At 41.6% G+C, this 71,265-nt stretch overlaps 4 protein-coding genes across 6 annotated transcripts; 2 read left to right on the forward strand and 2 right to left on the reverse strand.

Annotated features, from left to right (window-relative positions):
* The first annotated feature begins 8,988 nt into the window (after positions 1 to 8,988).
* On the forward strand, positions 8,989 to 11,335 carry LOC311049365 (adenosine receptor A1-like). Its single transcript, XM_084062921.1, has 2 exons — positions 8,989 to 9,344; positions 9,691 to 11,335. Exons 1-2 carry the CDS (start codon positions 9,031 to 9,033, stop codon positions 10,334 to 10,336), a joined length of 960 nt encoding a protein of 319 aa, XP_083919047.1. The 5' UTR covers positions 8,989 to 9,030; the 3' UTR covers positions 10,337 to 11,335.
* A 906-nt stretch (positions 11,336 to 12,241) lies between these two features.
* Positions 12,242 to 19,467, reverse strand: cUnh6orf89 (chromosome Un C6orf89 homolog). Of its 2 annotated transcripts, none has more exons than XM_084062919.1 (8): positions 19,139 to 19,467; positions 18,066 to 18,332; positions 16,583 to 16,748; positions 15,454 to 15,602; positions 13,980 to 14,131; positions 13,564 to 13,699; positions 12,793 to 12,916; positions 12,242 to 12,628 (listed from the first exon to the last, which is right to left on the reverse strand). In XM_084062919.1, the coding sequence occupies exons 2-8, from the start codon at positions 18,252 to 18,254 to the stop codon at positions 12,546 to 12,548; spliced, it is 999 nt and encodes a 332-aa protein (XP_083919045.1). In that variant the 5' UTR covers positions 18,255 to 18,332; positions 19,139 to 19,467; the 3' UTR covers positions 12,242 to 12,545. The 2 variants fall into 2 exon arrangements, with proteins under 2 accessions (XP_083919045.1, XP_083919044.1); XM_084062918.1 differs by having other exon boundaries at positions 18,066 to 18,326; positions 19,141 to 19,466.
* A 769-nt stretch (positions 19,468 to 20,236) lies between these two features.
* Positions 20,237 to 34,894, forward strand: arl8a (ADP-ribosylation factor-like 8A; the record flags this gene model as incomplete). 2 transcript variants are annotated; one of them, XM_084062397.1, is made up of 7 exons in its annotated part: positions 20,252 to 20,846; positions 24,605 to 24,685; positions 25,570 to 25,643; positions 26,429 to 26,522; positions 31,215 to 31,282; positions 31,549 to 31,619; positions 31,886 to 34,894. In XM_084062397.1, the coding sequence occupies exons 1-7, from the start codon at positions 20,724 to 20,726 to the stop codon at positions 31,933 to 31,935; spliced, it is 561 nt and encodes a 186-aa protein (XP_083918523.1). In that variant the 5' UTR covers positions 20,252 to 20,723. The 2 variants fall into 2 exon arrangements, with proteins under 2 accessions (XP_083918524.1, XP_083918523.1); XM_084062398.1 differs by lacking the exons at positions 31,215 to 31,282; positions 31,886 to 34,894 and having other exon boundaries at positions 20,237 to 20,846; positions 31,549 to 31,602.
* A 7,171-nt stretch (positions 34,895 to 42,065) lies between these two features.
* Positions 42,066 to 48,712, reverse strand: gpr37l1a (G protein-coupled receptor 37 like 1a; the record flags this gene model as incomplete). The annotated part of the gene is made up of 3 exons (XM_084062411.1): positions 42,066 to 44,844; positions 46,196 to 46,536; positions 48,337 to 48,712. The coding sequence occupies 3 exons, from the start codon at positions 48,710 to 48,712 to the stop codon at positions 43,759 to 43,761; spliced, it is 1,803 nt and encodes a 600-aa protein (XP_083918537.1). The 3' UTR covers positions 42,066 to 43,758.
* Between the last annotated feature and the right edge of the window lie 22,553 nt (positions 48,713 to 71,265).

Consider the following 71,265-nt stretch of genomic DNA (forward strand, 5'->3'; position numbering starts at 1 on the left):
TGTGTGTGTGTGTGTGTGTGTGTGTGTGCTTTCTTATTAGTCTTGCAGACTCTGGTAATAAACACAGAATAAGTAGTATTGCAGGATTTGTAATTAAAAAAAAGCATTGCATTGGGAATGTGATACACTTCTATAGAATTCAGCTAATAAGCTGTCAATTGAAAATGGGAATGCACAAGTGTGTGTGAAGGTTTATTGGCCAGCAAGTCACTTAAGACTTATTGCATTTGGAAACCGACCCAAGAAGACTACAAAGAAACCAAATCAGCATTTGGCCTCCTGCAGCTTTGCATTAGCTAAAAGTGGTGCTTTCACAAGATATAACTGTCCATTACACTCTACAAATCAAGGGTTGGCGCATGCACGTACAGTAGGGATTATGAAAAGTACCTGAGCACAATCTCAGGATATTCAAGAGTTAGGGGTTCAATGCATTATCTGTGGAGAGGAGCGACCAACGCTTTCCCCACCGTGGCAGGTTCAATTTAGCTGCTGCCGAGGTGTGGTGAGACAGAGCGTCAGCCAACCAGAAGTTCACTACGGTCTGAAGTAGGTGTGGACTAGGCGTACACACTCCACACCACTTGCGATGGACAGAAACAGACTACTGTATGGAAGTACCGAACATTGATAACAAGGTTTTAAACTAGCAGTTGTAGATATGAAATTAATAGAGAGTCCATTTCCTGCCTAAATTATATATGTAATTTACAAAAAAGCTGCCAGAGATGAGCATTGAGTGGCTGCACTTTTCCTGCCTGCCTGTGCCTGGGAGCTCTCCTGACAGGCACAGCCGTTGGCTTCGAGCCACCCAGAGCAGCAGAGCCATGCTGGCCCACAACTCACTTATTTACGGGAGTGTATGTCACTCATACCTTAGACACGCCCATTTAGCGGAATTAATCCTACAATGCAGATATTCGGTGTGAATTCAGTGTCAAGGCTCATCTACACTGTCCTTATTGATTTATCTTCTAATTATGCAGCATCAATATAAAGTAGGAAACATGGCACCTAATTTTGTTTGTTCAATTTTGTGGGAGATTTATATTGTCCCATGTCAATATGGCGTCCATCTTGGACTTTTGCAAATTGCACCTCAAAATGAGGATTTCCTATTATCTCAGCTTCTATATAACTTACACAGTAAACAACATTTTACTTTGAGAGTGTACAAATGGAACCAAATGTTCAATTTGTACACACTCTTCTGAGTTAAATTATCACTGTGTAGAGCAGAGGTGGTAGTACAGGACAGGCCTCGAAATAGATCAAGGGACAATTTGAACAATTCAAACATCCATTCATTTCTTGATGTGCAAAACACTTCTCTCCACAGATAGTCAGAATATTGTTACTTTATTAACAACAACTCTAATAAGTTACTCTCAAAGCCCTATTGTACTTTGTTGTATGATGGTGTTGCACAGCGACACAGCTATAAGAACAAGCTACAGAAACAGAAGATAGGCTCCTGCCCTATGGGCCACATGGCCGTACCTAAGGTTATTTATTGTTTACTTACTTTGCTGTTGATTTGAAGTAGATCACAAGAGATAATGAAGACAGTGTGGCGAAACGTTGGTTTTAAGATAAGCTAAATATAGCTACATTATTCTTTATCTGAAAGTAGAACACAAGCACAAAGAGGTAGTTTTTTGTTGAACATGTCTGGAAAATCTTTAAATGTTGGGGGGAACTGTCCCAGCATAAATGTGTGCGTTCATGTGTGTGTGTGCTTGTGCGTGTACTTGTTGTATTTGTCATGTTTTTATGTCAGGACCACAATGGAAATACGTCCTGGACGTGTGTGTGTGTGTGTGTGTGTGTGTGTGTGTGTGTGTGTGTGTGTGTGTGTGTGTGTGTGTGTGTGTGTGTGTGTGTGTGTGTGTGTGTGTGTGTGTGTGTGTGTGTGTGTGTGTGTGTATTGGTACGTCCCTCGTTTCGTTCGGGTCAGTGCGATGCGATTCAAATTGTTAATAACAACCAAATATATAGATACGATTTGATGCTTCCAATTTGGACAAGTGGCCTATCTTTCAGTGTAGTTTATTATGCCACGTATTACAGCAAATTTATTTTATCATTATTTCTCTGCATCTCCCACCAATGTAGGCCTATGTCTTATAAGGTGGTCTGTTGCGGAGTTCCATAAAATATATTTTACTATCAATTTAATAAATTAGCCTTATATGTGTTCTGGCCTGCCATCTAATACTAAATTGGCCAAAGGCCAAGCTTAGTTGCTGACGCCTGGTTTAAGGGTTCCTTCCTCCTGCCCCGGGAGCTGGCGTACTCAGGGATATTCAGTACCAGGCAGTACATATTTGGCATAGTCGGCAGGATTCTCAACGAGGCCTACATTTTTTGTAAATATTTTGGGTTTACTTTATTTTGTTGAAATAGAAACCGTAGCTGGAGCTGGAGTTCCTTTTGTTTTCTATTGTATTCTACTTTTTTTGTCTCACTGTAGCAAAGTCATAAATCGTGCCGCTGAGCTGACTGTGTGGATCAGGAAATGGAGGAACTTTTGGCTCTGAACAAGGAGGTACTGCAGCTATGAATGGCTAATGAGCAACTCGTTCAAGGAAGAGGCGCCAGTTTAAATACAGGTACTAATACTCCTGCTACCACTACTAATGCTGGGGTTACCTAGCCTGGTTCCAGACCATAGACCCCGCCCCCTCTCTGAGTGGACTGCCCCTCTTGGGCTGGTGTTGAAATGTGAACCTAGGATTTATTCGGCACAAAAAGTACCGTCCAATGAGAGTCGGAGGTGGGGGTGAGTCTAACGACAAGCCAATCAGCGAATATCTGCTAAAGCAAGCTGTGCGATGACGTCAGATGTAGGCGGATCCTTGGATCTCTTGTGATTCGTTTAAGGAAATTTCATATCTTCAACACTGGAGCCAATTTCAGACTGAAGCTCCATGCAGCTTCAGGCTGATAATAAGGCTAGGGGTTACCCCAGTAGCAATTTGGCTTCACCAAACTTGCTTGCGCCACAAGCTGAATGTTTTGTCTACATTCAAAGGGAGAGGAAGTGCCCCCACTTCTAGGTTCTTGAGCTATTAGTCTCGCGTAGCCAGACAACTATTATACAATCTCTGAATGCTATATAGAGTCTGGAACTACACCTCCCGAAATCCGAGAGAGGATGCTGGCACTTCCGTTCACGCAAAATTCTGCTTAGCATCAAGCTATATATGCTTAGATGATTTTGATTTATATTAGGATAAATTTGCGCGACTGTAAAGACGAAACGGAAGTGTGGAGGAGGCTTCACATCCGCTTTATATTTTAATCATGAGCAGTCATGAGCAATCAGAGCTTCCGAGTCCCAGACTGTATGACCGGAAACATTTGAAAATTGTGGGAGGCATCAGTCTGGCCATGCGAGACTATTGAGCTATCAATTCATGATTGGATAGAGAATGTAGAGTCATGTCTGAGAGATAACAATATGACTGCCAAAGAGAAGGCCCTCTTACTTTATGACCATTTGGAGGGGGAAGCAAAAACAGAGATTAGATTTCATTCAATGGCAGAGCAGGAGCAGTCAGATACCATCTTAACCATCTTGAAAGAGCTGCATGGTTCCTCCTCTTCCTATGTTAGCCTGCAATAACATCATTGCAGGAGGAGTGGAAGATTATTGACAGGCAACATCCCTCAATTTCTTTCTTGCCACTGCCACAGGAAGCCGGATGAGGGTGAGACACCTTCGGCGCAAACTCAGGCTGAGCTTCAACACTGTGGGGCTGATGTTGATGTAGGTGGCCTCTCACACAATGGGGGTTAGGAAGGGATAAGAGCTCTCATAACCATAATCCATAAACTTTGATCATGTGGGTGGTTGGCTTTGAAGGCAGCTAATAAACATTCCCTGAGTAACATAAATGTAAATGATTTCAAGGTTTGAGTTGATGACACAGTAATCTCTAGCAAAGAAGAGATCCTATTTGGGCTGTATTCTTGACAAAAACAAAAGCAACAAAAGTGATCAAAGAAGTTAATCAAAGAACAAGATTTTTGGGCAGAATTTCCTCTTTTGTCAACAAAAGTGCTCTCAGGACTCTTGCCAGAGCCCTCATTCAATGGCACTTTGACTATGTTTGCACCTCCTGGTACTCCAACATCTCAATGTCACCAAGCTTCAAACCTCCCAAAACAAACTGATTTGACTACTTCTCGGCCTGGGGCCCACGACCCACTTTTTTCCCACCCATTTTGCTAGCCTAGGATGGCTCAGGGTAGAGGGTAGGGTTAAACAATGAAAAATGGGATTGGCTTTCAAAATAGTCAATGCGACTTTGCCCTCCAAACGATTAGCGACAGCCACAATACTAGAGGGAGCATAAACAACGATCTGGTAACACCCACCTATAGAACAAACACAGGTACATTTTCTCCATCAAACATGGCTATTATTACCATCTCTTTGTAAAGGGTTTTGCACAGTTACTGTAGCTGCACCCTTGCAGCAAATGTAAAATCGCCAAAGAAAGCAGAACAAGGTGAGCTGCAGTACTGCCCAATATGCGAACTGAGGAGTGCGAGCAAAGCTTCAATGACTTGAAAAGGATGTCCACAAGTGCACTTTAGCTTTCACTGACTTCACCAAGCCCTTTGTCTTAGCGGTCGATGCTAAGCGTTAGGGCCTATCCTTTCATAAGAACAACAGGGCAAGTTAAAGTCAGTGGCCTATGCCAGTTGTTCAATACGTAGTTCTGAGACCAACATGGAGAATTACAGCTCTATGAAATTCCTTGAGAGATTCCGAGAATTTGTTGAAGACTGTAAGTGCATTTATATCGACAATAATACTTACTTTCAAACCCTCAAGTTAGATGCCACTGAACAACTGTGGGTAGCCCAAATGGCAGCCTTCGATTTCACTTACCGGCATTACCGACCAGAAAGGAATACTGGTAATGTTGACTCTCCCACCAGTACAGTGATCATCTAGTACAACAGGAAGAGTGTCCAGCGGTCCAGAAGTACTACGGACAGTCAGCATGACCTTGGTGTCACAGAAGCAAACTGGAGTCTCTCCGAGTCACACAAAAGCTAAACTAGTGGTAACCTAGAGATCTGACCCGATTCTAATAGTTGTTCTTTCTTTCTGGAGGATGAGAAGGCCACCAGAAAAAGAACAGCGGCTACAACTCCCATAGGAGGTTCTGTCTTCTCCAGCAGTGAGATTGCATTATGGTCTGGAAAGTGCCTGCTTTCTAGGCGGATCGCCGTACCACAAAGGTGTTTTCCAGAGAAGATCCAATTCCAAAGAAAATTGTCAATTCCCACACGTGTAAGCAATTTCTTAAGACGAAAAAGATCTTCTGATCGAAACGAGTGTGATAAGTGTAAGCGGGAATTGCCTTTTTTCTTTTGAATTTATGAAAGGAAGAAATGAATCAATATAGATAGTTTCTAATTATTGACTTATATTTTAATCAGTTTGGAAATTGCACCATGGTGGTCCACCGGAAGGGGAGAGATTTAGGCTGTATTGGAATCAGAATCTAATGTCATAGAATATGAGAGATTTTAAAATACACATTTCCATAGATATTTTCACACTTGACAACATAAACATTCTAAATGGGTCCAAGTTAATTTTCCTATTGCAGTGATTTGGAATTTCAGTAGCTGACAGATAATACACTTGGACACAAGCTGTACCCAAACAATGCAATTCCACTGTCAAGGTCTAGTCTCTGCCTTTCAAAATTAAAGATGGCTGTCATAAACCATGACTTTAATAATCTATGCATCTTCTAATAAATGCTGTAGGATTTTTTGGCTTTGGAAGTGTAGCTTTAGCTCCAGAATCACGGCTCTAGGGCAGGCAGCAGGCTACAGAAGCGGAGATTAAATCCAACGTGCATTAGTGGGTCCGTGACAAGGCACTAACTCACTTTTATTGTACCTTGTGTCGTAAAGCATGGTGTCCATGCCTTTACCATCATAATATGGTGCTCCACATACACAGTCTATTGTGGGAAAACTAGTCAGTGTTATATAGCTGTTATAGCAAAAAAAAATAACTTCAAAACTGCCACATGTGGTATGACATGGTGCAAGGCAAACTTGTGCAGACAAGACAGAACACACAATTAAAAAGAAATACAGTAGCTACAATAAAGTAGCTACAATTCAATGTTTCACATCTCTAGACACAATTCTTTCCATTTTAATTTTCTCATTATCTTTGCATTCATATAATAATGCATAATAGAGCTAATTACTTTTTTTAATGAATTAATAAAACATATTTATATAGTGCTAATATATATATATATACAATATAACTATTGATTATATGAGTCATAAGTTAACAAAAATGGCATCAAGGAATTTTGAGGTGTCAGCTTGAAGTTTTGTGACAAAATCAACATTTGTGAGTGTGGTTGAGGTTTATGCTTCAGTAAATTGTTATTCTTTAAGGTATGTGTGACTGGTGGATCCTCATTAATCCTCATTAAGATGCCCCGTGACAGCCACATTCAACCACTTATGCCCTATTTTGTAGGAACAATTTGTATTCATAATTCAACTGCATTCAACTTAATGGGGGAAATGAAGAGGGGTGCTCTGCTCACAAAGTGTATAGCAAACATATGCACATAAACCCCAATAAACACTACACATAAAGGCATAATAAAATAATTAAAACGGAAAGCCATGCAATACCAAGTTCATATTTGTTAAATACATTTAACGAAAGAAATTTGAAGTAGGCTACAATTACTTCCATATATTTCTGCACCCATCATCATATCTTGCTACTCTGCCATGCTGTTGCTGCTTGTGCTTAGTGTAAGTGCATGTGCTTCTAAATAAATACTTGAAAAACACCAACCGACTACACCTGTTTCGTGCAAGGAAAGGTCTTCAGATACTAAAACCACAGGTTTGTTTAACCACAGGAAGAGCAACATTAAATAAATTGTGCATTTATAAATGGTAATGGTACATTTATGTAGCAGCTGTATCCAAAGTGCATTACATTCACCCATTCACACACAGAAGGAGGAGGAAACCATGCAAGGCACCAACCCGCTCATCAGGGAAAGTTTGGGGTTCAGTGTCTTGCTCAAGACACTGAACCAGGGGGAGTCAGGGATCGAACCGGGAACATTCCGTTTCCTAAGGGACCGCTCTACCTCCTGAGCCTGGAACTGGAAATGGAAAGGTTAAATAAACCCCTTGTACAGTGGAGATCTAAAACCAAAATGCCACAACAGTAAAATAAAACACCATAAGCAGGCACCCAACTAAAACTATAATACTAAAAGCAACAATAGAATAAAATATATGGCAGGGGCCAGCTAGTCCAGGCATCGGTCTGGGGAAGTCATCACACCAACATCCACGAGTCCCTGCGGAACACAAAGAGCGAGCCAGATCTCCCATACCCATACACACGACCACCAATGCCCATTTGCACGACACTCCAAACTGAGTGCTACGGTGTCCGGCTACTCACCAGCCAGGCAAAGCGTTACTGCTCTACTGCTACAGTTGGTTCATGTGTAGCACTTGGTCAGCATCTCCTTCTCGGGTGGTCCTCCATGCCCGCTTCTGGTGTCGCGTTCCCCCACTCCTTGGCGTCTCTCTTACCTTGGCGTCTTTCTGTTGGCATCTCTGTCTCTTGTATGACATTGCCGTCTCTCTCCTTTGCAGCCTCCCATAGACTGGGCCCCCAACAGGCGAACAAAGCACTCCCCGCCTATTACCATGCAACATTCTCAAGCCAGTGTCACACGGAATGTCCTTCACGCAGCATGGCCTTTTTCCCCGGCTGTGGTGTCCCCATCCCCATCCCCGTCCCCATCCCCGTCCTCGTCCCCGTCCACCCAGCCTCTGAACTATTTTAGCTGTTCTCTCTCTTGCCAGACCTCGGTCCTCACTCTCCTTGTCTCTGCGCCTCCTTCCCTCTGTTGCTGCCTGCTTCACTCTCCTTTTAACTTTGCCTTATCACGTCGTCTCTCCCACACCCTGGTGCACACCATTTTTCCAGGTGAAGGTCTTTACTAATTAGAGCTAGAGTTTGGCACCAAATCAGCGGATATGGGGTTAAACAAAACATGCAACACAAATCACTCAAAATAACAAACTAAACCAAAACAATAATTATATGCAAATGAAAGTAATAATCAAAACCACACATACACAATAAATAACTTAATCTCAGCAAAGGGAAATACATACTGAATAACCCATTTCCCATTAACCCAAGAAATGCAAGCTCAGAGATGATGAGTGTGATATAATGAGAGTGAATAAAATCCCTACTTGCTGTTTATCGTGCAGACTTTTGGCCGTCTGTGGTTCATAACTTTGCCTGTCAATATTCTACCAGTTTAATCACAAGATACCTTTTCATTTGCTGGAATCGCTACTTATGGTTTATTTTTGGAAAAGGAAATGCTATTATGTGAGTTTCCTTATAAACAGATTTTGTCATTGCCATTTGGGAAAGTATTCAGAAAGAGATCGGTATCTAGCACTCAGGAAAGAGTTGTTAATAAAATAAAATATAAATAAAACAAAGCAATAAATAAAAATGCTTAACTCGAATAGCACAAATAAGAAATATAAAAATAATATTTAAATATTCTAGCTTATTGGATTTCCTAAATGTGCATCTTTTTCATAAAGCGTTAAAGCAACATTTGTTCAGCTTCTCATTCACAGCTTGAAAAAAACAAATGTTTTATGATTATTATAACAAATGCAAATACTTATCTGTGATAAACAAAACAAAATTCATGTGCAGTCCAACACATCTCAAAATAATACACATTTCCATATCAACGCCTGCACACAAATGAGCAATGTGAGCTCAGAATGAACGAAAAGGCAAAGCAGTGAGACTGAAACTTCCTCATAAGTTGCACAAGACGATAAGAGGCACTGCACTACTCTGCTTAGTCACTTCTCAGGATGCCCATCATGCCAGTGATCAACAACACTGTTGTTGGTCCTAACAGTGTGATAGGTGACACAGTGGATCTGGGAATAATGCTCTACACAGCACTGGAAGTGTTGATAGCCATTGGCTGCTGTTTGGGTAACATGTTGGTGATCTGGGCAGTGGGTTCCAGTAAACACCTATGGCAGCCCACCTTCTTTTTTATAGCCTCTCTGGCTATGGCTGACTTCATGGTGGGCTGTGTGACCATACCGATCGCTGTGGTGGTGAATGGGCGGCCAAAGACCTCGTTCCTCTCGTGTCTTTTCCTCAACTGTGTGGTGATCCTGCTGACAGTGGCATCAGTTTTGTCTCTACTGGCAATCGCTGTGGATCGCTACCTCCGTGTTTTCATGCCTCTCAGGTGAGCAGTCTCTGATCTGCAGCATAACCAGTTTCACCCATGAAAACAGTAGATGTGCAGGACCCTGTTGTACACTTATAGCACTGCAAGTTTATTTAGTTTACTCACACACACACACACACACACACACACACACACACACACACACTTAAATGTTTTATTTGAATCCACAAATGAATATTCATTTACAGGGAAACAAATGTAACAGGGTTAGACAGTTCATGGCCACCTAAGGGTACATATAGCATCTTCTCCTCCACACAGACAAACTGCCTAACAGCTGCTTAATTGTTTTCATGACCGTGTGGACAGCATATTATCATACCAACAATTCTCTTCTGTACAGGTACAAAAGTGCTGTAACACAAAGACGGTCTTGGCTGGTGGTGGCTGTGTGCTGGCTTGTGGCCATACTGCTGAGTTTCACCCCGATGTTTGGATGGTACAATCATGAAACTCTCTCCAAGCCTCTATCAGCAAACTCATCTACTATTGTCTGCGAGTTCGTAGCCGTTATTCCATACTCATATCTGGTTTACTTCAACTTCTTCCTCTGCACGCTGACACCCTTACTGGTTATGACCATACTGTACTGCTACATCTTCTGTACCATCCGGAGGCATCTCCGAGAAGGACCAGGAAGCGGTTCCCAGTCTCATGCCTACCTACAGAAAGAGAGACGCCTAGCAGGATCTCTGTCTCTAGTCTTGGCCATTTTCGCCCTTGGTTGGCTCCCTCTACACATCATGAACTGTATGACCTACTTTTCTAAGACAACAAACATACCCAACGCAGCATTCTACATTGGCATCCTGCTGTCCCATGCTAACTCAGCTGTCAACCCAGTGGTGTATCCATTAAAAATCAAAAAGATCAAGTTGGCCTACCAGAAGATATGGAAACTATATTTTGTATGTGGAGAAGACCAGCAAGGAAGTCAGAGCAGTCAGACTACAGACAACAATTTAAGCAGCCCGGTCAACAAGGACTGAAGCCAACAACATTCTTGACAAACCTACATGCAATATAAGCTTAATGGTCTCCTTTGTTCTGAAGGGCCAATTGGATTGAAGATTTTCACAATGAAATTCATTCTCTGTGCTTTACAAACACTTGTACAGTACAAGACAGTATATATTTATAGAGCAACCTTGTCAAAATGTTAAAGAAGGTAATATTAGACGGTGAAATTAATGGAAGATTTGGCATTATGTGTAATGATTTCATATTACAAAATCACCACAATGTCAATTTTAAGAAAAGCTGGACTCATGAACAGTATTCATTCAGGAAATGGTTTTGCTGACAGGAAAAGGAGCTTCCACTTTGCTTTTAAATTAGACGGTAAACAAGTTTCATTTCCATTTCATGTATCTGTGACCTAGTTCCAGCTCTGCAAGTTTTATGACCCGACTATCTTGGCAATTATTTTGATTTGAGTCGGAATAAACCACAAATATTATCAAATAAAGCATTATAATAGTGGTATAACTGCATTATGAATTATAATTTCAGAATTCATCCATCTGTTAAGTGGCTGTTAAAATCTTTAAAGGATTATTTTGTATTGTTTGACCATTTCAACAAAATATTCTTTATTTCTTGTCATTTAGCATCTTTTGTCATTCCATAAGACATTAATATACTGTACATCTGAGAAGTGGGTTAGTAATGTTTCACATTTAATACAGCATCTCCCTCAAACTATTTTATGGGTAGTTCACTTACAAATTACCTGCACTCCTACTGACTAGTTCAGTTGTAAGCCAACGTCTGTGACTGTGTCACAGCTATAGTTTAAAATATGCTTAGGTTTTTTGGCAATCCAGTATAGCTACCACAATTCGTTTTGTGGGTGGTTTACTCTACCTGAACTCCAGTAATTTATTTTTAATAGAATAAAACGATTTTATCAAAACATACATTTTAATCTGCTTGTTTTGTGTCTTTAATACAACACCTTAGGATTTTATGACTTGTAAATATTGTTGCTCAGCTTAAACAACAAATGCAGTTCGTTGATCACAATAAGTTACAAAATCAACTTCAAAGTCATTAAAAATGCAGATAAATTAAGAGTGATTGGCAAAATTCTATTAAAGAACCAAATAACTGAATGTGACAATTAAATACTGGCTCAATAAAGTGCTTTTACAGGCAAAAGGATGACAGACAGAAAAGCAATGACAATTAGCAAATAAATTTGACAAAATGTATAGGCTGAGAGGCACCCAACTTTGAAATAACAGAGATCCCCTTAAAAGCCATGGCACTAGCACAGCCAATCATAGCTGAAAGGAACATGAATTCAACTGCTGACAAACCACACCATTAACACACACAAAAAAAACATATTCATCTCTATAACTTTAAACCTGACATATTGTGAAACAGGTATTTGCATGAGCAGTGCCACAATGTCATATGAGCCATTTTCCAATGTAGAATTTATTTTGTGCACTTCCAGACCACAGATGACTTATCTTCCCACTCTTCTCAATGGGACACAAAGGCCACCTGTTCCACGATACAAATGCATCATAAATCATCCCAGCCATCTCCAAAAGAAAGTACAATATACCCAAATGTGAGACAAGGCATTCCATTACCTAGATCAGGAATGCTCAACTGGTTTCAAAATGGGATCTCAGTTTTGCACAGCCCATGAAGGCAGAATCAAATACAGTCTATTAAATAATAAAATATAATCCTCTATTAAAGTCATTTGTCCGTGGCCCTGTGAGAACAGCTCAAGACCGACTTTTGGGTCCTGATCCAACTTTCTGAGAAAGAGTGAACTATATCCTGTCAGACTTGAAATAGTTAAGGAAATATTCAACCAGAAGTGTTTAGTATTACAGAATTGATTTTGGTAATAGGAATTAAGTCACCAGAAATTTCTTAAGAACAGATTTTAATATTTTTAAGACATGGGCTTTTAAGACTTGGGCTTTTAGAGACGCAAGTGGGGAAACCTTTCGTTTTTAAGCTTTCACATTTTGTGTCCATTCCCATAACGGTCAAACTACTCTAATTAGTCACAATACACCTGAACAAGAAATTACACATCTCTTAGCCAACTGGCAGCAGTGTGGATAAGAGAGAGCGGTCTTCCATCCAAGTAAAGAATGTCCAAGTCCTTGCTCTCTCCCCCCCTTTTCCCTTTTAACTTTACTGTCCACATTGTAAGAGGACTCCTCTTCAAATGGCTGAACCGTCACAGATTATGTTTTGGCCCCTCCCAGGGAAGAGCTCCATCTGCCAGTAGCGGGAATCAGCATACACTAGTCAGGTTAAAGTAGAAAAGGTCAAAACGGTTAGATTGCAATAGTGTGGTTAAGTGAGGTTAAGTCCACTTACCTAACTGCCATTGTATATACAGTATGTTACTTCTATTGCACAAGGTGCAGTGACAACGTGTATGTGTATACAGTATGTGAAGTATTACCCATGTCTCCAGGTCCTAGCCAGAGATTGAAGGAGCTGCAGTGTTTCTGACACCGGTGGACAGGGAGCACACGGACTGTGGGCAGCCCCTCTCCAACCACCAACCAGCCCAGCACGCCAACCCCCTGGAACACACACAACATGAAGCCTACTTCAGACCAAAGATTCACCATGAGACAAAACAGGTTTAGAATGTTGCACAGAAAAATTGTGGCAGTCTGATTCTGAATCACCCCATCGCAGGTCGGCTGGTGCCGGCTGGCTTATTGAGTCTCATGAGATTCGATGTGCCAAATACCAAGCAACACGTTTCAGAATGTATAATAGGTCATGGCCAGTATTATGATTTCTGTGTTTATCTTGCTCTTGCAACTGTTACATTCCCATATCCCGCAGAGATGCCAAATCAGAGCAAAGAGGTCTCACATTGGCAACACATTTATACAAAACCCTTGGCTGTGGAAATTCTATAGCCTGGAGTTGCTAGTAGTATTGGTAGTTGGTTGTCTACAATATAATATGGAAATTGTGCTGTCAGGTACTGGAGTCTGTGCATCAAGGAAGAAGCCTGGATGTGGACTGTCCAGTTTTAGAATGTTGCAAACCACCGTTGCAAGTGGTCAGAAGTTCCACTTTTAACACTGCAGCAGACACAGACACATAAGCTTACTTTGTACTTTCGCATCACACATATAAATCTTAAACCGCTCTCAGACACAAAAACATGCATGCAGAGTGAACCCCAAAGTAAGCAAACACATACTAAACTCACCGTGCTCTGTGTGTTTGTGCTGTGAGTGACCAAGCAGCGCTGTAGTGTAGTACCAGCACTGTCCAGCAGGGGACAGAGCTCTGCTTTAGGGAACAGCCACCGCAGTACCTTTTCTCTGGTTGCAAAGCTAAACCTCCTAGTTAAAGTAAGACACAGAATGTAAAAGGATTTCATTCCTGACTGTGTGAGTCGTATAAAACAATAGGCACTTTTTGCAAGCCTGCTAAGGAACTCATTACTGGAAGACAACATGACATCATTCTCGCTTAAAACGTAAAAACAATATGTGTCAATAGAGAACAAAATACAGGGTGAGCTGCCTACTCTCCTTTAAAAACATACAAGAAAATATAATCACAGCATGCTTGGAGACTCACAGAAATGAGTCTGAAAATGAATAAGTGAAGGACATTTACCAGAGCAGGGTGAAGTTGGCAGGCCCTTGGGGGAAGCCTTGTTCATATGCCAGTAAGCTGTCCTCCTCCTCCAGTAGAATGGACATGGAGCCTGAATGGGCGGAGTAGAGTTCCTCCAGCTGCTGTCTCTGCAGGCAAAAAGACTTCCCTCCCTGGGCAGACCGACAGGATGGCGTACAGGAGCAGAGAGGGATGAAAGAATGCATAAAAGGAGAAAGAAAGAACATTGTTTTTTTTGGCTACTTAATTAGGGTGCCCAGACGCCCTGGTTGGTTTCAAGTTCTGTGCACAAATATCTCTAAAACACGCAAATGCACAGTTTTTAAAAATTCACTACCAAATTGTCCCAGTTTTCAGCATAATTAAAATAATAATAGCCATTTTCAGTGATAGCATAGATGCTTATCATGTACATGATCAACTAACCAATCAGAATACGTGAACATGTGTGTCAATCAGTTGTTGCCTGTATGCAACGATTATGGTGTGTATACATGTACGCAACTACGCATGATGAGTGAGCATGAACATGCGCATTCATTTAAGGGTCTCGGTTTAGGGGGTTGAAAATACGGTCACCCTATACTTACTATAAGGCTGGACACTGGACTAAAGTTTCATGGGACTCCCTCTTTCTTTGGTGTTTCGCCTTGATTGCGTCTAAACCCTGACATTTAACTTCAATAAAACTATGCCTAAACCCAACCCTAACCTCACAAACACTATGCCTAACCCTAATATTAACCTCACAGAAATTATGCCTAAACCTAACCTCAAAACCCTGTCCGCCCATGGGCGAAACACCAAAGAAAGAGACTCTCCCAAAGTTTCATGTTAACTTCCCTTTCTGGCATGGATGTCTTTTCGTTCCTCAATTTGCATTATTGGTTGAATCAAGTTCCCCACATGCTAAATTACAATGTTTTCCCTCAAAGGGATACCTTGAACAGTGATTTTTGAACACAACACTTATGTCAAAACGACTTTGACAGTGGTATTAATGAGATGAGGAAACCCTTTTATTTTATTTTCATATATTTTATTACCCTATCGTGGCTCAAGAAGGAGCCGTTTAAAATCAGAAACAAAATAGAGAAGCAATGAATAGTTCATATTAAGGCATTTAGGATTTTCATTTTTAAAAATTAATGCTGTTGAAGCAGTCCTTTTCTTGTACAACCTTGCTAGTCATTGGAAGAAGATAGAACACAAACTTCTAGATATTGTACTATTGATAGGATTATGGCAGAAACGCCAGAATATGTTACTTTGTTATCTTTGTTTGAATCCTCTATTGGAGCTTTAAAAAAAAAGGTTAAAAAAAGGTAAAACTGTAAAAAACAAAAAGGGGGGGGGGGGCGGTGTCACTGTGTCAATATAAAACCGTGTCAATGTGCCATTTTAAAGTACATCAAAAAGCAAATGTACTTGGTTAACATAACTGCATCATGGCTATGCATTGTGTTGTCATTACCTTCAGCAGTACAGGCTGGGGGCCCCTACGTAGGGCCACAGTCTCTCTTAGGGTCTCAGGGACCTCCAGCACAGAAGAGACCTGAGCACAGCCTGAACAGTTCACTAGGTTATGTCGGAGAGCACCTGCACTCCACCACTCATGGAAGCCTGTAGGAGAGAAATGTGATATAATCAGTAAGCGTTAATAAGGAGTCACATTCAAGAACGATTAGGATTACGGTTAGGATGAGATCATCTCAGATAATTGGGACAGTATGAGACATTTCCATTATGACTCCTGTGTTGATCCTGGTGTTACTAGCACCCTCAAACTGAGAATTAATTACTCCACCTACTAGTGATGCGCGGGTTGACCCGTAACCCGCGGGACCCGCGGGTCAACCCGCGGCGCGGGTGGGTCGAGCCTCAATTTGAGGCAATTATGCGGGCTGCGGGTGAGCGGGTCAGCCGCTCTCACACGCAAAAAATAAATAAAAAAATCACATGCTCTTCTTTTGTCTTTATTTCTAATAAGAATAAGAATAATAACAATAAGACAATTTGAATACACTTGGGGATTATTTTCTAACCATGATTTTACAGAATTATAGGTACGAACCGCGGGGCGGGTTGAGCCATAGATTTATATATGGGTTTGCGGGGCAGGTTGAGGTGGGTTGGGTTCCGTGGCGGGGAGGGGAGGGGCGGGTCATGAAAAAACCCGACCCGCGCATCACTACCACCTACTCAAGGTGCATGGAATCAAGGTGCACTATTATGGGAATAGGATCCTAGGATTCCAGATATGCTTGCAGTACTAAGTAAGGTAAAATCATAATCAAATCAAATCATCAGAATCTATAATGTGGCTAATCACTCATTTGGACAATATTGCCAAACGATATATTAGCGTTGTCCATTCTGAGAACAAAAAACAACCTAGACTTGTATTGGTGAAGGTTGGTTAGGGAAAGAATGCAGTCAGTCTAACGTCCTCACAGGGGTAGAAGTACAAGGGCGTGTGAGCACAGTACAATTCCATGTTAGTTTAACTTTCCATTTTTACACTCTCAAAGTTAATTTATTACTGTGAGTGTGTGTGTGTGTGTGTGTGTGTGTGTGTGTGTGTGTGTGTGTAACATTTAAACCTTGCAAGTTGTACTTCTTTGCAATAGGCAGAGACAGCAGGCGTATGTGACTGAGAGGCGAGGACCAGTTGTGTCCTCCCAGGTTGACCAGACCCAGATGGGGAGGGTTCTGTGGATAGGTGAAGGCCAGCACCACCACTAGCAGAAAGCCCACAGCTACAACAAACTGTGGAGTAAAGAGTAAATGCACTGAATTACAGTGGTGGACAATGTACTCCACACCATTACTTGAGTCAAAGTACACTCCTAGTGAACTATTACTCAACTTGACTACAAGTGAAAGTTGCTCTGTCAAATTTGTACTTGAGTTAAAGGAGTTACAGGAGTAGCCAACTTTCTTTTAAAAACACTTAAGCACATGCTTTTAAAAATACTTAGGTGTTAAAAGGTACGAGTTACTAAGTACATTTCTTTTTAATATCAATGCATTGCTGTATTACATTTTTGAGATTTTATAAAAACATTTCAGAGATTTTCAGAAAATATCAATAGTGAAAATAGAAGATCTACAACCTCACAACACTGTGACACGTTGTGAGGTTGTAGATCTGCTATTTAAACTACATTTGAAATAACGCTTAAGTGGTTAATAATGTACCTTTTCCATTCTTAGAAATGTAGTGGAGTCAAAAGGACGTGGGAAATGTAGTGGAGTGAAAGTCACAAGTATCCAAAAATACAAATACTTAAGTAAAGTACAGATACGTACTTAAGTACAGTACTCAAATAAATGTACTTTGCTACTGTCTGTGTCCACCACTGGTAAAGAGTAAGGAGCACTAAATCACTATAAGCACGCACATAGACATGTTGATAGTTTTGTAGTTGTGTTCAAGTTGTTGCTTTTTTTATGTGACAAATGTGATCAAATTAACGTATACAATTTTATTATTTATCAATCCAATTAGTTCAAAAACATAAAATGCTGATTCTGGTTGGCTAGCCGCCACTGTGCCTAGTAGAAACAAATGATTTACTAGACGCAACCTAATAGTACAAGAATACGGTTTGTTCCTGTAGTGCATGTCAAGGACCCCCAAATTGATACTTTATAGCCCGTGGACCCCCATTTGAAAATATATGCCAAGGCCCCCCATAAGAGAAGATTTTTACGAGACTATAGCAGTGACTTTCAACCATTTTAATTTCAAAGACCCCCAGTTGAACATGCATTAGGCCATGGACCCCCATCTAATGGCATTTCTATCTCTGGGACCCCAATTTATATTGTAAAATCAATGTTAATAACAGAGTTACAGATCCATACGGGTCAATTTGGTTCCTAACTATCTATCATTTAGCTGGGGACCCCCTGGAACTCCCTCAAGGACCCCTGGGGGTCCCCGGACCCCACTTTGAGAACCAATGCTATAGTGATCATTTTAAGCCGTTGCCAAAAATGACAGTGACTGCATGAGCATATCGATGGCGCTCTTCTCATCAGAACACATTCTGGACAATCATTCAACACTCTGAAGTGCACCTTGATGGTGGCTCGCAGGATGGGGAACTGAGGAGGGTCTCTTCTCGGTTCGTTGGTCTCTAGCACCTGCTTGATGAACTTCTCGATCTCCCTCTCTGACATGCCATAGCGATAGCCAGACTGGCGGAGGATGTCTATACTCTCTGACAGCTTGTCGTAGATGCACGGCTCACTCATGGTTGTCCCCATAGCATTTAAGTGTCAGTCAATATGGGCTTGGTGCTCTTCAACCACCATGGACTTCCATGCACATAGTGTCACCTACACACACACACACACACACACACACACACACACACACACACACACACACACACACACACACACACACACACACACACACCATGGTGGAAAAAGTAGTCAATTTATTTTACTTAAGTAAAAGTATCAATACTGCAATGTAGAAACACTCTGTTACAAGTAAAAGTCCGGTAATCAAAATTTAACTAGTAACTAAAGCTTCCTAATAATTGTAGTGGAATAAAAGGTACAGTATTTGACTCTGAGATGTAGTGGAGTAGAAGTAAAAGTACTGAAATAAGGAAATACTCCAGTACAAGTAAAGTACAAGTACATCAAAATTGTACTTAAGTACAGTACTTGAGTAAATGTACACTTTCCACCACTGACACACACACTAGACACTATGAGGTATGAAGTCAGGATTTAAAATGTTTCTCTCCAGACAGGCTAATGTTACATAGATTACAGACTGAACGACCCAAAAGCAGTTGAACATTAGATTACATTAAGTTTATGTTGAAGCAGGTGGCTGGCTAACGTTAGCAAGATGGCGAGTCTCCATAAACTTAATGCTATAGTTCATTTGAAGACGCAATTCCAAGGCCAACAGTCATGTTATAGTGTTACATTGTTTTAAAATTGTATTTTATTTCTTAAAAGCAATCAATTGTCACACTGTAAATAAAAACAAATAGTGTTTTAATCAGGTGTAATGATGTTAAAACCAAGAAACAACCTGGGACGACTAGAAGTCACTAGCTGGTGTTTACATGTAGCATGTTTACTTCTTCCAACGACACAAATAACAGATCAAATCACCAAATCAATCTACCTTAAGTATGCATCCGCTCCACTGAAGTCTTCAATGTTTCTTGCGCCTCATGTTATCTTTGAAAACAAACACAAAACAGCTCTTAATTCGCCATGTATGTCAGATTGTGCCTACACTTCCTTATTCGCCAATTTTTCGACGGTCTACAGATGAGCAGATTCGTCAAATTCACTTCCAAATAATAATGTTTTTTTCAATGTCAAACTTTAAATACCTTAACATTTTAATTGTTTATGCGATTTATTTATGTATTTTTAAAAGAAAAAATAATACGAAATAAACAATACTATCAGGTAGATCGTGTAATCTGCGAGCACTAACGCTAAGTTAGGTCTCTCAAAGTAGGTTACAACATCTTACAGCAGGGGGCGCAGTTATTCAATAAACATTTGACAGCAGTCTCGAATCCCATATTCTGGGGTGTGCTGTCGCACTGTGATTGGCTAGATGGTTGTCTAGGCAACCGGTGACTGACTTCCACCGTTAGGTAGGTAAACACTAACCTGACGCTACCAGATCCAAACAGCTTGCTCCACACATTGAGGAACCTGGTTACTCAATACCGCCACCTCTGGCAGGGTCAGGTTAGGTAAACACAGCAGCAAGCAAACCGTGACAGAACAATTTGATGTTAAACGAGTAGTTCACCCCAAAAAATACTTATTTTCTATCAATTACACGCCCCATGAGGCCTTGAATTCATGGAGATATTTTGTTTTTTTGTCGCATTCCTGAGCCGGTCATCAAATTATTGGCTTAATGCGACAAAAACAACTAAATCTCCATCAATTCATGGCTTCATCATAGGGTGTGTAATTGATAGAAAATGAGCCATTTTTGGGTGAGCTACTCCTTACACTCCTTGACGTTAATTTATAACATCAAACATTTCGAGGATGAAACATTTACCAATCTATAAATATACAACGTGGACAGCAACTACTTGACAAGACAGCCCTCCCCCTGTGATAAGTGGGAGCCAGTGCCAGCTATCCATGCAATTAATGCACGCTAACTCCTGTTTACTTGCGAAAACATATGGATGGATAATGTATGTGTAAACCAGCTGTGAAATAAACCAATTATACCTTTAAAGCCATAGATAAACTCAAACCAGTAATGTGGAGAGGGGAGGTGTAGTGACAAGCAAGCCATAGAAGTAAGTATAAGCTAAAACCAGTTATGTGGAGAGGAGGTGTAGCGACATCTAGTGGCTGCATGTTGCCTACACAGCACTCCAGCCAAACAGGGGAGAAGGGCTCCTTCCGAGCTATGGGATGCAGTCCACCACTCTACCTTTGACCGCCGTACGGCTCATGCATTGTTTGTGATCAGCTGTACATGGATGTCAACCCCACCCAATGAAGACCAGTCAACGGACAGCAGCCAACAACCTCGCACTAAAAGGTGTTCAGGTATTTATTTATCAAAGGTTTAAAGAAGATAAACCATCAGCAGCAGAACCCGCCTGATCGGTGAAAAGCTGAACCTGCATCTTCACATTGTCCCCAATATCACCATCATCATCACCATCACGGAGGAGACAGTCAGCTGATCTACGTCCACAACCGGGGTCAGTCAAGATGATCGCCTTGTTTAGCAAGCTGCTGGACTGGTTTAAAGCCCTGTTCTGGAAGGAGGAGATGGAGCTGACGCTGGTCGGGCTGCAGTACTCCGGGAAGACCACCTTTGTCAACGTGATCGCGGTAATTTTCGGTCATTTTCTCTCGGGATCATATTTATTATTATTGCCACACCGACAGACAGGAGCGGTCTTGTGATTCCAGACACAGCGCTCCGCCCCAAAAATAAATGACATTTACACTCAGCAGTACGATGGTGTCGCTTGCCAATAGTAGTGATCTACAAGCGAACAGTATGTTAGCGACTGAATAGGCTTAAACGACATTGAAGAGCATTCTAGGGTGTTTTAAGGATGTGTGTACCCACTCACACCACATGATCTAGCCCCATTTGGAACCTCCCTAGTCCCTACGCAATAGCGTTGGGTGCCGGCAGAGTGCGACACCGGCGAATATTGGCCAACATTGTTGATTCTTACCCTTTTCCGCACATCGTATCCAAAAAGTAAAGGTATCCCCCCTGCTCTCAGATGTTTTACATTTTAGCGGTAAAGACATTTTAAATTACGGGTTTAAACAAGCGTTTAAATTGCCTTTTTAGTCAGCCTGTGGCATGTTTTCCCAATGCAACCTTAACGGGAGCAGTACTGCTTATGCGAACGGGGGTTGACTGGCCAGAGGCTGATTAAAAACGCAATTTAAACGCTGGTTTCGACCCGTCGCTTAGATTGTCTTGACCGCTAAAATGTAAAACATCTAAGAGCATGGCGGAATACCTTTACTTTTTAAATACGATGTGCGGAAAAGGGTCAGAATCAACAATATTGGCCGCCGTTTGCCGGTGTCGTACTCTGCCGGCACCTTACGCAGTGGGACCTCATCTTGGAGCTATACAGTGGAGGGAGAGGTTCTGATTGGAGCTACACATGACTGTGACTAGTGACTACTTCATAATTGTAGTGGCAAACTAACCACAAATAATTGCCACTGAGGGATGGTGTGAAGCTTTTCCAGACGCGTGGTGTTTAAAGTAAATCAGGTCTTCTCTTGAGTGCATTTAAGGATGTTTATTTAGATTGCAGGATGAATGACAGCAAAACAAAAGCCGGGTGTTTAACTGTAACTAAACAACTAACTGTGATAAAGAAATAAACTGAAAATAACTCAAAACAAAAACACGCACGGTTGAAAAACTGTGTGGCTTCCCTCTGGTCTGAATCCCAATCCCTAATGCTGTGCACCTGTGACATCATAAAATAGTAGGCTGTACCCTGAAATTGGCTGAGTCCCCGCCTATGCCCAGGTCAATCAGTATAGAATCACAGCACCATCACAATATCACAGCACCTTCATATACAAATATTAAAATCATCAAATTGGCTGCAACAATAATGACATCACGAATAATGATGACGTCCGTTTTAGACAGATGTCCTGAAGTGAAGTGGTTGCTGTGAAGATTTGATTTTCCATTGTTGTTGTTGGCAGTAGTTAAAAGCATATACTTAATAATTAATAAAGACCTACAACTAGAATACATGGATGGCCATGTGGTGGTGGTTTCATGAAAAGTGAAGCTGTGTCCTCATTTGACTTTGCTGGCTCTGATCAGTGATGTGTTTATTAACTACTTCAACCCCATATGGTTGACCGGAGTCCCTATTTAGTGTCTTCTCTGTTCCCCACAATAAGGATGCTGGGGTTTAAGTTTTCATTTTCATTTCAAGGACCCCAGTTTGATATGCATTTGTAAGCCACTAGCCCCCATTTGATACAATTATCTCTAGGACCCCCACTGTAAAATCCTCAGTTATTTTAACTCTGAGAGTGTACAAATGGAACCAAATGAGGCCCACTGGCTCGTGGTTCCATTTGTACACTCTCAAAGTTACAGACCTTTAGGGTCCATTTGGTTTCCTAACTATCAATCATTTAGCAGGGGATGGTCTGGAACTGTAGGTGAAGGTGACCAAACGAGAATTCAACATCCATGGACACTGCAATTATGCAAATTTGTCTTTTCGTCAACTCATGTGACTAAAGATGCCATGTCACGTGATATGTCATGGTGTCATATTTTCTGTGGGATAGCCTACAGTTATGGATGCTATGTTAGTCATGTGACTAGAACGTTCCAGGTGTTTGTCAAGAAGACTTTGGCCGCTGGCCAGTAATGGAGCCACTGATGAAATGAATGAAGCATGACACTCTTTTGGGTGGCATTCACGCTATTTGGGCCTGTCATCAACTGTCATCTGGCCTTTTGCTTCAGAAAGAGCAATCTGATTTTAATGTTTGTTTCTTTGTTCTTTTTCCTTTTTAAAGTCAGGTGTAAAATATAATCTGACACACAGTCAGGCGTATTATACACATAATGTCAGTTGCTAATCTTGGACGCAGTTCAACACTGAGACATGTTGAAGTCAGTATTAAAAAGGGCCTTTTGTAGACAGCCTGTGCTCCCCCCCACTCTTGGCCGTGGAAGTGTGTCCTCAAGTGATCTGTGTTGTCATTGTCATGTGAACTCTTGACATCATTGTGTTTTATTTATTATCAATACAGGCTACTATGTATAATTTGTTACTTTTAAATTCATGGGAATTTTATAGCTTTGTTCTTTCTTTCCCCCTCTTCCCAATTTAGTCGTTATGCCAATGAATTCCTCTCACACACTTTTGTGTTGAACTTGTCACTGCTGTTGTACCTAGCTGCTCAACTGCCAGTAAGGAGCCCCCACCGGGAGGACGTAGCAAGCCCGTCACTACTCCTCCTGCCAGGGGTAACCTGAACAGTCGGTACAACAACCTAGTGGAACCCTTTTTTCCCCCCAGGGTTTTATTTGTTTCCCTTGTTAAATGTTGCTCTATAAAGCCCTTTGAGACTGTAACAGTGATTTATTAATTTGGCCAATTACCAACGTGGTCACTTCCAGACAATGTTTTGGGTTATCTTCAATCTCTGGTCTTTAAAGCTACAAGCCTTAAGTTTTATGTACTCTCACGACAGAGAGGTAATTGGGGGGTTCGATAAGCTGGGGAGATGGGGAGGAAATCCAGTCCTCTGACTTTGATACCAACCCCTAAAAGCTCACATCTAACATCTACAAGCTCATAACTCGTCACGATACGACGCATTGTTAGCTTTTTTTTGAATTGTTGTTTAACTATATAGGGCTAAAAGGACCACGTCACCCATCTTCAACCTATCTTCATATAATTGGTACTCACTAATGCTCATGGTACTATTTTTGTCTTCTCAGTCTGTGCGTCAGAGGAGGACTGTGGACAGTTCAGAAACCCGCCTCGCCTACCAGTGACATCATCGATGCGGACGCTTATAGAAACTGCAGACTTTATATTCCTGGAAAGTTAGCATGCTATAATAGCAACCATTGTTCTCGCGTTAATAACATTTAGAAAATGAAATCTCGCTGATAGACAGAGTAGATTTTTTTTTACCATATTATCATGAGCATTAGTGAGGACCAATTATAAGAAGATAGGTTGAAAATGGGTGATGGTCGTGAGAGACAGAGAGAGAGAGAGAGAGAGAGAGAGAGAGAGAGAGAGAGAGAGAGAGAGAGAGAGAGAGAGAGAGAGAGAGAGAGAGAGAGAGAGAGAGAGAGAGAGAGAGAGAGAGAGAGAGAGAGAGAGAGAGAGAGAGAGAGAGAGAGAGAGAGAGAGAGAGAGAGAGAGAGAGAGAGAGAGAGAGAGAGAGAGAGAGAGAGAGAGAGAGAGAGAGAGAGAGAGAGAGATTTTACACGAGAACAATGGCTTCTCCATCAATGATGTCACTGGTAGGTGGGTTTCTTTTTTTACAAATCGAACCCTGTATAATTGCAGCTGTAACACCTTGTATATTATTTTGTTGTTGTTATCCAGTCAGGTCAGTTCAGTGAAGACATGATTCCCACGGTGGGTTTCAACATGAGGAAGATCACAAAAGGAAATGTTACCATAAAGGTTAGTTAAAGGCGTTAAAGGCACCAGCCTATGTACTGCCACATCCTTAATATATTATTAAGTTTGGAAGTTGCACACTTTTTCCCAACACTATTTTGCTGCTTGTACTCGTATAAGTTAGTGACAAATAAAACCATCTTAATTCTTCTTGATTCTTGATCATTAAAATGCTTAAATGAATTGCATGTTATTTTACAATTTAGTTAAAGGAGAGGTTCACCCAAAAAAGTACTTATTTTGTATCAATTACACACTCCATGAAGCCTTGTTTTCATGGATTTATTTTTGTTTTTGTGGCATTCCTAAGACAATAATTTGATGACCGTGTGTATTTCCGGTAGGAGACACAAATAATCTACTTTGTGTCTCCTACCGGATACATTAGCCAGTAGGAGACGGGAATCAAAGTATTAGCTTAGGAATGCCACAAAAACAAAAAAGAATCCATGGATTCAAGGCTTCATAGGGTGTGCAATTGATAGAAAATAAGTCATTTTTTGGGTGAACTCCTCCTTTAAACCTACTCTTGGATAGCATAGCACAATGACTAATGTGACACCTTTTCTTTGTCTGATGTTCAAAATATAACATTTTTGCTCACCTAATTAAAAAACAGTCTTGGTATTAATGATACCTAAGATTTATTTCAGTATATACTATTACTTATAAGTATATACAGTATATATATTTTTACTGTTATATACTGTACATCTCTGTGCTGTAAGTTATTTACTGGCTGTAGAGGTGGGTTAGTTAATATTAGTATTATACATTATACTTTAGTATTCATAGTCTTTTATAAGGTACTGCACCCCTAATCTCCAGGGGGAGAGGAGATATTGTGGAGAGTATGTTTTACGATGATGACATTTTTGTTGTTGCAGCTGTGGGATATAGGTGGTCAGCCTCGATTCAGGAGTATGTGGGAGAGATACTGTCGAGGAGTCAGTGCCATTGTGTGAGTGGACACACATACACATACACATACACACACTAACCTGTAAGCATAACCAAATCCCTCATCATGATATGCCTAATGTTGTCTTTGTCTAATGCCTAATTTCTGTTTTGTCTTATGACCGTGTCGCTCCCTGCTAAGAATAGCAGCTTTTCAACTGCAACACAGTTGAAAATGTGGTCATACAACAACAAAGTATAAATTAGCCACAAGCCAAAGCCCTAAGCCTAAAATAGCACCTTGTGGGTAGGACACATTGCAGCATTTCCCTCATCTTTCTGTTCTTTTAACCCATTTAGACCTGAGGCAGATTCTAAAAACGCCTTCTAAATCCTGACCTAAGTTTTCTGAAATACTTCTGAAATTATTATTATCTAATAATAATAATAATAATTGTGTTGCCTATTTGCCAAAGTACGCAGAATTTGTCCTCTGCATTTACCCATCCTAACTATTAGGAGCAGAGGATGCCATTAATATGGCGCCTGGGGAGCAGTTAGGGGTGTGTCTTGCTCAGGGACACTCAGACACATAGACTGGGTGAGCCGAAGGTCGAACTAGCAACCTTCCAATTCCCTGACTGGAATTACCCTACATTACCCACTAACATGTTTCATGATATTATAACCATGTTAGGAAACATAAAGATGGCATTATGACATCTGTGACATTAAATGGTTCCTGGAGGCTGATGCAAAAACCTGTAACAACTTTATTCATATTGTCATATGAGGTTGTCTCTCTCTCTCTCTCTCTGATTAACTAAGTCTCACTTAATTTCCCAGGTACATGGTTGATGCAGCAGACCCAGAGAAGATTGAGGCCTCCAAGAATGAGCTACACAACCTTCTAGACAAGCCCCAGCTTCAGGGCATTCCAGTAAGTCCTCCTCATTTACACTTCATTGGTTGTTCCAATAACCTCACCTGAAGTATTACTAAGCATTGGAATTAGTTTAGATGTTTGTTGATGCATCTTCTACCCAGGGGGCAAAACCCCCTTTTTTTTGGAATGCTGCATTTGCCCTGCTATAAAAGGTTGGCCACCAGAAATAATATCTATGACCCCGTAGGATCACAACCTATATGGACAACCCGGTCAATTTTTTGCTGGAAATCCAATATGGCCGCCTCAATATTGGCCCCTATCAGTACCCAGGGGCAAAGGGGGGTATGCTGCATTTTCCCTGCCCTAAAAGGTTGGCCACCAGAAATAATATCTATGACCCAGTAGGATCACAACCTTTATGGACAACCCGGTCAACTTGCTGCTGGATATCCAATATGGCCGCCTCAATATTGGCCCCTATCAGAAAATAGCTTTGGCAATAACTTTTGAACCAGATGGGCTAGAAATAAAAACTTGGTGTCTATTTCATGGTTTCAGAGCATGAGAAACTCAATGGAATACTTATCTTTATGATTGGGTGCGTCCGGACCTTTAATTTGCATATTACCAAGATGGACGCCACGCGAAAATTAGTTTTACTATGACTTTTACAGTGACAGCTGACTCTTATGGCAACAGAGATGGCAGTCCTAAGAGAGCAGCTGCTGCTTTTTCAGGAATCATTGAATGGGCAACCAACTGCAGTCCTCTGGGCAACCTTCCTGGAGATGTCAGATCTTCTCCAAAGGTTTATCTACTACGATCGGGAAGGTGACTGGACAGGACATCTCTGTGAATCAGCAAGAATGCTACCCTACCTCACTGCAGCAGGCCACTACAAATACGGGCAGCAATCTTTACCTCTGTATTTGGCTGAGATGAAGAAACTACCAGAAACAGCTTCAGAGGTACATGAAGCACTGATGGCAGGTGTATTTGTTGGCAGACGAGCAGATGGCAGCCACAACAGTGTTTCTCTTGACATGCTACTGGAGCAGACCTATAATGCCGATGCCAAGGAAGCAAGCAGTCTGGATGGCATTACACTCAGCCCTGCTGCCAGGACAAAATGGGTCTACACAAAACCACTCACTGCAGCTGTCTCTGCAGAGCTCAAGTCTATGCTCCACCTCCACTCCTCCAACCCACACCATGAGTCTGGTCAGAGTCGTGTAATCCGGGATGCAGAGATGGTAGTCAAGGTCATGGCAGAAGTGGAGACTAACCCATTTACAGTGAGCACATCATCCATGATCAACATATCTACAGGACAGTGTGCTGATTCCACAGTCAAGGACCACTTGATGAGTGTGAAAGAACTGGGTCTGAAGGCACTGTGTGAGTCATTGTCCAGTAAACAGAAGAAGACAAGCATAATGAAGCTTAACACTTCCCACACTCAAAACACAAAATCTCAGGGGAAAACCTCAGCACCTGGCAAGAGCAATGAAATTACTGCCCTCCTGCGCATGACCCAAATCATAGCCAGTGGTGGAGAACTCAACCTTGTTGACTTTATAGGCAACCACGAGTGCAGTGGCTTCCCCCCTTCCCTCTTCCAGGAAGATGGCAGGATGAAAACAGGTACCAAGGCAAGCCTTGTGAAGGTCCTGAAAGAGGAGACCAAAGTTGCATGCATCCCTGACCTGCCTACAGAAGACAGAAAAACAGCAGTAGTTATTGATGCCATTGCCATGTATCCCATACGCCATTGGTCGTTCCTGAAAGGTGAAGCATTTGGAATAATCGCTGAACGATACCAACGTCTGCTGTTGAATGATGTGCCTGCTGGCACAGAGATCATTCACTTCTGTTGTGACCGGTACAGTGGACCTAGTCTTAAGACAGCTGAGCAAGAACACAGATATGCTCGACCAAAACCTACCAAAGAATATGAAGTCAGTATGCGTTACACAGCTCCAGTTTGAGTTTCCTCTGTGACGAATGGTGTGAAAATGAGAAACTTAAGTCGGCCCTTGGTCCAACACATCTTTACCTGGGTGGGTGGTTTAAAGAAGAGACAAGGAGTGTGATGATCAAGGAGGGGTCTATTGAAGATGTCCCTGCACTAGAATCCACACAACAGAAAGCTGATACAAGAATAATACTCCACACCCTGTACAGTGTCCAGAATGACAAAGTTGACAGAGTTGTCATCCATGCCAATGACACAGACATCATCATCATGTGCCTTTACTATGCAGCAACCCATCTCAGATGCCTTCCAGAGCTGTGGGTGAGAACAGAGCAAAATTCATACCTTCCTATCCATCAAATTGTATCAGCACTGGGGCTTGCACAGTGTCGTGCCCTGCCCTTTATCCATAGTTTAAGTGGCAGAGATACCACCAGCTATCCCTTCTTCACTGGGAAGAAGGCATGGTTCAGGGCCAGCATGCGTCTGGATCTCCCTGCACTTGAGGAGTTTGGTGAAAACTCTTCTGATTCCCTCTCATATGACGTCATCAATCAGGCACGAGACCTCACAATTGCTGTATATACAAAGCGGACCACCCGGAGGATTTTGACCTGAGTAAGCTTAGAGTGTACAAGTTCCTCAATAATAGATCAACCCTCTTAAAGTTGCTGCCCCCGACAGAGAATGCCTTTGACCTGCACCTGAAAAGAGCTGTTCTAGCAACCATAATAGATAAATGTGCACATATCGCCAAGCCGGATATTCCTTCTTTCACAGAGTATGGATGGTCTCTCAGTGCTAGCAATGCAGTCCCCCTTGCATCTACCGAGCCAGCCTTGCCTTTGTCAATGAACAAGGCAATATCATGCCTCTGTTCCTGTGCAAAGAAGGCAATTCCATGCTACTTAGGATGCCGTTGCCAGGTACTGGAGACACGATGCAGCAGGATCAGTGCAACACATGACAACAGTGACAGTGAATAGCATTGTACCATAGTATCATTAGCTTTAGAAGCAGGCAAGACAGCACCATAGAGGTCAAAATGAACCTTTTGTAGGCCACCTCAACTCTGCCTTTACTCTATTTGTCACTAAGTAGTCTATATTTTATATTATGGTACTAGAATGCATACCACTATGTTAATTTGTATAGCCCTAAAGTTGAAGTTTTTGGCAAGTCTTGGAGTGTGCATGTGTATGTTTATATTGCATTTAGTTTATTAAAATGATACATAAGATACATTGTGGGCTTTTTCTCCGATTTTTCTCTGCAATCATCCCCACAACTATAGATCTATAAATCAATAAATCTGGGGGGAAATGTAATACCATACATTATTTATGACTGCAGCCATATTGACAAAATAGAAATGAAAGCTCAAACTGACCAAATGTGTTCATATTGCTTAAAAAGCAGACTTTTTGCCATAACAGTAAGCTGTCACTGTAAAAGTCATAGTAAAAATCATTTTCGCGTGGCGTCCATCTTGGAATTATGCAAATTAAAGGTCCAGACACACCCAATCATAAAGATAAGTATTCCATTGAGTTTCTCATGCTCTGAAACCATGAAATAGGCACCATGTTTATATTTCTAGCCCATCTGGTTCAAAAGTTATTGCCAAAGCTATTTTCTGATAGGGGCCAATATTGAGGCGGCCATATTGGATTTCCAGCAGCAAGTTGACCGGGTTGTCCATATAGGTTGTGATCCTACTGGGTCATAGATATTATTTCTGGTGGCCAACCTTTTATGGCAGGGCAAATGCAGCATACCCCCCTTTGCCCCTGGGTACTGATAGGGGCCAATATTGAGGCGGCCATATTGGATTTCCAGCAAAAAATTGACCGGGTTGTCCATATAGGTTGTGATCCTACGGGGTCATAGATATTATTTCTGGTGGCCAACCTTTTATAGCAGAGCAAATGCAGCATACCCCCCTTTGCCCCCTGGGTATTCTGTTGTATTGGTAGAGGGAGACAGGAAACAGAGACTAGAGAGAAGGGATGACATGCAGCAAAGGTCATGATTCAAGACTCGGACCCACAATTCACAATTATGTGTTTGCTGTTGATATATTGCATCATAGTAATCATAATACTACAAATTTGCCACTTGAATTAGACATTTTCAGGCGGGGGAACCCCCTCTCCTTTAAAAAAAAAACTCTTTCAACCACAATTAAAAAGTATACCAGTACAGACCAGAACAAAAATGCAAAAGATTAAAGAACACACACACACACACACACACACACACACACACACACACACACACACACACACACACACACACACACACACACACACACACACACACACACACACACACACACACACACACACACACACACACACACACACACACACACACACACACACACACACACACACTTTGTCATGCAGTCATTCCACAGGCTAAGCCCAGACATGAATAATGAATGTATGTGAGTGAAGACAAGAAGGCTTGCACCTAATGATTTATTGGAGAAAGAGAGACATATGGAGGTGGTGTGTGTGTGTGTGGGGGGGGGGGTTACTAAAGAGATATTCAAGGTTAATGCTTTGCTGGGAGACAGGGTTGTAAAAGTCCGACTGAGAGGGGACAGGCACAGGAGGGTGATGGATTTGAGATGAGATCATCAAATAGAAGTGACAAAAAATGTGTGTGTGTCCACGCTAATGCATGTATAGTCAAATGCTCTTTACCTCCTTTAAACTGACGCTGATGAGTTTTGTAACACGTGGGTCCTCTCCTCACCCCAGGTACTGGTGTTAGGGAACAAGCGAGACATTTCCGGTGCCTTGGATGAGAAGGAACTAATTGAGCGCATGTAAGTACAATGAATATTATTTCAAATGTCCTAGTTATTTATTTTCATTTACAGTGACTTTGAGTAGGGCTTCCTAATCCTGTTCCTTGGGACCATTCATATTGCTGCTTTTTCTATCCTAACAGGTAGGTCAATACATTAACTCTATGTCCCGGGTTCAACTAGCCCCTGATTAGACATCTGTATAATACGATTCACTTATTATCTTCTCATCTTATCTTTCTGCCCTTTCCTTCTCTTACTGTATCTCCTCTCCTCTCCTCCAGGAATTTGTCAGCTATCCAGGACAGAGAGATTTGCTGTTACTCTATCTCCTGTAAGGAGAAAGACAACATTGGTGAGTTCGGCTGTCCACATTAACATGAAGCAATGCCTGCTCAACTTCATTCACAACATTACTTTCAGTTGCTTCCAAATTTTCTAAAATGATAAAACTCTGTATGGTGCGTTAAGGTGAACAAATGAACAAATAGTAAACACTACATGAAGAGGTATAAACGTTTATGTTGTAAATGTGTGTGTGTGTGTGTGTGTGTGTGTGTGTGTGTGTGTGTGTGTGTGTGTGTGTGTGTGTGTGTGTGTGTGTGTGTGTGTGTGTGTTAGACATCACACTACAGTGGCTGATCCAGCATTCTCGGACCAGGAGAACATGAGGACCGATCTCCAGACCCCTGACCACTCCCCAAAGACCATCTGTACCCTTTCTTCTCCCCCTGTTCTCTCTCTTCTCCACCTATCCGTTGCTGCGCTTCCCGTAACCCTGATTCCATTCAACCTACAAGCCTTTTTCTGTCAGCCCCAATTTCACCTGATACTAAAGCTGTAATAAGCGATTTCTGGCTGCTAGAGGGCAGTAAGTAAACAACACTATTTCCGTAGGTAGTGAGTCATGTACAGTGAATTGAATTTTCGGGCATTGATTAGGTTACTGAGTCATTGAACTTTGGGACACTGATGAGTCGGTGACGTGTGACAGGATCCCAAGACAGCACCTGATAATGACGTAGCATCAACAATTGGATAGCTCACCCAGTTAGGTTTAGTGTAAATCCCGAAAAATAAACTACGGTTTATATTTAGCTATAACACCTACATTTGAAAATGTAGTACCGTCTTTCGTTTTCATCTTCCATTTTACTCTGCTCCATAAAATGTGGGTGCACTCGTTGAAGGCAACCTTCCTGGTCACATTGCCCATTTTAAATCGAGTGCAAACTCATCTTAGGTGGTACATTAACCACCTTCAACCTAGTCATACCTATTTTGGGCATGTCATTTAAACATAAAATACATAAAATAAAATTGCGTTCTACAAGCTTATAAGCGTTGTGAGCTTGTAGATCTGCTATTTTCTCCACACAACACCATTGTACATCAAAGTATGAAATATGGCTTAAGCGGTTAATGTCTGTCCAGGAGCTCTCTAACGAATGCATCCCACTTGCAGAAGTGTAGATGTTACTTGGTAGTGAGCAAAGATGCTCAGTGGCTTTTATGGTGCGTTCTGTGAATTTTCTTGGGAGCGGAACTTCCGGTCTACAGGAGTGATTTTGGATTTGAGGCAATCTAGAAGATACTCCCTGGGCAGTTTAATACCTAATAGTAGAGACTGGTTTGAGACACAACCAGTCTACTAATAGACCCCTTAACAGACGACGTCACACTGATGAGAACCAGTATGCGCGCAATGAAACCCATTCTATCAGCTCTCGCTAGGACGCGCCTCACTAGCCAACACACAAGAGGGGGTTGGGGTGTGCTGAAACCAGCGCACCCCAAAACAACAGGTTGGAAATTGATTGCGTGAAACAATCCCCTGTGCGTCCAGTCTAAATGTTAGTAAACAAATAATTGGTCTATGGCTTCCCTGTCCAGTCTTTCAATAGAAAGTTACTACACGTGCCTTCTTTGATAAACTGGCCATGCTGACTATTGTGATGACTGTTTAAAAAAAAAAAAACACAAGTTTTTACAGGCATTTCACACTCGCAACAAGCTTCACTTTGACATTTCCTGGTTGTACACCAGGAAAAGCCTACGTGGAACAGAGGGGTACTGTAGCAGTCTTTAATGTTAACAATGAGCTGGTAATAGCAGTAGACTGTGGTGCTGAATGTCAGTGGAATCGCCAGTACTTCTCACTACTTTCATATTACACAGGGTCATTTGATTCAATATTATCAAAAGAAATTTGACTTATTTCAGCTTTAACATGCATCTCATATCCAGATTGTGCCAAGATATTTCTTACAAATTACATTTCAAATGACATTGCAGATTGCAGATCACATGTACTGTAAAGGCATCCTCGGTCACATCCTCTTGACAGTGTTGGATAAATTGCCTTGTCCCCTTCAGACTATTTACCATTAGCTCATTACTAGCTCACACCTTTTATTTTACATTTGTGTAGTGGTTGTAGGATACTGTATGTGGACGGGGAGGTACGTCACATTTACACTGTCACTGATGTGGCCAAATACACAACACCTGTTGGTTTGGGTGGTCAGATGTGTAAAACTGCTTGGATGCATTTACACCTGGACTTGCTCTATCCAGCTCCAGTCTGATCTTACAGTATGCATGTTAATGCAAGTTGTACTTGCATTAAAATGCGTCCTCTGATCGCCATAGGTTGGACAAGGTGCAAGTGACCTGGTGGACATTTAGGTTTGTCTGAATGTTGACACTATAGCCATATCCCATCCCTTCAGTTCTGTGAACCTATACACATAGGGGCTGACAGAAATTGCTTTTTGGGTTGTTTCTGTACCCCCTGCTCTCCCAGCTTTCCTAGTAATACCCCTTTTTAGAACTACACATACCTCTTTCCCCTCCTTCAATACAGTTCTGTTCTTGTAAAAACAATATGGGAGATACTGTATAATTTGCACTGTTATGAATTATTTTGTTTTCTACCTGTATGTATTTTTTATGCCATGTACTTATGAACGGATAAAGTTTGACTCTTTGACGGTAAACTTATCGGCTAACTCTCTTCTGACTTACTGTATTCTTACAAGCTATGGTGGAGTGTTTTCAAACTAGCACAGTACATTTATAACTACAACTATTGTACATTTTGTGACTGAACTCACACTAATAAAAGGTGACATTCAGTTGAGATGTGAAGCAAAGGAAGCACACATTGAGTTTTAATGACCGTGTGACACTTGGCTTGTCTTATTACTTTGTAGAGGTTTGAAGCATTTTTTAAGGTTATTTCTGAGGCGCTTTTGCTTCATCATCATTAATCATGAACTGTATGATTATGATCATACAGTTGCAGTAGAGGGGAAAGAATGTGTAGAAAGGTGATGGTGTGAGACAGACTTTGAATCATATTTAAACCTGTGATAATGAAGTATATGTCACTTACGTTGCTATAGTACAGACATGCATATTGTTTGTAACCAGCAGGTCCTGACATCTGTTTTATCAGATGTCAAAGCAGCACAAAAACGACATTTGTCGCTCTGTGAAAATAACTGATTTGATGTGTTGTGTTTTTCACTTGGAAATCAGTTATTATTACAGTTTACTGCAATACTGTAGTTGTCTTTGTGTTTTGCTCAATTCATGTCAATGAATCATACATTTTAGTAACCACTGAAATAATGCTATAAAGGTGTCTTTTCTTTTAACCTTGGGCAACTCTTTTGTGATACAGTAGAAAAATGAGAAATGCACAGCAATATTGTGAGTGTTGGTTTAGTGTAACAATGGTTAGGTCCACTATCAAACTTACATTTAACATTCAGGATCTTGCTGTGTTGTGGCTGAGTAATAACATTTTTCAGCAATTGGCAAACAAATGAATGAGCAGTGAACATCTTCATTTACATTTTTGTTTGGCCACACACAACAATTTTGTTATATGGTTAAAACATACATTGGTAAGGTTTTCAAAATGTGAGAGACAAATATTTGATCTTCTGTTATCCATGTGGAAACACTTAAACATTTTATTGAAACACACGATTTGGTCTCATGACCTTTGAGTGTGACAGTCTCAATAACGGGACACCCATAGCTGACCACCACAATTGAACCAATTTTGGTTCAATTGCACTTTCCAAAAACTGAAGAGGTCAAGTACAAAAGCTGAGAACTAAAATAAAACTAATTAGAAGAAAGAAGAACTGTTATCCACCTTCAACAAAATACATTGAAGTGTATTGTAATTGTGCAATATTTAAAGTTTGGTTGTTTGACTGAATAGTACAATGCAAGAGGACCGGCCCATTTTATCATCAAAGACCATATGAGCAACTCTCAGGAGTACTATTTTCCCTATCACATATTAAATCCTGCCTTGTCCTTTGACATACCTAGCTGGGCCTCAGTTCAGCAGAATTGCCCTAAAAGATTTACATAATCATATAAATATCCACAATTGCACTGTATAGTATTCAAAGGTCTTGGTAAGTATGTTGCTACTACAACCAGAAGAGGGCGATATAGATTTTTCATTGAGATCTTCAAGGACCTGGGCCAAGCAAGTGGCTTTTTGTCCTGTTCTTTTCTCACTTTGTGAATTCTGAGCTCCCTCCTCTCTCCTCTTTCTAGTTCTTTAACACTCTCAGACACACAAAAGGGCAGCTCATGAAAGACTGAATGACCCAGACTGAATGAACAAGCCTGCAAGCTTGCGTAGTACTGCCTAACCAGGCAGTGGGAGAAAATGACAAAATCCTTTGAGACAGAAGGCTGCATGGGCAGTGACACAGAAAAGGTACTATTGAAATGGTTCGAACCTCAAACGATTTTCTCACCAAAGATTTTTTTTTACTTAATCTTTAATTACATGTTTGTTTTATCGTCTCTTGAAAGACCCCCATCATATGTTGGTTTTCCTCGTCTTAGCAGTGTCAAGCTTTCAACCAGTCCCATCAATGAAAGCACTATTTGTTTAGGACTGAAAGAATGAACCCCCTAGTGTTTACTTGTGGGCTTTATTGATGCTTCCCATGTCTAGACCAAAATCAGCTGCTCTCAGTGAGGAAGTGCCCCTGCAGTCCATCTCTGGTCCGGACACTGACTGCGCAAGGGAGCCAGCTGTCAGAGGTTCCACAACCACCCGCCGACGAGTCCTCGGCTTCGGTTCCACCACCCGCTGTCTTATTGACGGAACTGTGGCTGCCATACTGGACTGCTTCTGTGTTCTGGAGTCACTGGAAGAGGAAGAATCTAGAACCTATGGCCCCTCTGGGATTAAAGCCCAGTAGTCTCTGCAGGGTTCCAGTCAGAGGCCCACAGAGAATAGGACTTGTAGTCCTCAGTTGTTAGCATTTCTCCCTTGTGAAAGCTAGTCGCTGGGATGTTGTCTTGGTAATGGTTAGCAGAACTTGGCACTACTTGATGGAAGTGTGTGATTTTTAGTCTATATTTCCTGGGCCTGCTGGTACCATAGAAGTCAAAACATCATCCAATAATTGAAGAGCCTGGACACATGTACAAAACATACAGGACACACAATCAGGCACGCACAGTTATACATGTCTTGTTTTTATCTTGTTTTACATTTGCTGTAGTTGTTTTTTTCTTTGTGAATGCCAATTTGGAAGAACTTTCAATTTCAGCATAGCACTTTCAATTGTGAATGTTGTAGCTGCATCCGTTTGCAGTGTGAACGTCTGTGCTCTGTATGTAAACAACTCAAGGCCAGGCTCATCACTGTTGTTTAGCAGCTTTGCAATAAAGCAGTTGTCTGTACTCTGTAGAAGTGAGAACATGCTGTGATTAATCTGAACAATGAGTCTATTCTATCTTTCAGTTGGCATCAAGAGCACAGAGATATTTTAAGTATAGTGTACTGCAATTTCTTCAGCATCGATTTAAGGCAAAGCAAGGCAAGCACATTTCAAAGGCAATTCAAAGTTGATTTTTTTAAGAGAAAGAACAGACGGCATAGAATAATGTTTTCTTCAGCCACCACATGTGGAAATTAACATGATGTACAGTTTTTTGGTTTTCAAAACGCATGTTCCTGGAACAAATATTTGGGGTCCCAGGCCCCAGGATTTCACAAACCACTCTGAACGGAAGTATTCGGTGTCCCCAAAAGCAGTATATTGTGTTAGCAAGATGTTTTAGTGTCCCCCTGAACACTGGACTGTGTACATACCCCAAACATATTGGGCTTACAAACTCTTTTTACTCTTTTTAACTTTTTAACTCTTTCTGTGCACACTTTTCTTCCTAATACTCCATCAGAATAAAAAACAAATGACCCATGTTGTGGTGTTGATTATTAACTCTTGCCACACAAAAAAAAAGTGGAGTCCTAGGGTTCCCAGGAAGGCAGCAATCCAATGCAAAACAGATGAGGTTGGACACTCCACTGTACAATGCAAAAAAGTGTTTTAATGCCTTAATATATGTATACCTTTACAATTTGTGTCTAGTAACATGAATACAAAAATGGCTTAAAAACATGCAGACTGCTTGGGCATGTATAATCCTGTAAAATATAAAGGAGGGGCGGTTCACATCATGAACGCTCGAGTACAGGCAGGTGTGGTAAGGGTATGGTCTGTAGCACTCAACCAAGTTCAAATGAACCCAAAGCCAATCAAAGGGGGTGGGGTGGGGGGATTGCCTATAGAGAATGTGTGTGAGTCAATGCAATGCGAAATAATCACTGGTAAATATACACGTACATACATCCAAATGCATATACCAAGTCTGGAGACAGTATCAAAGTTAAGACCGGGGTCTTTCAAAGGTGAGTTTAGTGGAGGTTGGAGGGTCAGAAGACCATATTAGATTTATTGTTATTCAACTGCACTGCTGATCATTTTGTGGCATCCATCATTATACAGTAGTCAACAGTATGTGTCAACGCTTGCATAATAGCACACCTAAATCTAACCAGTGGTGGAAGAAGTACTCAGATATTTTACTTAATTTAAAAGTAGCAATACCACAATATAAAAATACTCCAGCCAGAGCCCCAAAATTGAGCAATGATTATGGAAAGAGTGGGCAAAACCATACCTATATTAAATTGTTCATAGGGTCAATATAAGTAAATAAATATATGATAACCTTTCCACCGGAGCAGCTTTTTCATATTTATCACACATTTTATTTTCCCCATACGTACATGACAGGTGAAAAAAATGACATTTTAAAAATAGTTATCATAATGAAACTTCCCCAGTTGATTACTTACATGAAGACAATGATTTATCGTACTACAAGTTTTCTGAAATTGTATATTTAAATATGCAAATTAGGCATTTAGTCCATGAGCCAGAGCCCCAAAATTGAGCCAGATATTGAATATTCCCTCGTTAAAAACCTTTGACTCCAACATCTTAACAAAATGAAATAACAATGTTGACTCTGGCTTTGTCCAATGTTGATTCTGGAAAGTTATGCAAATTCGGGCATATTTTCCTAATGCATAATTTGCATATTCAAATATACAATTTCAGAAAACTTGTAATACGATAAATCATTGTCTTCATGTAAGTAATCAACTGGGGAAGTTTCATTATGATAACTATTTTTAAAATGCTGTAATTTTTTCACCTGTCATGTACATATGGGGAAAATAACAAAATGTGTGATACATATGAAAAAGCTGCTCCTGTGGAAAGGTTATCATATATTTATTTACTTATATTGACCCTATAAACAATTTAATATATGTATGGTTTTGCCCACTCTTTCGATAATGAAATCTTGTCTGGCTCATAATGTGCTCAAAACTTAGTTACTTTACACCACTGAATCTAACACACCCATTATTAATTGGATTAGCTGCAACTGCGTTACTTACATCACAGTGTGCTACGGTCAGCACATTGTAACAATCGGCCTTTTTACATGAAAGGATAATTACTACCAAAAAAGGAAAAACAACGAGATCGGTGGGTGTTTTAACTGATAAGATTTTTTTATATAATAGCCAGGTATTAATTGACAGGTCAAACGGTATTTAAATGAAATAATAACACTTTCAATATGACTTCTGTCCCTGTACTCTCTCTGATAAATAAAATAAACAAGCAAACAGACAATTAAATCAAAACCAAACAATAATCGCTTTAACTGCCCCTCCCACCCAAACAAATCCCACTGTCCCTTGTAGCCCGGCGGGTCACAATGCTATCAAAAACAATAAACAAATACACACGGCGTTTAAGAGTCTGTCATGCACGCACGCTGTTTAAATAAATAAATAAACAGTCCCGCGACCGTCCTCTTCTGCGCGGGTTCCTTTTAATCCTTTTACTCCAAATGAAAATAAAGGTCTTCTCCGCCCGATGCGGCCCAAATAATATCTAAATGTCGGGGTACCCCTCTAATTGTATTCCAAAGAAAAGGTTGCTTGGTTCGGTCTCACCGGCTTCGGCTGTCGGCTCCAATCCCGACCGGCGAAACACCACAACGGCGCTCGGATCCCACGGCCCGTCAGAAACGGCAGGTTCCACTCCGCTGGGCTCGAAAGTCTTTTAACCTAGGCTGCAGCTTAGTGTCACGTTAAACTTTAGTACTAAAACGGTATAAACTGGCGCTACCAGGTCTCTGCTTTCCTCCTCCGTGCACAAACGGTTTGGTTCGTTCCCCCCCCTTGTTGTGTACCACACCCTGTATTAGTAACCTCGGGTGGCATCAATGATTCAATTATCCCCCCAATCAGACCCGTTACAGTTCATGTGAATAGGACCAGTTCATATTTTCTCATGGCTTCAAACATGTTACATACAGTATATTTACAAATATAATAACATGCACAGGTCGAGTGGAATACTTATAATAATAATGTGCAATTGTCACAACCTGCTGTGTTTTGACCCTTCTGTAGTTTTTAACCTAAACGATTTACAAAATCAATCTAGAGTTTTATTTCCCTTTAATGTCATCCAAACATTCAGGGAGAGTAGTAATGGATGAGTTGCTTTTACTGGCGTATATTTGTGTATCATATCTGCATGAATTATTATGTTTAATGGCATGTTAAGAAAGGGCCTAAAATGGACTCTTGTGGCACACAATATCAACATATCACAGCATATTGGTTGCCCTGTCTAGGGCCAGGAATCAAAACAAAGCCTTATCGACATATCTAACATTTGTGCCACTTGGGAATCCTACTTTATAGATTAGCCCTCTTGAACAATAAAAATAATAGCATCACGAAAGCTTTCATTAAGGATAATAACACATGCCATGTTTAATTCCAAAATTGAAATGATAAAAAACTAACAACGCAAGGAGGTATGATCATTGCAATATTGTACAACTTCAGTCAGTGCACTTATACAGCAAAAAAAATGGGCCAGGCTAGATGAAAATAATCCTAAATAGGTTGGATCAACAATGCCTCTCTGGCTAGAATACATTTCCCATTGTTGCTAAGTTTTAACATGTTAACCCACTTAAAGGAGCACTTCACACTTCAAAAACTCCCAATTAAGGATTGCTACTTCTTGTGATGAGAAAAACAAGTAGTCTAGTCAAGACTCAAAACCAAGAGCATTAATTAATCCTCATTTTGTTCCCTTTTTTCTTACACCACCATTACGTGTGAATTCATGCGCAACAAGTGTAGTGCATGAAAGCATGAGGGTGGGAGGGCGGCGAATGGCTGGCGGCGTCTTGAGTTTCAGGCCCACACAGAACAACCGAAGCCCACCCTCCCCTCTCTCAGACTCTCCATCGTCAGGGAAACCAAGAGGAACTGTGAGCTTTTGGGAGAGAGCAGTGGGGTTGTTTTGGTCAGTGTGTGATGTGCACTCCTCCTCCGCTGCTTCTACCCTCCCCTTCTTTCTTCTCTCTCTTCAGTCACTGCTAAGGACATTGATTGTGGGGGTAACTTGGCAACTGTCTTGGGGGAGGGGGGCTTGGCGACTGAATGCAGTGACGGGGCTCCGGCTTGGGTAGAAGAGAGGGGGGACATGGGAACAAAGCTGGCCTTATTGGCGCTGCTGTCCCCCTCTGCTTCTTTCTTTGCGCAGCACCAGGCACAACTAAGTGGGAGGACAAATATTTCAGCTCAGAGAGCAGGGACACTGCTTAGAGCGCTTCCATGATGCTCTGTAGAATCCACACCATTCCTGTGTGTGTGCGTGCATGTGCATGAGTGTGTGAGAATGTGTGTGTGGGTGTCCATGGGCAGCTGTGGTGGTCCCCATTGAGTTGTAATGACTTGCTTGTGCATTCAGAGATGCATGTTTTCCATCAACCATGATTTATCTAACAAACCAAGAAGCAAGACTGATATTTTGACTGTTTATTAGCTAAAACTGGATACAAAGCATCACTGGTCCTTATTAAACTTGTATATTTATGCTATGCACCTACATTGGAAGCCTAAATTCCATCATAACATATTCTCAACATATTCAATGGGACATTTTCTTTCGTATGTGCCTTGTACACATACAAACATTTCAACAACAAACAAAAACAAAACATCACCTGTGAAAAAATGTGATCTCTGGGAATGTGGTTAATTCACATGATTGATTCACGTGTTAGTTTTTGTCACATGTAAAGAGCAAGTGTTTTTATTCATATGAAACATTTCGTGATTTCAGACCCGTCACAGATCTGACCTTATATGTGACCACCATAATTTTCACATTTAAGAAAATTAAATCGACATGAAAATCTTGTGACTATAAGGCTTTTACTTATCAAATGAGATTTCACATTTGTCACATGTTAATCTCTCAAGAACAGATTCTGCTCTGCGCTGGAATCTGTCGGGGGGGGTTCGTCATATCGCGTACGCACTGCCTACAAGTGGGCGTGCCTTCAGATCAGGAAGCAGGCCGCGCTTTACCCAATCAAATGTAGTGGGCGGGATTCACGAGTCCGTCGATACTTCCCCACTCGAAACAAACAGAAACTAATTTAACAATAGCGTCCACGGAGCAGACAAAACCACGGAAAGATATTCACATTTTAACTTGCTCTTTCATCATAGAAACAAGTGGGCTTATAACCAAAACGATCCATGTTCTCTGGGAGAAGTGGTGTTATGTGATGCGCTGAAGGCAGACCAAAACCCCGGTTTCCTTGCGTACGTGTGCTACGTTTTCTTCCTCCCAGAGCCAACTGACATAGTAACAAACAGCAGAGGTCGCTGTTTTTCCTTTTCAGTTGGCTCTGGGTTCCCAGATTGGTCACATGTAAAACGATAGATTTCACATGTGACTTTTTGTAAGGAAAACCATAAAATGCTATAAAACCAACAAGGTCCTATACTGTAGCTGCAAACTGCTTTATGATATTTCAGCGAGTTCAGATAAATATCTGACACCATGGACTGTATTTAATAAAACATTGAATATTTGATATAAACATTATAAAGAATTCACAGCAAGTGTGTTAATTTAATTCTGAGAGTAAATGGACCCTTACTGGTCCATTTTGTTTCATTTCTACACTCTCAGAGTTAAATGAACACTGACTCTTGCAGTATGGGAATGCAAAATGGGCAGGGATAGCATAGGGGTAGCATAGGGGTGAAAAGTGAGGGACAATTCTAAGTGCCCTGCACTTAGTAGGGGCCCTCACATCATGGTTCATCATGTTGTTTAGTATGTAATATAGAGGATCCAGTTTGATATGTTTCCACATGGATACAAATAACTGATTTCTATGTGAGTACCAAGAACTGACTTCTATTTGTGTACCAAGAACTGGGCAATGAAACAATGTGCTATATCAGATGACAGGAAATACATGGCACATTTTGTAAATCATGACGGAGAAGGAGTTGAGGAATCCTGAAAATACTCGAGAGCAGAAGCGAAGAATTCTTTGACTGTTCACCATGGCAGCTTATACATTGTGTGTTCATGGCGGCTAGGGAAACTCAAAGGCCAATTGTTGTTCTGAGTGACTCTTTCGCCGTGACCTTCAGCCGCTGAATACCAAGTCAAGGAACCTTAACACCAAGTATAAACAACTCAATGGTGGGTGTTATGACAAGGATTGACAGTTACCATTGAATGGCATTCTTTTCATTCCAGATAATTCCAAGACAGAGTTCAAGAGGTTAGCGACAGGACCTAGCTCCCAGGCAGAGTCAGAGGATGAATCATGCTTTTCATTGGTTAATTCCCACTAAATAATATAAAAAGACTACACCGGAAGTTAGAAAACACACCAGGAATTCAGAGAATAACTCACAGCTAAAATAACATTATTTTTTTGTCTTACTCAAACAGTTACAAAGACTAGTGAAACCGTTTGCACTGAGTTCATTCAGCTTGCTTTTGCCAGCATGTAGCAACAGCAAGAAACCAGACAGGTCATAAACACCAGTCTGTCAGTCTGTGGCCACCAGTCTCTGCAACTTAATGAATCTATTGTGGCCTCCTAGAAAAAAAGAATTCAGGATCTGATGAGTTTCTGCTGTTATGATGACTCCACGCCTCCAGTTCATTTAGACTGGAACAATGAAGGCATTGGGAGTTTTGCTGCTGGCTCCTGGCTGTAGCAGAGAGACCTCAACAGGGAGTTCCAATTGCCACTACAGAGGAAGTGTCTTTCGCCTTGTCGTAGAAGATCGCTGGCGTCGTCCCTGAGATTATTTTGAGTTTCTCTTCCTTGCAGGAAGAGGGAGAGAGCGAGGGTGGGGAGAGGGATACGGGAGAGGAGAGAGAGGAAGGAGAGGCGGATGTAGCGGTTGCTGTGGTGGAGGCTGAGGAAGATGAAGACGATGCACCATCCGGGAGACACTCCTCGCAGCAGCAGCAACAGCAGTCCATGAACGCCTGGCCGAGTGAGCGACACAGACACAGCAGCAGCACTGGTGTAGATGAGCTGCGCACGAACAATAAAAACTGACCAATCAGAGCTAGGAGAGCCTCAGTGGATGTGGAGACGGGGATGGAGATGTAAGCCAGGGCGATGTTCCAGGCATTCTCCGGCAGGTTACAAACAGCGTAAATGACAGCCAGTGCCATCACTGTTGAACTGAGCCGCTGCTCCCGCCTCACTTGCTGCTTCTTTTTAGGGGAGGAGGAAGAGGAGGAAGTGGACGAGGAAGAGGAGGAAGTTCGTCCTCCTGCTACCTTGACTCTACTTGCTTTCTGCAGAGTCTCTTGGGCGATGACGTGTCGTGTCACTAAGTTGCAGGCTAGCGTGAAGAGTAGCGGCAGACAGAAGTAGCAGCCAAAGCACCACCACATGCGGGCCTCGTGGTATGTCAGCACCAGAGAATACACTGTCTCTGGCAGATCCAAAGAGGGCTGGCGCACACACATATCCACTAACAGGCCACCTGTTTGGGCTCCAAAGCTAGCAACCGGTGAACTCCCTGGTTGTGTGGACTGGTAGCTGATGGGAGTTAGAGGAGAACTGCCATCTTGAGTGATCATTGAGGTGCTCACAACTTCCTGAGTGAGTTGCCAGAGTAATAACTCAGGGGCAGCCAGGACCATGGAGCCGATCCAGATGACAGAGAGCTTGGCCAGGATGGACTGGCATGGCTCAACTCTGGGTGTTTGGAGCAACCCTGGGGTGGTTGCAGTATGGAAACGATCTATACTCAGGGCACACAGGCTGAAGGTGGCAACACCCAAGGAGGTCACCTGGTAAAGGAACAAGGGGTGGGGGTTAATAGTATCAATACAATAATAACCACATTTTTTAATACAAAAGCAGAGAGACAGACGCTTTTTCTAGTTGTACATGAATTCATCCAAATATTTTCAACTGTACACAAGGCAATCCATTGCTGCCAAGGAATAACTATAAATATACCTCATGCTTACAAATAAACGACTTCAGGCTCTTGTAGCACTAAGTCTTGACAAAAAGAGCATAGTCTATCTTTATAGTGCCATCTGACCCTCTCCCTCCTCCTTCAGTGCGTGCTTAATGACCTCAATTAGTTGAACCCACGCTTCTAAACAATTAACCGTCCTTCATTAGCATACAAATAGGTTAACTAACCAAACACAGACAGGGCTGGCAGCCAGGCCTGTTTTAAAGGCCTGGCCTATATAGGTTGTGCCTTGGTGCAGACAGTTAAATTATAAACAATCCACACTCACCTAGTTAGCAAGTAGAAACATGGGCACATAGGGAGCATGTATAAATGTAGAACATTTGTATTTATTTTTTTGTAAACTTTTACTTGATGTCATGATACATCAACCCCCTCTCTCTGTTTTATATGTATAATATATATTTATATGTAGGCTATATGTATGTGTGTGTGTGTGTGTGTGTGTGTTAGCCTATATTTATTTACTTTTTGTATTATTTGTTCTAATTCCACTGGACGGTAACCGTCTTCCACGCCGACATGTCGCCACTCCGACTAGTGGCTTCCGCGTGCGGTTAGGGTTAGGGTGAGGGTTAGGTATAGGGTTCGTTAACGTCGGAAAGGCGACATGTCGGAAAGCCGCCATGTAACCCCACTGGACCATCCCTTGTTCATTTGTTGAATATTTGCAAGGGGTAAAACTACAGAAAAGGTCTGCATTTAGCTACTACAATAACAAACGTAATTCGACCACTACTACCATTATAGGATGTGTTGTGTACTTGTGTATCACTGGTTTCTTTCAAAATTGGGCTGAAAACATATCTATCAGGAGTCCACACAAGGGGAGGTAAACGTAAACTCCCATCGAAAGGAGGTGTAATTCACTGCCGCTGTTTTTCCTTTTTCTCCCTTGTACATAGGCTGTAGTGTTTTGTATTTGTTCATGACATGTATTTTTGTGTTCATTTTTTATGCTATGTTGATGAATTGAATACATAGGACCACAATGGAAACAAGTCCTTTTGACTTTTTTGTGTTATCGTTTTAGCCTCAATGTCTGACTGTACTTTATTAGACAGAAATGTAAACAGCATGTGGGATGTTTACATTTCTGACTAATAAAGTATTCAGTCAATCAATCAATCAATCAATCAATCAATCAATCTCACCTCCATGTAGGGTACGATACGACAGGACAGGTCCCCCAGTAGGCGTTTGGAGGTGAGCTCATTGAAGATGACCACGGGCAGACAGAAGAACAGCACCAGGAAATCCCAGAACGCCAGGCTGGCCAGGATGCTGTTCCACGCGCTCTTCAGGTAGTAATTATGCCACACGATGCACATCAGTGCCAGGTTCCCCACGATGCCGACCGCGAAGAGGATGAGGGCGAGCAGCATCACTGCGTAAGCCCCGTACGAGCTGTCTGTCACAGGGTACAGTGGGTTCTGTACGAACACCGTGCCTTTGTCCGAGTAGTTCCCATGGAAGAAGACTCCGGAGACTGAACCTGAGCAGTGTTTCCAGATTTAGAGAGATAAATAAGCAACCAGGTCTATGAAAACAAGCCCAAAAGAAGCGAGCCCTTTGCCCTTTAAACATATACATTATCTATTTGAAAATAGCCGATCTACAAGCTCACAACGCCGCGCGTCGCATCGTAGATCTGCTATTTTCAAAAGAATCTTGTTATTGAATATTATTAAATGAATTCTGATATAATCAGTAGCAACATGTTTTTGAATACAAATTTGTTGTTGTAATTTGTCTATTACAAAATGTAATAAAACGTAATATGTAATGTAAAATGAAAAAAGCTAAAACAGTAAACAGTAGACTTATAGACCATCTTGAGAGGACAGGTTTGCATGTGGATGAGCAAAATGGCTTTAGAAAGGGAAGAGCATGTATTGATCACATATATGTAGTCTCTACTATTATACATGCAATAATTAAGCAGAATAATGCTTGTTTTACCGATTTTAATCGTTTGATTGGATTATTGTTCTCGATTTATGTGAATGACTTAATAAAAAATTCAAGCTTCTGGCTTGGGAATTACAGTTGACGATCAAAGTGTAGGCATATTGTTATATTATGTGGATGGAATAGTCTAGACTTGCTGAACATGAGAGCGATCTGCAGTTAATGCTGAACATTGCTGCAGAATGCTGCTGGAAATGGAGATTGGAGGCAAAGCAGGACAAAATCCAAATAGCACACTTCAGACAAAAATCACTACATAGAAGTTCAGCTGTGTTTAATTTTGGGTCAACAAGATTGTCATATACTGACCAAGTATCTTAGATTGACATTGGATGAGCAAATGACATTTAATGATGCTGTTAGTGTCCTAGCTCAGTCAGCGGGCAGGGCACTGGGCTCTGTCATGAACAAAGTTAAACAATGTGGTCATTTAGGATTCAATACCTACACACAACTCTACGAATTAGGGGTATGTCTGGTGTCTGACTATGCTTCTGGTGTTTGGGGTTTCCGGGGAATCCGAATATACAAGTTGTAACACTGTGCATCATAGAGCTATAATATCATTTTTGGGAGTTCATACATTGACTTCAGAGTTGGCAATTAATGGGGATATGGGATGGGAACCTCCAAGCATCAGACACAAATTTGAAATGGTTCGGCTATGGAATAGGCTTGTGAAGATGTCTGACCAGAGACTCACAAAAAAGGATTTCTAACTGTAATTTTACATTTTGGTCACCCCTGGACAAATGAATTGAGATCTTTATTCTATTCTATTTTTTGCAAACTTATTGTCTCATAAAGGACAGGTACACTGTAGAACCTTATGTGAAGTATAATTTAAGCAAAAGACTTTAATCTCTCTGTGCATTATGGTCAGGATTCAGGAACATTACCAATACCTCTGGGGACTGGCAGGTTTAATGCCACTCCAGAGGAAGAGAGGTGAAATTGAAAATGAGGTTCACTTTTTGTTTTATTGCCCTAAATATGATGATATAAGAGAGGTATTTGTTAGTAAGATGTCTTTTTGTTTAGGTGATTTCATCGAGTTAGATGATTATGAATAACTAGATATATGTTTTGTTAAAGGAGATTTTTCTGTGGCAGATTTTATTTCTCAAGCTTAGGAGAGAAGACAGGACATAATTCTGAGATGTAGGCTAATTGAATGTATTAATATGTGAATATACTGTAAACATGCTGTAAGCGTAAAATGGTGTCATTTTATTTTGGGCACTTTGTATGCAGGACACGAAAATAAAATCATCTATCCATCTATCTATAATAAGCAGACATGGCAAGTTTGGCAACACTGAACCTGAGATGCCCCGGTGCCTGTGTGCGCTCTTCGGCGTGGTGAAGTAACCGTCCGGGTCGTAGGGTGGAGGTCTGGGATGTCGGTGACTGTTTGGAGAATGTTGGTCCCGTTTCTTTGAGCTCCCATCATTCGCTCCGCGTGGGATCCTTCTTTTTAGGTCCCCCGAGACTGAGAGGTGCCCAACTTGCTCCTCCGGAGCCTCAGGGGAATCAGTCCCCCAGGTCCCCGGACCCAGTACGCCTGCAGCCCGCACAGACTCTGTCTGCGAGGCGGTCCTCTGGTCCCTCGAGGCTGCATCATGGACACCAGGCTGATGCACATGACGGGGTTCCGTCGCTCTCAGGAAAAGAAACAGCAAAGCCAAAACTGGAACCATAATTGTAGCCTCTACTGTTAAGATGTAATATCGCCTATTATTTTAAAGAAATAAGTGTAGTAGAATAATGGAAGAAGTGTGTAGGAGTAGGAGGGATTCATCTGTAGCCTGGCTGCTGGTGGGACACTGGACACTATAAACTCAACAGACCATCTTCTACTCTATGGGTTCTGATGTAGAACTTTTGAATCTGCCTCAAACTGGAATGAATGTGCATTAGCTATTCAGTGATTCCTGCTGTGGGAAAGAGCCAATATATATTGAGGAGTATAGCGCCACTTGGTGGGTCTTTTGAGAAAAACATGTACCAAGATGGCATCGTTTTTGATTTGCTTTAGTTTGCCGAAGTCTATATTATGTCGTCCGTTCCGTTCTCAAACTTGTTCGTGCCAAGGACCCCCAAATTGATAAATATTTGGCCGCGGACCCCCACCTGAAAATATTTTGTGCAAGGGACCCCCAGAAGAGAATATTTGTGTTGAAAAAAATGCAAAATTATTCACACTTTCAAGATTTTTCAAAAATGTTCAAAAATAGCAGATGCACAAGCTCGCTTGCATATCTATTTTTAATAACCAACGTATAGAATATGGATAAAGGGGCTAAAATGTATGAATCATTTTGCTGGGGGGGCCCTGGAGCCCCCTCAATGACAGCTGGGGGTCCCCGGACCCTACTTTGAGAACCATTGGATAGAGGGAATGCACGGACGCCTGTAAACAACAGTGGTCACTGGTTCTGCTGGACTAAGAGACGTTCAAGAGGAGCAGCTAGAGAATGGCAGCCAGGTGCACAGAACACATCAATTAAGCGTAAAGCGCCTAGCTTGCTACTTGACATTGTTAAAATGCTAAATAAATTGTGCTCTTTCTTGTCTTCTCTGTAAAGGTGGAGAAGAGCAGGACAACCCCAGCTCATTCTCAGAAATGGCCAGGTATGGTAATACAGCCTAACACTTTTGGAACAAGATCAGATAATAATTTTAATTTATCAGGTTAAGGTAGGCCTAACGCATATCTGATTGCTGTGAATTCTTTCTATTCAAGCACTTGCAATTCAGGTTTACCTATGGAGACTCATTGACTTAAATTATGGACACAATCAGACTTCTACCTCTGACTACCATACTAGTTGAAAGGTGCAAGATTGCTTGAGGCAATTATCATTCATTTCATTTTCTTTCCCTTTCTTTTTTTTTTGCATACTTTTCTCAATTGGATTTGAATTAGCTCTTTCGGTCTTTCCAAAGATTTTATTTTATTTATTGTACGAGTTGTAAGCATGGCATTTTTGACTACCCATATCTTGTTAGGTTGTTTGGCGAGGCATATTTAATTTATACACAGAATCAGAATCAGGTTTATTTGGCACATCACAGGTTTACAGGTGTAAAGAAGTGGGTCAAATTATTTTTTCTCATGCACACTCCATCACTTTGTGGTATTCATGTGAGAAGAGAGAGCATAGAGGTAGAGTGAGAGAAGGGAAAGAGATACATACTGTATATAATAATATACTAGAGATTCGGGCTGCTACTTGGCCCTAACACCTACATTGCACCACCAATCCGACTTATATGCCCATATATGGAGATGGTAAAATCACAGTGGAACTATTGGTCTATTTAATTTTGGCTGTAAGGAGCAGCACAGAAATGCTGAATCTGACCATACCTGAAATTATCTGCCATTTTTCTGGAGCTCACAATTAACTTTTACACCACAAGAGGGAGTACTTCACATTTGCAATTTGCAACAAGCTGTAAACCTTTATGCTCCCTGGATTATGACCTTGGTGACCCCATGGCCTTTCCTCCCAAGCAAATCATCTAATACAGTGACTCTCAAAGTGGGGTCTGTGGACCCCCACGGCCATGGTAACTGTACCCTTCATCCCCCGTGTCAGCAGGCCTGGTCCTCGTGGTCACTAGGAACAGATGGTCTGTGCACTAACTGCCTGAGCCACTAGGCAGTAGCAATAGTGAACTACTTAATGTATCCTTTAGCTGAAAGTATTTACTGCTGCCTTTAGGTAAGCAGTACTGGGTGCTGCAGCTTCACAAAAATCATGTTCGGCAATATTGTCCATATAGCACTCATGAATGTAGTACAGCAGAATTGGGGTAGTAGGAATAGGAATATGATTGTTGTATTATGTGTAGCTGTTGTGTTTTGTAGTTCTGTTGGGACATGGAGTTGTATGACGGGTTATTGTCATGTGGCATGGATGATGTGTTGTCTTTCGTAGGTCTGACAGCCTATGGCTCCCAAGGAATTTCACCTTGTGAGACAATGAAGTCATACATTTAGCATTTTACACATTTTAGTATTTTAAACTTGATATGGCATCCTTCATCAGAGGTTGATGAAGATCTGAAGTTTGGTTGGTACATTGCCTAAATGGTTGAGCCATTGGGGCACACCTTCATCACCCTTCACTGAATGCCACATCTTGATAGACAGTTTAATGGTTTAAATGCCATTAGAAGACTGGCTCACACAGACTGGCAATGTAAGCAATACCACATGCCAGGCTTGATGACAGAAAACATGTGGTAAAGGGGAATCCTCTTACTTGCCATTCCGGTTATGAAGAACTAATAAATAAACAAACCTACCCAATAAACCAACAGACACCTGGATGGCATCTACACAAGAATGCCACTAATGGCACTTGATGTCACATGGGCCGACCACATCAGAAACGGACCTCTACAGAGGCCCTGCGCGGGTCACGCACTAGGAGAGAATGATTAGGCTGGCTGGGCACTGTGTCAGGCACCCGCAAACTAATGGTGAGCAAACTGACACTGTGGGAGCCAACCCAAGGAACGGCTAGGAGGGGAAAGCGATGCACCACTACGTACACATTGCGGCGCAACAGCAGAGCAAGCAACACTGCAGAGCTCAAGACCCTATAATGCTGGATGGGAGGGAGTGTGATCCAGGAGTTCTGAGTTGGTGTAGGGTAGTCAGCATTCTTGCATTGCACCACAAATAAACAAACAAGCATACACACACACACACACACACACACACACACACACACACACACACACACACACACACACACACACACACACACAGTTTAGCAATTTATTTATGTCCACACACAGGGAAAACATACAGGGACACAAATATTTTAGGTGCAGTAAAGGTTGCATTCACAAACTCATGGATATGTCCTCATGATACAACGCGCATGTCACTCAGCACTTTATAGGCACAAGTAGTGGCGGCTTTACCATACATGGCAGCAGAGACTGCACAAGACTTTGCCAGTCTTGCTGCCTCGTCTTTGGACATCCCAAGTTGTCAAAAACCCTCCAACAACCAGTCCGTGGGTTTGTCCTAGGCTGGATTACCAGAGGAAACAAAGTTCTTGGTCTTGCACTGCTGCTTGGTGTTAAAGCGCTCTCTGTAGTTGTTCTCATGGGCCTGGAAGTCCACCTATTGCTTTTCCGACAGCGGACGGACATACCGCTGGAAGGCCGCCGGGTCTATTGCCTCTCTTCCCGGTAGCTGTTCACAGGAGGGGCCGTTAGGTAGCGTTGGATGTTGGTAGATTCCACGGGTGAGTAGTGCCTTCTTGTATGCAAGCTACATAGTCCACAGAAGTTGCAAATCCATCCACTGCACCTACTACATTGACGATGGTAGTTACTACGGGGCAGTTTAACGTCATGCCCAGGACCCACACACACACACACACACACACACACACACACGCACACACACACACACACACACACACACACACACACACACACACACGGCAATCTTTTGTCCATATAGCACTCATGCATGTAGTACAATAGAATTGGGATAGTACGAATAGAGAGTATGCACATGCATAATTTTCCCACCGGGACACGCCCCCCTCACCTAGACTGAGTGGCAAAACATTGAGCAGCACGAGCATTGGAGTTTGCAAGCGCTCGTTGGAAATCACTCAACGTTACTGCGTACCACCTTTTTCTAAGTTGCACATAATGCAGGAGGCAGCAGGACATTGCGTTATTGAAATTGAGCGCTTCCAAACTGTGACTCTTCGAAAAAGAATCACCTGCACAGAATTTATTGACAGAAAGTAGCTCATAACATGTCTACGGTGGATTTTTATGAAACAAAAACTTTGCAGATAGAAAGAGGATAATTCAAGCTTTACGTACAGCTGCCATGTTGGTGAGTTTAACGTTGTTTAATACAATCAGATCAGACTTTTCTCTTTGGATGTATGGGCTGTCAAGGCCAGAAAATTGACTTTTGCCACTCAGTAGGCGTTCCCGCATAACTTCCGGGTATGATGATGTCACGCACATAGCCTCTATAGGAATATGATTGTATTATGTGTAGTTTTTGTTGTGTTTTGTAGTTCTGTTGGGACATGGAGTTGTATGTCGTATTATTGTCATGTGGCATGGATGATGTGCTGTCTTCCTTTGTATGTTGTAGGTCTGGCAGCCTATGGCTCCCAAGGAATTTCACCTTGTGGACAATGAAGTCATACAATTTACATTTTACACATTTTAGTATTTTAAACTTGAGCCTTCATCAGAGGTTGATGAAGATCTGAACGTCGGGTGGTACATTGCCTAAATGGTTGAGCCATTGGGGCACATCTTTATCACCCTTCACTGATTGCCACATCTTGATAGACAGTTTAATGGTTTAAATGCCATTATAATTAAGACTGGCTCACACAGACTGGCAAAGTAAGCAATATCACATGCAGCCAGGCTTGATGACAGAAAAAATATTGATGTGGTAAAGGGGGAATCCACTTACTTACCAGATAGCTAGCTTCCATTCCGGTTATGAAGAACTAATAAATAAGCAAACCTACCTAATAAACCAACAGACGCAAGAATGCCACGAATGGCACTTGATTTCACATAGGCCGACCACATCAGAAACAGTCCTCTACAGAGGCCCTGCGCGGGTCATGCACAAAGAGAGAATGACTACGCACAATTAGACTCTAATTGTTCTCTAATTATTAGAGAATGATTAGGCTGGCTGGGCACACTGTGTCAGGCACCCGCGAACTAATGGTGAGCAAACTGTCACTGTGGGAGCCAACCCAAGGAACGGCGAGGAGGGGGAAACGGTGCACCACTACGTACACATTGCGGTGCCACAGCAGAGCAAGCAACACTGCAGAGCTTAAGACCCTATAATGATGGGAGGGAGTGCGATCCTGAGTTGGTGTAGGCTAGTCTGCATTGTTGCATTGCACCGCAAACAAACAAGCATGCACACATCCACGTATTGCACGCACGCACACACGCACACACACTCACAAAAGCACAGGTATTCACACACCAGGTGAAAGCATACAGACAAGCATATGTACGCATATGTCCAGACTTAGTTTCTTTGAACAGTATTGAAGTGGAAAAGTGCATTATTAAAATAGCTATTTGAATGACCCTTTGGGTTATCATACCACTTAATCACATGTTCTCCTATCTGGTGGAAGGACTGTGCAGTACAGTGTGCCCCCACCACTCTTCCCTGTTTCTCTCCACTGTATAACTTAAAGTAGCCTTGAAATTGACATGCTGTTCGCCTGACTTACATGACTTAATAATTAAATAGATAGCATGAGGTTCTGTACTGTGTATTAAAGAAATAAGCTTCTTTCTAGAGGAGAGAACACACTTCTTAACTTCAAATAGGCATACATTTATAATACAGCACAATCCAAGATTATATGTGTGAACCATGGAAGTCATGTATCATTTGTATTACGTAACATAGAAAAACTACCACCATTCTGGTAGTTCATGACATATGACCCCATTATCTCACTACCCCATACTTTTAAATGCGGCCAACTTCTAAATGGGCTCCGCTAAATGCATAAACAAGCAACATAATCTGCTATGGGAAATTATGACAATGACTGCCATATCGGTGTCGATGTTTCCAACGAACAAGCTATATCAGTAACATCTTGGGATTTGTGCAGAGTGGAGTTTGCTTAGTTTTGCCATTGTTCAGCTTCCCAGCATCTTTTGGATCATGGATCACCTATATGAATTAGTGAACTATACAATTTTTATGTACGAGATTCTCAAGAGATTGCTACAAGATCCATCTATGTCATGAAATTATGTCATCTCTTTTATTCAGTGTCTGTGCATGCATGCATGCGTGCGTGCGTGCGTGCGTGCGTGCGTGTGTTTGTGTAAGTGCGTGTGTTAGTGCGTGCGTCACCGTGTGTGCACACACATACCTGCTTTTTTCAGGCTATAGCTTTTCTTTAATGGAAATTAATAAATGTCTAATGTAATACACTATGTGCATATAGATTTCAGAATCCTGCTCCTCCACATATAAATCACGCATGCGCGCATGCACAGTTGCACACACACATGTTTGTACATGGATGAATGGGGAAAAGGGTCCCATGTGGGACAATAACATTTACCTTGACCATGACAGAAAACCCATACCTTTACTTTGTCATCGTTTTATTTTGGTGCCATTTTACCATATTATAGCAATGCTGCAGTACAACAACCCAGAACCACTTGGAAGATATTTTTGTGAATCAATCAGTCAAATGCAGTTACAGAAAAACCACCACACGAGGCCAGTATCAGACAATTATGTAGCACCCCCGCCCCCACCCACCCACCCTGCTGTCGCTCTCTGCTGCTCATTCACTACCTCATCTTTTCCCATTCATGGGTTCATGTGAGGACAGGTTAGTCAGGACAGGAGGGAGGAGAAACATTACAACAGCAGAAAGACATCCTGTCAATTATATTAAGCCACTGAAGAATTTATCTGAGACAATAACTTGTCAACAACAAATTGAGTGGTTAATAAGAACTTTATGTTCAGACTGGCTTCCCAAATCAGAATTTTTGGCCTATCCCAATTGGAATCAGAATGGTTTAATCAAGTCTGAATATTAAAAAACAAACAAACATGGAAACAGATATTTGCTAATCAGATTTGAACCACATACCTAGGTGGATAGAATGGTGATTCAAATCAGATTTCTGAATAAGTGTCTCAGTCTAGTCTCTGGACACTAACAATGGCCAATCTACAAGCTCGTAGGAAAGAACATACCAATGTTTTGCTGTTTTCAATTTTGCTTTAACCACTTGAACCCTCTATAACCTGGTAAACAAGTTCTTAGTTGACCCAGGTCAGCTCTGTATTTGGTCCCCTCTTTTTTTCCATCTACAATCTACATCAAATCTCTTTGCTGAAAATAGCCGATCTACAGGATCACAACGTGTCACGTTGTGATGTGTTGTGAGCATGTAGGCTATTTTCTGGAAATGATGCCCCCAAAATAGGGATGCTAGCCCCCCAAATGTTGCCCCCCAACCCACCCGGGTATCTCTCTCTGCTGCTTATTCACTACCTCTCATCTTTTCCCATTCATGGGTTTGTGGGGTTCATCACAGGTTAGTCAGGGGGGGAGGAGAAACATTACAACAGCAGAAAGACATCCCATGCATCTTAAAATTAAATTAGTGTGTCAATTATATTAAGCCACTGAAGAATTTATCTGAGACAAAAAAAATGTCGACAACAAATTTGAACCACATATCTAGGTGGATAGAACATACCAATGTTTTTCTGTTTTCAATTTTGCTTTAACCACTGCAACCCTCTGTAACCCCGTAAACAAATTCTTAGTTGACCCAGGTCAGCTCTATATTTGGCCCCCTCTTTTCTTCCCTCTATCAACTCTGCTGAAAATAGCCGATCTACAGGATCACAACGTGTGGCGTTGTGATGTGTTGTGAGTTTGTAGATTGGCTATTTTCTGGGAATGATGCCCCCAAAATAGGGATGTTAAGAGTGGTTGATTACAATACACATACATATTCTCTTTTTATGATTATGTAATAGAAATGACAGGTATTTCTAACTCCACAATTAACCAATGGGGCTTCATTCAACCGCAATGGGACCCCTCCTCCCAACACCATCCACTCCGCTTCACCCCCACCAACATCTCCATTTCTCACCACCTATTGTTGTGTCTCACTTTCCCCCAAACTGGCCAAACAAGATTCCCTCGTCTTCATTCCGGCAAATCCATTATATAACCATCTGCCTTCTTTGTAGGCTCTTTGTCCCGTGACAGAGGCTCATTGGGTTGCTTTCACCTGAGGCTTCTGTCGTCACTCAATCATAGCGCTGACCCAGAAACTGCTCCGCGATCCGCATGGACAGTTTAGATTCCAAAGGGAAGACAGATTGTGTTTGATATTCTTTAACCTCCTCTGCTAAGGACATCTCTGAGAAACACAGTTGGGCTCAGTTCAATTCAGATCAATCCAGCTTACAGCACAAGTGCACAGTAACATTAACAAAGAACAGAGTGGTTTGGACACAAAAATGTAAACAAGTTCTGACAAAACAAACAGCAACAAGACAATATGATGCACCAATATGAATGCCTTTCATATTTGTTAAAATGTGCTATTCACAGTATCATATCTGTAATTAGAAAGTGTGATGTCACAGTAGTATAAAAGTATAGTAATACAGTAGCCTAATCCAAACTGTGCTGAAATCAATAACAGCTGGTGCTGTCCAAACCCAGGGCTTAGTTTAGCTCCAACCTTGATGTAGTCTAGTCACAACATCTAGTTTGTTGGTTGTTTACTTGGCACGCTTAGGCTACCTACAGTATATGGCACCCAAATGTTGAAATGATTGGGCGATGGCCGTAGTTTAGTGGGTAATCAGAAGGTCACCAGTTCGCCTCCCGGCCCGCCCAGTAATACTTGTATGAGTGTCCCTGAGCAAGACACTTAACCCCTAACCCCCCCCCCCCTCTCCCAGTGATATCTGAGCAGCCATCACCTGGGTGAAGCTGAAACTGAATTCTCCTGAATTCAACGCACAGGATTAATACTTTTTTGCTTATATGTCAAGTAGCTTAGATTATTTTGTTCACGCTTCATTTAACCCCCAGGGACAATTTAATTTGGATCAACTTGCACAGAGCTAACAGTGATTAAGAAACCACAGAACATAGAGGAACAATGGAAGCACAGAATGTAGCCAATTTATTTCAGTGTTTACACCAGAGGCTATGTGAAGGCAGTAAAGAACAGTGTTGCATTGGTGAATCTATCTCTGGTGCCCTGACGTTATTTTATTTAAAGACGTCACGTGCACGTCGCTTAACACCTACGTACACTACAGGTCGCACAATGGACAATTGATATGCATCTAGGCTCATTCCTATGTTAATTCACCTGGTGTGACACCCGGCAGTCGGCATCCTTTGTAAACTTTGTTGAGGTGCGTGCGTGAGGTGTGTGAACTTAAAAATAACAAGTTGTTTTTATGTGTGTGCGCGTGCTCCTGCATGCAAAAGACTGGTGGGACTGCGTGTTACCGCGTGCAATGACAAATGCAACACTGGTAAAGAACCATTCTTACACCTAGCCTGCCATTGTGAAAATCTGGAAGAAAGGAAGAAAAAAACTAAAGAAATGACGCAGTCATATATATTAGCTTGCAGCAAGCTAAACCCCTTGAGAAGTTCTGTCAAACCATGACTTACTAAACATTCCCAAAAATATAAATATTAAACTTGTTTTTGGGTGATAAAACAGACGCAATGATCACTGAATCGTCATGATAGTGTTCCAAAGCTGGTCCGGATTCTGTTTACCGTTCAGTCCGGGTTCTGCTGTATCCGATCATTTCCACTCACACATACATGAACACAAACCGCTGTTTCCGCGTCTGCTCTAGACGGGTACGCAAATTACAAAGCGAATGGGGCAGTGTTTCAAACGCGGTCGAAAAAACGCCCCATAACCATTTTCTTCATCGAACATGGCCAGCATAGCATTCTGAATAAACACACTGTCATACATGTGTTTAGTATTGTACTTTTGCGTTCTATCGTTAAATAAAACTTTTGCCAGTCTGTGATCCTGTTTGCATCAACAAGATGGCTGCTTGATGGCAGAACAGTGCCACAGATTTACCATAGAGATTTATACAGTGGCCGAACACAGTATCGCATCCGTAGTGACTGCCATAGACATTGCATGTTTACATCCCATTTGCTGCCTAGTTGTTAGATGCCATATTCTGAAAGGACATGGGAAGACATTGGTGAGCCTAGTTGCAGCGTCTGTTTACTGATCAGCTCTGCAAGCTGATAAAAAATCTCATGGAATGCATTTCTATTTGTGTGGCAGGTGCACAATCGTGTGACTTCAAGATGTGCCATGCACAGATAAGATCTGGCGTGGCAGTGTGGTTAGATGGTTAACCTGCTGATTGACACTAAACTGTCATGGAGAACATGCAGCCCTCAAACTATTGGTCCTAGTTCCTGGATCTACGCTGCTGAGGTGAACTACTAACTAGTAACCATCTCCAAGAAGGGGGCATATTATGCATACACCGATTATGATCACTTTATACGATATATCAACAATATACAGTAATACAGTAAACTAAATGCTCATTTTTATTTGAGCCATTGAGCTTATGCTGTTATCTATTCTAGAGAGTAACGTACAGTGGATTGGACCCCAGTCTGGGGTCAGTGTCATTCCTCTACAAGTGAATTGCATTGCAACTGACGGTCACATGACCACTGGTAAACATTCACCATTTTACCTTAAGCCAATTGGCTCAAACAGTCCATGATCACCAGTTTTTCACTGTCCACTGTACAATGATGTACGAAATTCTTTATTTGAAAAAATGCAGGATAAGAATCCAGATTTGTTTTGGATGTCTGAATGTTATATGTTAAGTTGGCTGTTCAATAAGGAAGTTTTTGTTTTAGGAAAATTCATAGAGAAAGCATGGCAGTTGAGGTGGAGGACGATGTACCCGTAACCCACAGCTTGGACAATCAAAATGTTTATGTATTCTGTTTGTGGTGTATCTTGGTGTATGTACATTGTGTGAGTATCTTATAAGCCTGTGCGGGCTGGGCATCCTGTGGTGCAGGACACTATAATAAGAATCTATCTATCTATCTATCTATCTATCTATCTATCTATCTGAATAATATGCACTCATATCCACTCCCCCTCAACACTACACCGAAGAGCTCCCTTACACAGATATATTACCACTATATGTTTGTGACAATGTATAATGTTCAACATTAAGAACACTGTTGCTATCAAGCTAGACAGCTGCAACACATGTTAACTAGGCCCACATGAATCGTGCACCAATAATTTGATCTAGCAACGTTTTTTTGCTGTTCCTGAATATTGAACTCAACAGTGAACTCACCAGGAGTTCAGATTTTTGCTTCACACTGATGTCACGCTAATAATAGCGGTTCAAGCTCACATCACATCGCATTCATATCTGTAGCCTATGCAGAAGAAGTGTTGGGGCTACTTGGACTCTTCATTATTTCCCTCTACACACCAAATGTCTTCGGAGAAAATAGCCAATCTACAATCTCACAATGCTGTGCGCTTGTTGATGTGCTATTTTCTCTGAATATTTGCCTATTTTCAGTGAATACTCGCCTTTATGACATTCCCAGAATAGGGATGCTAGGGTTCATGCATTCAATTATTAATACCTGCCTAGCTTACGTGTTTTTTTTGGGGACTCAAATACTTCTCATATCTCTTTGGCATATTTACTTTCCTTTCTGGAACCATGAGCCTACAATTAGGTGTGAATGTGTGTGTGTGTGTGTGTGTGTGTGTGTGTGTGTGTGTGTGTGTGTGTGTGTGTGTGTGTGTGTGTGTGTGTGTGTGTGTGTGTGTGTGTGTGTGTGTGTGTGTGTGTGTGTGTGTGTGTGTGTGTGTGTGTGTGTGTGTGTGTGTGTGTGTATCATGTTTGTGTGCATGCAGGTAGTTTTACATTCTGAATCTGTTCCATACATTCTGTTCTCTGTCTTGAGAGATTAGTTCATTATAAGCAGACAAACCTGTTGGTTGAATGCCTGTGAACAGTTAATTGTGAACCACTGTTCTTAAATGAGCAAACCAGTCTGCCTGGAACCATGGGCTGCAGCTTATCAATCATTTAATTAACTAGATCACTGCCATTTGGGCACCGGCCTACTCGGGGACCACACAAGTCGGGAACGATGCAAGTTGGGAATGCATGCCCCATTCGGTTATGCAATACATGTTGTAACCATTGTCAGACGGGTACCCACTGTACCCGTCTGTTTGTCTTATGTCACTTATATGCCCATATAAGGAGACATATTTATCTTTCTGTCTGTGTCCCTTTTATGCCCATCCTATATTAAAATTGCCTAATAATGTATGTTGGGCAGCTCATTCAGTGCAAGATCATGTTTGGTTTATTTGGCTTTTGACACTTCAGTATATATACGATGAAACTATATAGGATATGCAATATACAATATAAAATAGTGGCAAGACACTAACCTACCCGGGCGCTGTATTGACAGTGCCCACTGCTCTTAAAGGGATATTTCATGTTTAGGGTAATTTTAAAGCATACTCAGACTTTTGTGAGCACCCCAGACAGTTTTTAAGTTGCTTGATTCAGTATTTGGATATTTGATCTGGTGACTGATTGTCCGTCTAATACGTGAGGGGGACATGTTTTTTCAATTACTTTTTTCATGTATTTTTTATAATTGTTTTGGAAAATCAATATAATTAAATAAAGTAAAAAATAAATAAATGAAACAAGTAATTGAAAAAACACGCCCCCTCACGTAATAGAAGGACAATATCATTCAATTAATTCAATGCCCCTTTGACTATGCTTGCACCTCTTGGTTCTCCAACATCTCAATGTCAGTGAAAACTAAGCTTCAGACCTCCCAAAACAAACTGATTCGACTACTTCTCGGCCTAAATCCCATAACCCACCTAATTCCAACACACTTTGCTAGTTTGGGATGGCTCTGGGTAGAAGACAGGGTTAATCAAATAACGATGGGATTGGTATTTAAGGGGCAGTGCCCTCAATACCCTCATACCTGACTAACTACTTCTCCAAAGTGAGTGACACCCACAGTCACAATACTAGAGGGAGCGACAACGATCTGGTACTGCCCATTTATAGAACAAACATGGGAAAATTCTCAAACTAGCCTGAAAAAATACCTATCAGGAGACCACAAGGGAGGTAAATGCATTTTCCCATGGAAAGGAGGTGTCATTCACTGCCAACGTTTTTTCCTTTTCTCCTTTGTTCATAGTGTTTTGTATTTGTTGATGACTTGTTGATTATTGTGTTATTTTTTCATGCGATGTTGATTAATTGAATACATAGGACCACAATGGAAACAAGTCCCCAATACTTCTTTGTGCTAATGTCTGCCTGTACCGTGTGCTATTTACATTTCTGACTAATAAAGTATTCAATCAATCAATCAATCACTCAATCAATAAATTAATCAATCAATCAGTCACCAGAACCAAGGATGAGTTTAAACTTACAATGGGTTTATATAGGAAGGGTCTGATAAAATGAGTATCAAATATCTAAATACTGAATCAAGCAACTTAAAAACTGTCTGGGGTGCTCACAAAAGCCAGAGTAGAAATTAAAATGACCCCAAACATGTTTGAAAGTGAAATATCCATTTAATATTTTGGATAGACAAATGTCACGTATGTGAAAATGCAAAGTGACACAAAATATTCCAAAGGAGTGTATAGGGTAAAATTATTGCTTGAATCCTGTCTCTAAAAACTGCTGCCTCACATTATGCTCCACATTCAAACCATCCGGGTTGTGTATGTTGTTGTAAATGTCCTGTGAAATCTGATGCACTGATCTACTAATGGCCTCTCCTTCTGTTGACATAGTCTGTTACAATTATATAACCTCTCTACACATGCAAACCTGGGTAGGTGTTACTGTACTGTAGATCAACACCAGTAATATCATTATGTAAGCTTTCCTTCAAATTAACTGCTATCCAAAGTCATGGATATGTTACAGTGACTACTAATGTTAACTTAATTAATGTTAACTATTGTGTAGTGATTACATTTCATAACATAAAAAGATATCAGACAGTTAAGCAGTATCAGACAGTTAAAAACTTAAATACAAACAAATGTTTAAAATCAATCTCAATTATATGGTGTAATAATAACTCATAACAAAACCGTAAATTCTTAAATGGTAACCATGTTCGGATATAAGGCACTGAGCGCACTGGTCCAATACAAACCAATATGTGAGATACAATACAATGCGCTCCCGGAGCTTATATCCAAACTCACCCCATATATAATCAGCCTGCACATTTTCTGCAACATTGTAATATAATGCATCTAGTCAGCAATATATTTGGTATCCAAATGCAGGTTGAAGTTTTTTTTTTCATTTTGTGGAGACGAAAAGATGTTGTCTGAACTATTTTAATGTAAATGCAAATAAGAAACCGTTGAAATACAAACACTCATTCATCACACATCAATTATGAAGACTTTGAAATTATTTTACACAATGAGTTTTACATAATGACTTCCAATCTATGGAAGACATCCAAGTGTGTTTGAATGTGTGTGTTCTTGGATGTTAAAATGCATTTGAATGCCTCTGGGAGCTGGTGGAAAATTGAACAATTTGTTCATATTTGCTGCTAACAGTCACAGTGACAGAGATACAATATCTCAGTTCTGCACTACTGTGTAACATGTCCTTGAACTGGCTTGAATTTTGAGCGCTATAGCAGTACTGGACATGTTATTATGCTGTGAAACAAAGAAGTCATCATCTATTGCAAAGACCAGAAATATAGCAATATCGCATGACCATACTTAACGCAGAAGGTTGACCTTATTCAGTCAACCCTCTGAAAATAATCCAAGTCACGTAGTGTAGTGGAAGTGCAGTATATTTACTATATTATGCCATGTTATACTTATATACCTGCACATCCCACTCTCTAGAACAAAAAGAGTATACATGTGTACCAGTCCTCAGTGGCCATTTTATCTGAAAGCTATTTCTCTGTGTTAATCACATGGAGAGATGAGAGATGTATTATATATAGCACATATGTCTTTGTATGTTTTTAAAACCGTGTGTGTGTGTGTGTGTGTGTGTGTGTGTGTGTGTGTGTGTGTGTGTGTGTGTGTGTGTGTGTGTGTGTGTGTGTGTGTGTGTGTGTGTGTGTGCGCGCGTGTGTGCGTGTGTGTGCGTGTTTGTGCGTGCGTGTGCGTGCGTGTGTGTGCGTGTGTGTGCGTGTGTGTGCGTGTGTGTGCGTGTGTGTGTGTGTGTGTGTGTGTGTGTGTGTGTGTGTGTGTGTGTGTGTGTGTGTGTGTGTGTGTGTGTGTGTGTGTGTCCTTTCTTTGGAATTGAGATGACTCCTTTGGCATCTTCTGGTCTTTTGTCAATTTGACAGTTGATTGTGTAGTCACAACAGCAGCCTTTGTATTTAAGTTGTCTTCTTTGTGCTTGTAATTTCCACCATGGGGCAACTGTACTTTCGACATCTCATCGACCTGCCATGATAGAACCATTAGTCACGTTATTTCAAAGAGCCTGCTATCAGCACACACCTCAACGTGTGCAGCTGACATTGAATGTGATCCTTTGTCTCGCCTCACACAGTATGTCAGGTGAGTGGGTTATGGTCTTTAGGGTACAAAGGGGATTTTTTCTGATATTCATTACAACCATATTGAAAACAGCAAGTACCATTTTTCGTTGCTCCCTAAGCCTAAGGTCTCCGTAGATTAGAATAGATAATTGGAGATTCTTGGAGTGTCAAAACTGTTAAGAGTAGAATTTTCCCTTGAGTAAAAGATCAGGCCTTTTGCTCTGCACATAACCTTACACATAGATAAACATGTACTGCCATTATACCAAAACTGTTGTCGAGAGTTGAAGTTCATTGTTGGAATTTGATGTCCCCAGTGATGTGATCAGGTCATCAACAGTGGGACATTCTCCTGGGAACATACTTGTTTCAAATTACAAAGTTGCTTTATACATATCACAGTATATAACTAGAAAAGTGCGCTCCCTCCTTGGAGCACAGGTCTCCGTCAGGCCGGATTGCTTACCCAGGTCCTGCAAACTTTGGAAGGCATTCATAGCCAATTGGAATACATTCTGAGTGATACATCTTGTTGTGATGTTACAAATAAATCTGTATGAGTAGTAGCGAAAGGTGTTTTGAAGAAAATGCAAAATGGTGGAAAATCTAGCCAGGCACAAATGACCGGGGCCAATATGCAGAGTTGCGTCATGATCTAAGGAATCTAGGGGAAAACATATTTTGATTGTCCGTCCTACGGTTCGGATTTACAGGCCAAAACATAAAGTGGGCTGTTATAGAGGCCAATTTGATTGATTTGGGATGGAGGTTCTTCCTTGGCCTACTGGGAGTGTGTGCAAAGCTTTACGGCAATCAGACGCTGTGTTCACTATGTGTGGCATTTTATGACTTCCATTGCTGTGATCAACTTTTTGATAACTTTTATGTTTTTGGAGCTATCCCACTTCATTGCACATGTGGATCTCACATTCTGTTCAGCTTTTCAAATACACACTAATGGTGTTTGCTATAGGGGAGAGAGAAGGGGACAGGAGGAATGATTCTTGGTGTTCATAAACTCCCTGAGCACACACTTTTTACACTAGTCTACAGACATGTTTTTTACATCACCAAGTTTGCACGACTTTAACCTAAAGATCGAAGCTGTGTGATATATAGGTTTTGAGTTAAGACCATTATTATCAAAACATGTCCATCTGCACTGTAGCAATTAGTGCACCTGAGGGTGATTCATGCCTGTTCCTTTAAAGGAACAATCCACTCAAACGCTATAGCTCATAAATACACACGCTGGTTAGTGTGCAAAGTAACTATTAAAGTACATTTACTCAAGTACTATACTTGTACAATGCACAGTATAATTATGAGGTACTTTTACATTACTTTCCATTTTTGTTACTTCTACTGCACTACATCTCAGTATTCTCTATCTCAATATTGTACTTTTTACTCCATTCAAATTACATCATTTGACAGCTTTAGTTACTTGTTACTTTGCAGATCGTATTATTAATGCAAAACACACATCAACCACCTACGTCCAATGTCATACTTTGGCTATTCGAAAAAAGCCGATCCACAATGTGACGCTTTATGATAATGTGAATTCATGCGACCGGGATGGTTTGCCAGGCTAATGATTTGTGGAATTCTGTGCAAAACGAGCCAGACCTGCAACGTTTGGAAGGCAATCATAGCCAATTGGAATAGAATCTGTAAAATCTGACAGATACGTCTTGATCACATGGCTACAGAGATAAGGTGTACCTAATTGTGTGAAGTTTGGACAAATATGTAGGAATAGTAGCAAAACATTTGTTTTGCAAAAAAACGGCCTCATGGGGATGCATCGCTCCTATGAACCGAAGTGGCCAATGAGGTATCAACATTTTATATGTATGGGCACCATGACACCTGAACATGTTTATGAAGCTTATAGGCGAAATAAGGAAGATCTTTTCTCTCACGCTTTCATTCAGCCCCCCCTCCCCCGTTATGGGGAATTCCACTATGTCACTTCCCCATAATGATCTGTTATTCACAATTCTAAGCATGATTGAGCACTCCTAGCCAATAAGGCTCTTTCAATTTTCAGTTAGCCAATCAGGCGATGTTCTCCATTCTACAAATATCACTGCCTCTGAATGAGTCAATCTCTTTCAGACTTAGCATTGCACAATCACCTCCCACCCCATCTCCACCATGTGACGGTCTCCATTGTCCAGGATTTCAGCTGGCACGAGGTTCCATTTTCACCACCACCACAAGCGTCTAGACTCCAGGAGGGGTTCTCTCTCCTACATCACGCATCATAGGCTCATCATCCATGTGTTAATGGTGGAGGGGGCAGGCGCCCGAAGTGAGCTTTTACCCCCTTGGCAGTATCTGCTGTAACATCATCAGGAGGCATACCTCGCATGAAACAGGAAAATTACCAAACCGGGACTAGAATATGGGTATCGAATTCTCCCAGAAAATCTACTTCACCAAAACAACATATCAAGCAGATATTAGCCACAAACCACAGTCTCAGCTTTCACACCTGTGTCTCTAACGAAGCTGGCCTCTTTCACACTTTAAAGCCAATCCCAGTGTCACTCCTCCCAGATCCTGTCATTCTGGTAATCTTATTCCCCTCAGAGTCTGGTGGGAACCAAAGCAAAGGAAAGAGGAGACCAATACCTAGCAGCAGCACAGAATAGAGGGGACAACAATAGCACCACACCAGCAATTGTTTATCGTTTTCCACAAGGGAGGAGGCAGAGTCGCTTACCAGTGCTGGGAATGCGTTATATAACATCCTATAGCAGCGAGAAAGTCAAGTGGGGTTAGTGCATGTGTGGGTGTGTTTGTGCGTGTGCGTGTGCGTGTGCGTGTGCGTGTGTGTGTGTGTGTGAGTGTGCGTGTAAGCTACTTGTATCTGTATTTTTGTGTGTACTGTATGTGTATGTGTTAGTATGTACTGTGGGTGTATCTACAGTTGTGTGCGTACTTACATGTAATGAGAGTGTGTTGGAATTCAGTTTGCAGGTTAAGTATATGGATTGTTGAATTCAGTTTGCAGGGTAAATAGTTGGATTGTTGAATTCCGTTTGCAGGGCAAATAGTTGGATTGTTGAATTCCGACCAAAATTATGATACATAAATTGATGCATTAAATAAGTGTATTGAATTATTGCATAATATTAATGCTGTTTGTCAGCATAGGAAGCTTTGGACTTCAAAACATTATTTGAAAATAGGTTTTGTGGCTATCAGTGGTTGAGTTGTTGAGAATGTGTCTCTGGACCCATACTGGCCTATGTTGGCTCCTTTGTTCTTTACCCACTCCCTTCAATGTGTCCCTATCCGTTTTCTGACAGGATAAGATAAACCTTTATTGATCCCCAGGGGGATCCCCAGAGGGAAATTCTTCCTATAGCAGCACCGGCAGTGAGAATGAAGCACAGAGGTACAGGTATCTATCTGAATAAAGATTTAAAGGTTTTCAAATAAATGAATAAACACAAGCTTTGTATTCTCAGTACCAAAGATAGAATGTTATGCAAGTTCTTCAAGAATGCATTCAGAGCCGAAGGAAGGGCCCTACTGCTTGCAAATTATTTGTGTCTGTGGACCTCATCGTCTTACTTAAAGCAGCACTATTAGTTTGGGGTATCAGTGGCCACTTTGGACACAAATAACATTGATATTCATTACCCAAGATTCTCTGCAATCTTGTGTAATTGGCCGAATGCGCTGCCGGACAGCGCGTCAGGCGAGGACGCGCTGTGATTGGCCAGTCGTCGGTTTGACTGGCAGTTCTGCCCATAGATATAGAAACCTACTGTAGGTACCTCATTTGCCGCTGCAGTTCATTGGAGCGACCTGTATCGCGGCCGCCATATTAGAAGGGGCACGCTTCCTGACTCCTGGTCAATCACAGCACGTCTTTTCCGGGACTTATCAGAACCTAGTTGTATAAAAATATCCTGTTGTATTTTTATACAACTAGATTCTGCCAAGACTCGGAAAATGTCTGTCTGTCTGTCTGTCTGTCTGTCTGTCTGTCTGTCTTTACTATCTGTCTGTCTGCCTGTCTGTACTATCTGTCTGTCTGTCTGTCTGTCTGTCTGTCTGTCTGTCTGTCTGTCTGTCTGTCTGTCTGTATGTATGTATGTATGTATGTATGTGTCACAAATTATTTTATTAGGATTAAGGTATAGGTTTAGGCATAGTTTTTGGCGCCCCCAGCAAGTCGGACCACTCGGCCCGTTTGGTGAAAATAGACTACAGCCCCTAATATTAAATTAGGATGTAGTTAGGCAAAAAACAGTTACAACGTCGGAGGCGCTCTGTCTCTGGCGGACTTGAGCAACGAGAGGCATCGCCGAGTGAGCCATTAGGCGAGCGAGTCGCCGTGCCGAACGTTGCGTAGTCTGCCAGAGCCGACTCAGTGCCGTTGGAGTTATGTACCGATAGGGACACAATCGTAAATGATTCCCCCCCCCTCTAGGCAATGCCAGCGCAGAGCACTATTTTCCACCACGGAGGAAAGCCGGGCAATGCAGTGCTGTCCTCCTGGAATGTGAAGCATGACGAGGGGGCGAAGCAGTTCTGTGTGCATCACAGAAGGGGGCGTAACACAGAAGTTACTGAGATCGGGAGGGAAATGCCCGGTCGCGGGAGAGAGTCCATGAGATAATTCCATGAGATAATTTAGGCTACTTGACATTACAGCTCTCCAGTTGTCCATGAAACAGAATGGAAGAAACAAATACTAGGGATGTGTGTGTGTGTGTGTGTGTGTGTGTGTGTGTGTGTGTGCGCGCGCGCGCGGGCGGGCGGGCGCGCGCGCGCGTGTGTGCTGCGTGCGTGTGCGTGCGTGTGCGCTCGTGCGTGCTGTCTGTCTGTCTGTCTGTCTGTTTTTCTGTCTGTCTGTACTGTATGTATGTATGTGTCTGTGTCTGTATTTGAATGTGGTGAAACTTGTTTACATAAAATGTGTACTCATTTTCAAAGAGCAATGTACTTCCTGAGAGTGTCCAGGGGAAACCCCTTTCCTTCTTTGTATGCAAATCAATCCTAAGTGAATATTAACTCTCTGTGCAGCTATCAAGGTCACAGGGAAACAACAGAAGCAATACATACAGGCCAAGTTTGCAGTGTTGGACAAAGTACTCAACCCCAGTTCTTGAGTCAAGTACCGATAAACTGATAATAAAAGTATAGATACTCCTGGTCAAATGTTACTCAACAAGTAACGGTTGCTCAGTCAAATTTGTACTTGAGTTAAAGTACTAGAAAAAGAGCTGCTTGGAGCACAGGTCTCCGCCAGGTCAGATAGGTTATTGTGGGCCAGCAATGTTCGGAATTCGCCAATCAGGATGGAATATAAAAAATCGGAAGGAACCATCTTGATGAACTCAGATTAGCTGCTCACAGACAGACGGACACACGGACAGACACACGTACGGATGGACGGACAGGGGGTAAAACATACTCTCGCCAAAATGCCGATCTACAGTACAAGCTCACAACACAACGCACGTGTGGTGAGCTTGTAGACTACTTAAGTACAGTACTTAAGTAAATGTAAAAAAGGAGGCATACAGAGACGCTCTGGAGGCGCTGGAAGCAATTTTTTTTAAAGAGGGGCGCTGAGGTGCTCTTGGGGCGGGGTGCCTTCACCTCCAGTACTAACCCTAACCATGATACTGACCATGGACCATACTGACCATGATACTGACCATGGACCATACTGACCATGGATCATACTGACCATGATACTGACCATGATACTGACCATGGACCATACTGACCATGATACTGACCATGATACTGACCATGATACTGACCATGATACTGACCATGATACTAACATGACACTGACATGATACTGACCATGATGCTGACATGATACTGACTGTGATACTGACACGAGACTGACATGATACTGACCATGATAATGACATGATACTGACATGTTACTGACATGTTACTGACATGTTACTGACCATGATACTGACATGATACTGACATGATACTGACCATGATACTGGCCATGATACTGGCCATGATACTAGATTACTGACACGATACTGTCGCACACAAGCTGCAAGAGCCCACAAGGTAGTGTATTAGCCTGACACAAAGTTTGACCTGAAGACCTGGGTTCAAATCTGGGAAATAGAACAGGAAAGTTGCATAGTGCAGCTTTGATTGCCCATGGGCCATGGGTGAACAAAGCAGAGACCGAGTGGTGTCATCTGCAATGCTCCCCACAAGCTTGTGGAATGTCCAAAAAGAAACCAGCTTTTTTCATCTTGAACTTATAGGAACATGGGGGGTGGTATTGATGTGCGGCCCCACTGGCCACCTGCATGTCCATGATAGTGCCATGGTGCCTCAACCAGTTGGTGTGCATCAGTGGTGGAAAGTAACTAAGTACATTTACTAAAGTGCTGTAGTACAATTACAAAGTACAAGTATGACATGACACTGACATTATACTGACCATGATACTTATATGATACTGACCATGACCATCAACCCCATAACATGTATTCCTCGACACAGATGCAAAGAAGGGAACTGCATATGGGCGTGCGTGCGTTCGTGCATGAGTGTGTGCGTGTGTGTGTGCGTGTGTGTGTGTGTGTGTGTGTGTGTGTGTGTGTGTGTGTGTGTGTGTGTGTGTGTGTGTGTGTGTGTGTGTAAACAATATATGTTGTATTCTTATCATCACACGTGACGGCCTTCTGTCCTTCTTTCACCATCTATCAGGCTTCAGGGATTGCCTAAAGGTGACTGTTTTGCAAACCTGTCTCTCTAAAGAGTTTGTCTTTATATCCATATCAATTACTGTATGTCATCACACTGTCTAACGGGAAGTCAACTTTTGTTATGACGCTGCATGCCATGTCACTCACTGACAAATGCCTTCCGGCGAGTATTTCAGTTTGTGATAGAATTTGTGTTTGTGCGTGTGCGTGTGCGTGTGTGTGTGTGTGTGCGTGTGTGTGTGTGTGTGTGTGTGTGTGTGTGTGTGTGTGTGTGTGTGTGTGTGTGTGTGT

This window comes from Gymnoscopelus microlampas (assembly GCF_963454915.1).
Source record: "Gymnoscopelus microlampas genome assembly, chromosome: 7".
In the NCBI taxonomy this organism is placed as follows: domain Eukaryota; kingdom Metazoa; phylum Chordata; class Actinopteri; order Myctophiformes; family Myctophidae; genus Gymnoscopelus; species Gymnoscopelus microlampas.

Coding starts and splice junctions, on each gene's coding strand:
- LOC311049365 (XM_084062921.1), top strand. CDS start 9,031: ATGCTCTACACAGCACTGGAAGTGTTGATAGCCATTGGCTGCTGTTTG. Junction 9,345..9,690: donor CGTGTTTTCATGCCTCTCAG/GTGAGCAGTCTC, acceptor TCTTCTGTACAG/GTACAAAAGTGCTGTAACAC.
- cUnh6orf89 (XM_084062919.1), bottom strand. CDS start 18,254: ATGGGGACAACCATGAGTGAGCCGTGCATCTACGACAAGCTGTCAGAG. Junction 14,132..15,453: donor CCCAGCCTGTACTGCTGAAG/GTAATGACAACA, acceptor CGGTCTGCCCAG/GGAGGGAAGTCTTTTTGCCT. Junction 12,629..12,792: donor GCTAGGACCTGGAGACATGG/GTAATACTTCAC, acceptor TAACCTGACTAG/TGTATGCTGATTCCCGCTAC.